The following is a 72,089-nucleotide window of genomic DNA, read 5'->3' on the forward strand; positions in this document are numbered from 1 at the left end:
AGGTGTCGCTTTGGTAATGATCGCCATAAACACTGCTTTTCGCATATCCATACAAGGGAGGTAAACAAAGAACGCATTTTAAAATTCATGTTATGTAGTTCACTTGCTAGTTCCAGATGAGGATAGTGTAGATTTGCATTACTGACTGTTCCCTCCCTCCAGAGTTCACTTCCGGGCTGATTCACAAAGATGTCACCAGGAGTAAATGTGCAGTACTCCTGGGGGGAGATTATTCCATCCACAAAGACGTTATTCCTACTTACTCTCACTTATGTAGACCAGGAGTAAATCAGTTACGCCTGGTCCTTTTTATCTGGATTGAATAGTCATTCTCCAAGAATAAGTAAATAAGAAGTCAGAGTTACTGTCACTGCAGTGTTAATACTTCTCAGGCCTGCCCTCTTTAGTTTGAAAGGCATGTGTTAGGGCGATGTGTCTAAAAACAGACATTATTGTTATATTTATTACAATATTATTATTATCATAATCATCAAATCCATAAACCTAATTACATTTTCAAATCATGTTTTTTAAACCAAATCTGAAGAACCGTCTCATACAGTAGGGAATTTTGCTCAGGGACGGAAGCAGAGCTCCAGCAAAGGTTCTATTTCCGGTCTGGTGTGTTCCCTTCAGTGGGAGTAGGAGCGTGCGCTTCGCCTTTCAGTTTCATGAATGGGAAGGAAGAGACTGTGCAGATACGAGGAGCTAAGCACATTATGACCAGAGCACTGCCCAGGACAGACGTCAATAAACACACCACGGATTATGTTTCCATTTCAGAAAACACGAGCCCTGGCTATTACGTCGGGCCTTTTCATTTGAGCAGTTTTCCAAAGGGATGAATCCCAGCGCACAGTCACAAGACGAGGAAGCTGACGTGAAAGGACGCATTAACGTAACACTCAGGCGGAAGCGGATAATGCATTGGTACACAATGATGTACATATATCAAAAGGCATCCATGCACTGGTCGCCATGGTGCTTTCCGATCGCAGTCGAGATCCGCGGCATTTCCAAGAATGCAGCACGTCTTTCTGGATGTCACCCCTGGAGAGACAACCCAGCATCAACAACACCTACACAGGAAGAGAAGTGCAGTGGAGAAGCGGTGCCAAACCCTAGAAAGACAGCCCAGCAGCAACAAAACCTACACAGTAAGAGAAGTGGTGCAGTGGAGAAGAGGTTCCAAACCCTCGGAAGATAACCCAGCAGCATCAAAACCTGCACAGTAAGAGAAGTGGCACAGTGGAGAAAAGTTGCCAACACCTAGAAAGATAACACAGCAGCAACAAAACCTGCACAGTAAGAGAAGAGGTGCAGTGGAGAAGAGGTTCCAAACCCTCGGAAGATAACCCAGCAGCATCAAAACCTGCACAGTAAGAGAAGTGGCACAGTGGAGAAAAGTTGCCAACACCTAGAAAGATAACACAGCAGCAACAAAACCTGCACAGTAAGAGAAGAGGTGCAGTGGAGAAGAGGTGCCAAACCCTAGAAAGATAACACAGCAGCAACAAAACCTACACAGTAAGAGAAGTGGTGCAGTGGAGAAGAGGTGCCAACCCCTAGAAAGATAAAACAGCAGCAACAAAACCTACACAGTAAGAGAAGTGGTGCAGTGGAGAAGAGGTGCCAACCCCTAGAAAGATAACATAGCAGCAACAAAACATGCGCAATAAGAGAAGTGGCACAGTGGAGAAGAGGTGCCAACACCTAGAAAGTTAACCCAGCAGCAATAAAAGATACACAGTAAGAGAAGTGGTGCAGTGGAGAAGAGGTGCCAACCCCTAGAAAGATAGCACAGCAGCAACAAAACCTACACAGTAAGAGAAGTGGTGCAGTGGAGAAGAGGTTCCAAACCCTCGGAAGATAACCCAGCAGCAACAAAACCTACACAGTAAGAGAAGAGGCGCAGTGGAGAAGAGGTGCCCTTGCACTTGCCACCAGCTGGCCGTACTTTTACTTACTGTTTATTTATTCTAGTATCCCATGTACCGCACTGTCCCCTCCCTCTCCCCCCAGCAGTTTTTCCCCTTCCCCTTTCCCATGCACTTGCGCAACCTGAATGACACCTGGCCTAGTAGGATAGTTGTCTCTGCCTTCCATCTGTTCCCCCTCCCTTGCATCGTCACACCTTGAAACACTTGTGTATAGGTGCGTTATAAATGCCATATCATATTATCATATCATATCAATCCTAGTAAGATAACACAGCAGCAATAAAACCTACACAGTAAGAGAAGTGTAGTGGAGAAGTGGTGCCAAACCCTAGAAAGACAACACAGTAGCAACAAAACCTGCACAGTAAGAGAAGTGGCGCAGTGGAGAAGAGGTTCCAAACCCTCGAAAGATAACCCAGCAGCAACAAAACCTACACTGTAAGAGAACAGGTGAAGTGGAGAAGGGATACCATTGTACTTGCCACCAGCTGGCTGTACTTTTACTTACTGTTTATTTATTCTATTATCCCATGTACTGCAGTGTCCCCTCCCCCACGCCCCCTGCACTTTTTCCCCTTCCCCCTTCCCATGCACTTGCGCAACCTGAATGACACCTGGCCTAGTAGGATCGTTGTCTCTGCCTTCCATCTGTTCCCCCTCCCTTGCCTCGTCGCGCCTTGAAAAACTTGTGTATAGGTGCGTTATAAATGCCATATCATATCACCATATCATATCAACCCTAGTAAGATAATACAGACACAATAAAACCTACACAGCAAGAGAAGTGCAGTAGAGAAGAGGTGGCAAACCATAGAAAGATAACACAGCAGCAATACATCCTGCCCAATAAGAGAAGTGCAGCCGAGAAGAGGTGCCAAACCCCAGAAAGATAACCTAGAAGCAACAAAACCTGCACAGTAAGAGAAGTGGCGCAGTGGGAAAGAGGCGCCAAACCCTAGAAAGATAACGCAGCAGCAATAAAACCTACATAGTAAGAGAAGTCGCGCAGTGGAGAAGAGGTGCAAAACCCTAGAAAAATAACATAGCAGCAACAAAAACTACACAGTAAGAGAGGTGGCGCAGTGGAGAAGAGGTGCCAAACTCTAGAAAGATAACCCAGCAGCACCAAAACCTACACAGTAAGAGAAGTGGCGCAGTGGAGAAGAGGTGCCATTGCACTTGCCACCATCTGGCCGTACTTTTACTTACTGTTTATTTATTCTATTATCCAATGTACTGCACTGTCCCCTCCCCCAGATCCCTTGCACTGAATGACACCTGGCCTAGTAGGATCATTGTCTCTGTCTTCCCTCTGTTCCATCTCCCTTCCCTCGTCGGACCTTGAAACACTTGTGTATAGGTGCGTTATAAATGCCATATAATATCATATCATATCAACCCTAGTAAGATAACACAGCAGCAATAAAACCTACACAGTAAGAGAAGTGCAGTGGAGAAGCGGTGCCAAACCCTAGAAAGACAACACAGCAGCAACAAAACCTACACAGTAAGAGAAGTGCAGTGGAGAAGCGGTGCCAAACCCTAGAAAGACAACACAGCAGCAACAAAACCTACACAGTAAGAGAAGTGCAGTGGAGAAGCGGTGCCAACCCTAGAAAGACAACCCAGCAGCAACAAAACCTACACAGTAAGAGAAGAGGTGCAGTGGAGAAGAGGTACCATTGCACTTGCCCCCAGCTGGCGTTCTTTTACTTACTGTTTATTTATTCTATCATCCCATGTACTGCACTGTCCCCTCCCCAACCCCCCCTGCACTTTTTCCCCTTCCCCCTTCCCATGCACTTGCGCAATCTGAATGACACCTGGCCTAGTAGAATCCTTGTCTCTGTCTTCCCTCTGTTCCCCCTCCCTTGCCTCATCGTGCCTTGAAACACTTGTGTATATGTGCTTTATAAATGCCATATCATAACATCATATCATATCAACCCCAGTAAGATAACACAGCCACAATAAAACCTACACAGTAAGAGAAGTGCAGTGGAGAAGCGGTGCCAAACCCTAGTAAGATAACACAGCCACAATAAAACCTACACAGTAAGAGAAGTGCAGTGGAGAAGAAGTGACAAACCCTAGAAAGATAACATAGCAGCAATAAATCCTGCACAATAAAAGAAGTGCAGCCGAGAAGAGGTACCAACCCCTAGAAAGAAAGCCCAGAAGCAACAAAACCTAAACAGTAAGAGAAGTGGTGCAGTGGAGAACAGGTGCCAACCCCTAGAAAGATAAACCAGCAGCAACAAAACATAAACAGTAAGAGAAGAGGTGCAGTGGGAAAGAGGTGCCAAACCCTAGAAAGATAACACAGCAGCAATAAAACCTACATAGTGAGAGAAGTCATGCAGTGGAGAAGAGGTGCAAAACCCTAGAAAATAGCACAGCAGCAACAAACTATGCAGTAAGAGAAGTGGCGCAGTGGAGAAGAGGTGCGCAACCCTATAAAGATAACACAGCAGCAATAAAATGTAAAATAAACCAAGTGGCGCGTGCCCTGAAACGCCAATCCAGCGGCAATAAAACATACACAGTAAGGGAAAAGGAGCAATGGAAAATAGGTGCAAAACATTGAAAATATTATACAGCAGCAATACATGATACACATGTAAAGGAAGGGGTGCTATGCATTCAAAATATAACACAGCAGTACTAAAATATGTACAGTAAGTGAAGGTTTAAATAACTCAAACAAAAGTCATACAGCAGCAAATAACACCTGCAATAAGGGTCAAGGTGAAAAACCTTGAAAGGATAAACCCTCAGAAATAATAAATACACAGTAACGAAAGAGCTGCGATAGAGAAGAGGTGTGGGCCCTAAAAAGAGAATCCAGCAAAATAAAACATGTACAAGAAGTGAAGAGGTGCAAAACCCTAAAGGCCAATACAGAAGCAATAAGAGGCACGGTGTAAACCATTGAAAACCTATTGCAGAGGCAATGACAGATGCACAGCTAAGGGAAGAGATGCACGCCCCTAAAAATATAACACAGCTTAACTGAAACATTCACAGTAAGGGAAAGAAGTGAAAAATACAAAGAAAGCTAATACAGCAGCAATTAAACATGTGCAATAAGAGGCACGGTGTAAAACATTGAAAACTTAGTACTGCAGCAATGACAGGTGCACAGGTAAGGGAAAAGATGCAAGCTTCTCAAAATATAACATAGCTCAAATGAAACATGCACGGTAAGGAAAGAAGCGAAAAATCCAAAGAAAGCTAATACAGCAGCAATTAAACATGTGCAATAAGAGGCACGGTGTAAAACATTGAAAACGTAGTACAGCGGCAATAACATATGCACAGGTAAGGGAAGAGATGCAAGCCCCTCAAAATATAAAACAGCTCAACTGAAACGTGCACAGTAAGGGAAGATGTGAAAAATCCAAAGAAAGCTAATACAGCAGCAACTAAACAGGTGCAATACGCGACACAGTGTAAACCATTGAAAACCTAGTACAGCAGCAATGACAGATGCACAGGTAAGGGAAAAGATGCAATCCCCACATAATATAACACAGCTCAACTGAAACATGCACAGTGAGGGAAGAAGTGAAAAATCCAAAGAAAGCTAATACAGCAGCAATTAAACATGTGCAATAAGGGACATGGTGAAAACACTTTGAAAGATAATACAACAGCAATAGAAAATACAGAGTAAGTGGTGTAAGCACCTCAAAATATAACACAGCAGTAATAAAACAAGTGCAAAAAGGTATGATGTGTAACACCTCTGACATTATAATACTGCAGCAATGGAATTTGTACAATAAGTGAAGACGTGCAATAGAGAAGAGGTGCAAAAACCTGAAAGGATAATGTATTACTAATAATATGTATAATAAGGGAAGAGGTGAAAACCCTGAAAGGATAAGGCATTACTAATAATATGTATAATCAGGGAATAGGTGCATGCCCTGAAAAGATAAGGCATTACTAATAGTATGTATGATAAGGGAGGAGGTGCATGCCCTGAAAAGGTAAGGCATTACTAATAGTATGTATAATAAGGGAAGAGGTGCATGCCCTGAAAAGATAAGGCATTACTAATAATATGTATAATAAGGGAAGAGGTGCATGCCCTGAAAAGGTAAGGCATTACTAATAGTATGTATAATAAGGGAAGAGGTGCATGCCCTGAAAAGATAAGGCATTACTAATAATATGTATAATAAGGGAAGAGGTGCATGCCCTGAAAAGATGAGGCATTACTAATAATATGTATAATAAGGGAAGAGGTGCATGCCCTGAAAAGGTAAGGCATTACTAATAATATGTATAATAAGGGAAGAGGTGCATGCCCTGAAAAGGTAAGGCATTACTAATAATATGTATCATAAGGGAAGAGGTGCATGCCCTGAAAAGGTAAGGCATTACTAATAATATGTATATTAAGGGAAGAGGTGCATGCCCGGGAAGGATGAGGCATTACTAATAATATGTATAATAAGGGAAGAGGTGCATGCCCTGAAAAGGTAAGGCATTACTAATAATATGTATAATAAGGGAAGAGGTGCATGCCCTGAAAAGGTGAGGCATTACTAATAATATGTATAATAAGGGAAGAGGTGCATGCCCTGAAAAGGTAAGGCATTACTAATAATATGTATAATAAGGGAAGAGGTGCATGCCCTGAAAAGGTAAGGCATTACTAATAATATGTATAATAAGGGAAGAGGTACATGCCCTGAAAAGATAAGGCATTGCTAATAATATGTATAACAAGGGAAGAGGTGCATGCCCTGAAAAGGTAAGGCATTACTAATAATATGTATAATAAGGGAAGAGGTGCATGCCCTGAAAAGGTAAGGCATTACTAATAATATGTATAATAAGGGAAGAGGTGCATGCACTGAAAGGATGAGGCATTACTAATAATATGTATAATAAGGGAAGAGGTGCATGTCCTGAAAAGGTAAGGCATTACTAATAATATGTATAATAAGGGAAGAGGTGCAAAACCCTGAAAGGATAAGGCATTACTAATAATATGTATAATAAGGGAAGAGGTGCATGCACTGAAAGGATGAGGCATTACTAATAATATGTATAATAAGGGAAGAGGTGCATGTCCTGAAAAGGTAAGGCATTACTAATAATATGTATAATAAGAGAAGAGGTGCAAAACCCTGAAAGGATAAGGCATAACTAATAATATGTATAATAAGGGAAGAGGTGCATGCCCTGAAAGGATGAGGCATTACTAATAATATGTATAATAAGGGAAGAGGTGCATGCCCTGAAAAGGTAAGGCATTACTAATAATATGTATAATCAGGGAATAGGTGCATGCCCTGAAAAGATAAGGCATTACTAATAGTATGTATGATAAGGGAAGAGGTGCATGCCCTGAAAAGGTAAGGCATTACTAATAGAATGTATAATAAGGGAAGAGGTACATGCCCTGAAAAGATAAGGCATTACTAATAATATGTATAATAAGGGAAGAGGTGCATGCCCTGAAAAGGTAAGGCATTACTAATAATATGTATAATAAGGGAAGAGGTGCATGCCCTGAAAAGGTAAGGCATTACTAATAATATGTATAATAAGGGAAGAGGTGCATGCCCTGAAAGGATGAGGCATTACTAATAATATGTATAAAAAGGGAAGAGGTGCATGCCCTGAAAAGGTAAGGCATTACTAATAATATGTATAATAAGGGAAGAGGTGCAAAACCCTGAAAGGACAAGGCATTACTAATAATATGTATAATAAGGGAAGAGGTGCATGCCCTGAAAAGATAAGGCATTACTAATAATATGTATAATAAGGGAAGAGGTGCATGCCCTGAAAGGGTGAGGCATTACTAATAATATGTATAATAAGGGAAGAGGTGCATGCCCTGAAAAGATAAGGCATTACTAATAATATGTATAATAAGGGAAGAGGTGCATGCCCTGAAAAGGTAAGGCATTACTAATAGTATGTATAATAAGGGAAGAGGTGCATGCCCTGAAAAGATAAGGCCTTACTAATAGAATGTATAATAAGGGAAGAGGTACATGCCCTGAAAAGATAAGGCATTACTAATAATATGTATAATAAGGGAAGAGGTGCATGCCCTGAAAAGGTAAGGCATTACTAATAATATGTATAATAAGGGAAGAGGTGCATGCCCTGAAAAGGTAAGGCATTACTAATAATATGTATAATAAGGGAAGAGGTGCATGCCCTGAAAGGATGAGGCATTACTAATAATATGTATAAAAAGGGAAGAGGTGCATGCCCTGAAAAGGTAAGGCATTACTAATAATATGTATAATAAGGGAAGAGGTGCAAAACCCTGAAAGGACAAGGCATTACTAATAATATGTATAATAAGGGAAGAGGTGCATGCCTGAAAGGGTGAGGCATTACTAATAATATGTATAATAAGGGAAGAGGTGCATGCCCTGAAAAGGTAAGGCATTACTAATAATATGTATAATAAGGGAAGAGGTGCATGCCCTGAAAAGGTAAGGCATTACTAATAATATGTATAATAAGGGAAGAGGTGCATGCCCTGAAAGGGTGAGGCATTACTAATAATATGTATAATAAGGGAAGAGGTGCATGCCCTGAAAAGGTAAGGCATTACTAATAATATGTATAATAAGGGAAGAGGTGCATGCCCTGAAAAGGTAAGGCATTACTAATAATATGTATAATAAGGGAAGAGGTGCATGCCCTGAAAAGATAAGGCATTACTAATAGTATGTATAATAAGGGAAGAGGTGCATGCCCTGAAAAGGTAAGGCATTACTAATAGTATGTATAATAAGGGAAGAGGTGCATGCCCTGAAAGGATGAGGCATTACTAATAATAAGGGGAAGAGGTGCATGCCCTGAAAGGATGAGGCATTACTAATAATAAGGGGAAGAGGTGCATGCCCTGAAAGGATGAGGCATTACTAATAATATGTATAATAAGGGAAGAGGTGCATGCCCTGAAAGGATGAGGCATTACTAATAATATGTATAATATGGGAAGAGGTGCATGCCCTGAAAGGATGAGGCATTACTAATAGTATGTTTAATAAGGGAAGAGGTGCATGCCCTGAAAGGATGAGGCATTACTAATAGTATGTATAATAAGGGAAGAGGTGCATGCCCTGAAAGGATGAGGCATTACTAATAATATGTATAATATGGGAAGAGGTGCATGCCCTGAAAGGATGAGGCATTACTAATAGTATGTTTAATAAGGGAAGAGGTGCATGCCCTGAAAGGATGAGGCATTACTAATAGTATGTATAATAAGGGAAGAGGTGCATGCCCTGAAAGGATGAGGCATTACTAATAATATGTATAATAAGGGAAGAGGTGCATGCCCTGAAGGATGAGGCATTACTAATAATAAGGGGAAGAGGTGCATGCCCTGAAAGGATGAGGCATTACTAATAATATGTATAATAAGGGAAGAGGTGCATGCCCTGAAAGGATGAGGCATTACTAATAGTATGTTTAATAAGGGAAGAGGTGCATGCCCTGAAAGGATGAGGCATTACTAATAGTATGTATAATAAGGGAAGAGGTGCATGCCCTGAAAGGATGAGGCATTACTAATAATATGTATAATAAGGGAAGAGGTGCATGCCCTGAAAAGATAAGGCATTACTAATAATATGTATAATAAGGGAAGAGGTGCATGCCCTGAAAAGGTAAGGCATTACTAATAGTATGTATAATAAGGGAAGAGGTGCATGCCCTGAAAGGATGAGGCATTACTAATAATAAGGGGAAGAGGTGCATGCCCTGAAAGGATGAGGCATTACTAATAATAAGGGGAAGAGGTGCATGCCCTGAAAGGATGAGGCATTACTAATAATATGTATAACAAGGGCAGAGGTGCATGCCCTGAAAGGATGAGGCATTACTAATAATATGTATAATAAGGGAAGAGGTGCATACCCTGAAAGGATGAGGCATTACTAATAGTATGTTAAATAAGGGAAGAGGTGCATGCCCTGAAAGGATGAGGCATTACTAATAGTATGTATAATAAGGGAAGAGGTGCATGCCCTGAAAAGATAAGGCCTTACTTATCCGTAGCATCTTCGTGTAGTTTCATGTAAGGGGCCAGTATCGCTGCCATTGTTGTAATCATCAGGAAGTCATCCTTTTCACACTTTTCTCCCCCTGACTTAGGTTTGTTGGTCATCTCCCTCTCTTTCTGAGGTGCTTCTATCATTGATTGTAGCGTGTTCAAGTTTGAGTCTTGGTCATTGTCTGGTTGAATTAACTGATTTTTGGTTTCCCCTTTCATGGTTTGAACGGCCGTCTCTACAGTCTGGGGCTCTTTATCTATTAAGATTGAGTTTTCCAGTATAACAGCGTCAGGGATTTCGTTTGCCGTGGTGTTTTTATGAGTTGATTTCCTTTTGGATACATTCCCAGAAATGCCAGTCCCCCAGTTTAGTAAGGAATGTTTCCCAAAAAAATGATTATTTCTGTCTTGAACATCCCCTGAGGATAGGGTCCTGGGTTTCCATATTTTTTTTTCTAGGTCTGTATATCTTATAAAGTCCATTCTGATTGGTTTAGGTGTTATTGTTTTACCTTTCGTTCCATTAAAGCTTCCTTTCGCTGTTTTTGCTAAATCTTCCACCATAGTGTTGGGTTCTAACCCGGGAATATCCTCAGATAGTTGAATTAAATCCTTTGCCTTAGGAATATTTTCTTCTACTGTTTTTGATCTTATCTCTAGTGCAGGTGATGGCTTCTCTGACACATCTTCCTTTGAAAGGTCAGTTTCTCTTGTAGCTTCTAAGTCATGATCATTTTTGTCAGATGTTTCATTTGCCATAAGGGCCAGAACTTCCTTAGTCTGCTTTGCATCAGCTAAACTTTCCTGAGGCTGAGGTGATTCGTCCGTTTCAATCGTATTGTCAAATTGATGAAATATGAAATTGTTCCTGGGTGGGTTGACCTCATTGCTCTCTGAGTTTAATTGTATGTCTTCCTGTGGCAGCTTCCTCCCTGTTTGATTGCCGATCTTAACCTCTATCATGAGCGGACCGAGTACTGCTCCTTGATTATAATCTTTCGTTCCTTGATTGTGCCATCTTTATCTGTCCAAATGTGTTGGACTACAAAACCCATGAGTCCTATCCAGCATAGGCAATGGTGAAGTTAATGGGAGTTGTGGTCCAGACCACCTGTAGAGCCCCAGGCTGCAGACCTCTCTCCTAGACCATCCTCATGTCTTCCTAGTAATTCTTCTTGGAGTCAGCCCATTGCTTACATTTCAAGAGTCTGATCTTGCTGCACATCACACGTTCCAATAGCAGTTGGTCTTAACTCATTACTGCTTCACCAGACGTTCCCCATTAGCTGAAGGTTTTCATTTTGAATTTAGGAAATAAACAAACACAGTATGCACATTGCCATAATATGAACTCCTGATTTTTTTAAAAAATGTGATTTTGTTTGACAACATAAAACGAGCAGCTGCTGCTGTAGTCCAATGGTAAGTGGGTCATGTGAGAGGGAACATGGCTTCATGCACGTCAACTTCTCACGTGAAGCAAACCAATCCCATGAATGTAGTCCACCAGCCTGGACTGGTGCAGTAACAGGGCAGATCACATACTGGCAGCCAGTATCAGCACGCATTCAGTACAGTCAGCAGTTCACCTTGCTCGCTGCATTGCTGGCATCCTGAGTGATCAGAACACTTGGACGGTGTTGGAATGTTCATGGCAGCGGACCAATCACCTACACTGATCTTGCACCTATGCAATTACATTGTATGGTGTCGGGATGTAGAATTTCTCCAGATTCATGCTCAGGATACCCTTTGTGGATAATAATATTAAAAAGATGAAACAATAAGTCTCCTCCTTTTTTTTAACTTACTCTGGTGTTATTGATCAAACGCACCATTGCTGCATTGTATAGGTGCACAACACACACCTTTGTGATTAGATCACCATATTCTCACTCCAGGTGCATCTAATTTCTCTACCTCCTCTGTGGAGAACACACACCTTGTGTCCACATTTTAAACCAGTACTATTTCTCAGAAAAAAACATTGCCCCCTGTTTCATGGTTACACTATCCCTAATTATCATTTCTGTTGGTGGTCCCGCTTTCATCCCTAATGCCTTTTCACCCTTTAGCTGTCTGTATGGTCCTGTGGGACCATTCACCCACTCTTCCTGTGTCCCCCTTTTTGTGTACAGCCCTGCTCTATCCTTCACCCACTCGTTCTGCACTCTCCCCCTTCTTAATGGGGGCCACTCCCCCCTGCACTGGCTGTCGCCCTCACCTGCCCGCCATGACTGCTTCAGTCCCCACATCTGCGACCCTGTTCCAGAAACTCTTCTTCTACCCAAGGCGACATGCGGGTGCAAAATATACCTCCACTGGAAAGGAATTCAGCCGGTAAGAGGAACATGTCTTTTCCCCTTTTAACATTCAACATGTGTGGCGATGAACTAGCCTCAGTTATGAATGGTCCCGTGATGTATGTTTGAGAATGAAGAGAATCGCGTTGCGTGTGCCACCGATGAAATCATTGGGCATGCATCTCAAACACTGTGTTCCAACCTTATCTTGGGGTATATATGAGAAGGGTCAGGAAGATGTCTTGGGAGGATAGCTAAGGGGGGTTCTATCTTCTTTCGTCAGTCATTTTTACGACTGCCTTCTAAAGAAGCACAAAATTACAAAAAAGGTTATCAAATTCATTTTTTTTGTTTCGGGAGTCTCCCACCAAACCCTCCCCCTTCACCCATCTATTTTTAACTATTCTGACCACCCCAACCCCTTATCTACCCTTTCCCACCCCCCCAAAAAATGTTGATAACCTTTTTCGTAATTTTGTACTCGATTAAAAGGGATTCGTAAAAATGACTGACGATGAAACGACGTTATAACCTCAGCGGCAACGCGCTCGCCTTGGAAGCAAGATGACACGGAGCAACACAGCTTCAACTCCCTTAGCAGACCCCCCCCCGCCGTCCGCGCTTAGAACTCTCTGGGTATTAAGCAAATAACCAATTACAATATATATAAGAAGGCAAATCATGTACTTGCAACCAGGTTCCCATTCTGATATGGACCTCTCAGATTAGCCAATCAATGTGTTAACCTGAGCTCTTACACCACTAATGGAAGAAACTGGTCCTGCGACTTGAGGATCTGAGTTGCTCTGAATCAGTTTACCTGCCAGCTCATATTGCATCTGGCACTGCCAATCTTCTTTGCTCAAGATGCCTCCAGTCAGACCCACAGGAGGAGGCTTACTAAAGCACCGCCGGTGTGTGTGTGTGCTCGAAGGGTCTTCGCTTGCAGTGTTCCATCTGTTGGGTACGTGCTAACCAGACAAATGTGCGGAACCGCTGCGAATACTGCCCATCGGTCCAATTCACAAAGTTCCGAAAAACGTACAAATCTGCAAAATCATTGAGTTTGGAAAATATTTCCCATGTGCATTACATATCTAAATTAGGGCAGGTGTTCCTTTTGACAACTGGCCCCACATTCGTACCAAAATTTTCCATGTATGACCTTCCCTTTGTGATCAGTTTGCCTTAAGTAAGACAAATAGGTTCATAAATCAGGAAAGTCTGCAGACAGTGCGAGGTCCAATCCTTCGGCAAACATTTAACCAATTCAGGAGAGCAGGAAACAAAATGGAAGAATGGGGCCAGATCGAAGCCTCCTTCCCACCTGCAAATGCAACAACATTCACTAGGTGAACAACTCACAGAAAAGGTGTCCGGACATTTCGTCGAAAGACATTTCGTCGAAAGACATTTGGTCGACGGAATTTGGTCGAAAACCAAATGGTCGAATTTTTTTGTTTATTTATATATATATATTTTTAGGTTTTAGTTTAGGGAAAAAATGGATTTTTTAGAAAAAAAGGGGTTGGGCCCCCCCCCAAAAAAAAGTGAAAATAAAAATAAAAAAAAATTCGACCATTTGGTTTTCGACCAAATGGTTTCGACGAAATGTCCTGTCGACCATTCTTTTTCGACGAAATGTCTGGTAACCCACAGAAAAAATACTTTCATATACATGACTAATTGAAATAAATATGCTAATGTGATAGAGTGCATTGGTGTTTTAGTTGCATAGATTTCCTTATCATGCTACCATGCAGTTCAAAAGGTTCAACTGAGTCTCGATGCATGAAAGTGGCGATTTGACCGTAGAGGTTAGCTGGGTCGACTGGAACAAACGAAGCAATGTGTTGCATGCGGCAATGGTTTGAAGAAGGAAGAAGATTGGGACAGGCAGGGGATGTTCAGATCAGTGCAGCTCAAAATTGCTCAACGCGGTTTGAAATGAAGAGTGTCAAAGGCAGATCCGTTGGGTCATTGCAGAGGCTAGAAGTTGTGTGGGGGCACTCACAGTGACTCTAAATGACTCGAAATGGCAGGAACACCAAAACACAATTTGATTTGGTCGTTGGGTTGTGATGAGACCCTCCACTGGGTCACTGAAGAGATGTAAGCCTGTCCTCTGTCCTTCCCAGCCAGGAAGGTTTCAAGGGGAAATTGCAAGGCTTGCCACTTTAACAAGCAGAGCCCTGGGTACCAGGGTCCAGGTGCCGGCAGGACTTCCCAACAGCAGATCACTTTAACTTAAGCAGTTAGGGAGAAGGTCTGCGCCTTCCTTGGAAATCATAATTTTCACCCCAGTGGCTGAGGACATTGTCAGTCTTCACCATAACAAAGATCTTGTGAAATCTTGTAAGAAGCTTCAAGAAGATGGTTCAATGAAGTTGGTTCTATGTTCTTACATCGCCATTCTTTTTCCACTCGTTTTTCTGCTGAATATTTCAGCCAAAAAACTCATCAATTTTTTTTATATTTGGGGGGGTACCCCCACAAGCCCCCTTTCCGAATTTCTTGTCCCTATTCCCCTTATATCCCATTAGCCCCCCTCCCCCATATTTTTCAATTCGTTTTTTCAGCAAAAAACTATTTGAAAAAAGGCTGGTGTTGTAACAAGTCGTACCCATGAAGTTGATTCAAAGAAGATTCTTGCAGCAAATTCCACAAACGGAGCTCACAGATGATTCCATTAAGGGGTGGGGATTATGATGTCAGCTACCAGAGTCCCTTGTCTTCAGGAAGTTAGCTGGAGTCACAGGAAGGAAATGTGGCTTGGCTATTTTCAAGAAGACAGGACCCTTCTTCCATGTACAGACCCATTCCTGAACTACAATATATTCCTCTCTCCTGTATGCCCGAGATCAGGTCATGGCCTGGAGGGATGCAAAATTGTTTGTGTGGTCTTTGATTGTTAGGGATGGAAGCCTGTCCATTTTGGGATTTTGAGTGTCTTCTTGAAAAGCGTCCCATTAGAAGGGCACTGGCTTTCTACGTAGATGTAGACGGCGTCAAGGTTTCCGGATTAAATCATTTTGTCATCAATCTATTCCAGCCTCCAATATAAAAGTTCATGGAACTCACATAAAGAAAGATTAAATCACTGTGTCTCAATAACGCAGATCCTGAAATATTATTATTCTAAGTTCCAAAGAAAGAGTTCAATTGTTAATACAAAAGGAAGCAAGATCCGAGCCAAGTATCAAAGGTGAAGAGGTGCTGTGAAGTTTTGAAATGCTGTGCCGAATAAAGCAGGCTTGTACACCATGACTATGTGGTATTGTTATGATGTAGGTCAAAAGAGTACATTTTCTGCTGTACCCAATAGGATGCTTTAAAGCATCAACTAGGATGAGAGTCAATAATTTCTGAAACAGACACGGGATGATGAGTTCCGAGAAATTGTAGGAAGTTTGGTTTGGCAATCTAACAGTCGTGGAACCTGAATTTCATGTAGTCGAGCCAAAATATTCAGAGAAACTAGAAAGGTGTCCTTATTTGCCCCAGTGCAAAAAAAGCTTCGACATCTGTAACACAAAAATTAGACAGCATGAGCCAATATCTCATGAACCCAACCCCCTGGTACACCTTGTGAAGTTCACGTGCTGACAGCCACACATATTCACGGACACATACACATGGACAATGTTCGGTCACGCGTTCAGTTTTGAGAGATGTGTGAGGGAGCCCTATTTGCTCACTAAATATTATCAACATTTCCCTGGTTTTGCAATGTCTTTTAAACACGTCTTTGAGCAGCGCACTGTTCATGAACACTTATCATTGGTGTTACGTTATGTTATGATATCGGATCTTGGATAGTACATCTTTTGCCATTTGCACGGCCTCCAAGCATCTTCGGTACTGCAAGAGAGGCGACGGAGAGGCGGGAGGGGAAGATGACTGCTGGTCCAGAAATAGTCTGATTGGAGAACTCACGCCCCATTAAGAATAACCATCTAATCAAGAAGTCACCTGTGGTGATTTGTGTGCTTCATGGTGAGCTGTCAGGGTGGTTGAGGGTGGTGTCCAGAGGCATCTTCCCTTCCTGTGTGCGCATAAATACATGGAGCTGGTTTGTGTGCTGATCAATGTTTGGTCTAAAGGTGAAGGAGAGAGTGTGGGGTGAGTGGATACTTACTATGCTTCACGGCTAAAGAAATTTGCTAGAAATGGAGGGTGTCTGTAACGTGTTACTCTAGTAGAATGCAGGTGCTGGTTAAGCTAGAAAGTTAAATGTTAGTGTTGGGTAAAAGACGTTAAGGCCTGTGTCACAAGTTTACTGGTCTGGAAAAAAGTTCCGGTAACGATTACCGGGCCCCTTTCTGGACCAGAAAACTACAAGTCTGCTGGTAGGGGTTGTTACCTACTAGCAGGCATGCAGGTAGTTCAGGCCCCTACTGGCAGATTTTTAACTGAAGCACCGACACTGTTACTAATGGTGCTGTGCTTCTGTTCTCCCATTCCCGTGGAGTCCTATGGGAATGGGAAATTGCCATTCCTCAGCCGCCTGTAATGATATCCGGCAGCAGAAACAGTAAGCGAGTCTTCCGGTAACCCGCCAGAAGCACCGGTGGGTTACCTGCAGACAAGTGTCTTAAATGAAGAGAGAGGGGGGGCGTTGGGACCGTGTTCGCTTGAACCTCTCTATTATTTTGCTATCCCTCTCACCTAATAAGAGTCTGTTTCTATAGTCCCTTCTCCTACTAACATCTTTTGACTCTTCATATCTCTCTTTCTCACGTTTCCCTTCTGTCCCTCTGTCTTTCTCTCTTTTCCCCTCCCTCTCTCTCATCTCTTTCTCTCTCTCTCTCTCTCCCAATCAGTCGATACATTCTGCACATTTTGAAGCAGGGCTAAGGCAATTTCATGGGAGGGCTGCCTGGAAACATTGTAATTTATTTAAAGTTTCTGAGAGGTATAGACCAGTTGCTTTGAGGGTTATCGCTTCCGAGAAAATGAAAACACATGCCCTGGTTACTTTTCCTAAATTTGAATTTACAGAACAGGCTGTTATTGTGATGAATCAACTTCCGGGGCACCAGTGGTCCAGGGATGAATATCAGTTTCTAAACCATCAATCAGCCCCACACATCTAGTACACCAGAAGGATCAGAACATATTGGAAACACAAGCAAATGATAAACCTCCTTGTCCAATTTTGGTAACGTGGACAGAATGGCAGGCTTAGCTCTGCAAGGTCATGGATTGTTGGTCAGTTGCAACATAGCGAAAATACAATTATTACCCAATGGTAAAAGGGATTGTCCAGTCAAGGTTGTATAAAGATATCTACTTTATTATTATCACACCAGACAGTTCTAGCACACTACAAAATGCAACCCATCCTGTAATGGAATGCAGAGGGCAGACAGTTCCAATAAGGAAAGGGGATGCACTCTGGATAGACAGGAGGGTAGTCTGTAATTAATTGCAATGGTTCAAGGATACTTGGTTTCAGCAAAAAGGGAGCAGTGGATCATAAAATGTCACAGGGGCCTTCGCAGAAGGACCAGGGGGACAAAACCATAATGTACTCTGTGCTTGTACAAGTTCATGGTGCTCGACAGTGTAGAGTTGGTTTCAGGGCACTTTGCAGCTTCTGCGACAGAGTTCAATATGGGAGACAACTACAGGTATCAGACAGCAAGCAGTTCGGTGAGCGAGGGTGGATGGATGGCTGCAGGCTGTCCTACACAGCAGCTCAGTGTCAGGAATCGTTGTGTCAGTGCTGGTTGGCGGGTCTGAAGCACTGGTCAAGGTGTCTCGGACGGCGTTAGCGACTGCGGCGTAACAACAGTCAGTGGTGCAGACAGTTGCAACTTAAGGGGCTCGACTGGCTTGGAAATGTCCTTTAAGGTGGACGTCTGTGGATGTTTGTCGATGCACTCCTCCTAGCTTCTTTACTGGGCTTGTGTCGTCCTTTAAGGCTGATGGCCCAAAGCTGAGGAGAGTGCTGCAGGCAGCGGCCTTGTCCTTACTTTGATTCAGAGACTATCGGGCACTTCCCACCTACGAAGCTTGCTCTAGAGCATAGCAGGGCATGCTGTGTGCTGGATGGGTACCTGTTCTGGAGCTGCTAGAGGGGCCGCTGGATTCAGTATCCCCCTCTGTTCCCTGGGAGATGTTTAGGGGAGAAATTTTGATTCCCTCTTGGAGGTCCTGGCCTTCCTGCACTGGCGGAAGAATGAAGACAGACTATTCCTTTAGCCAGGGTCCAATGCTGAGTCCTTCTGGCTAATCTCTTTTAAAACAAAATGGGCCCCATTGGTTGTTGTAGGCTAAGCCTACCTTCATAAAACAATCCTTGGTCCCCACCAACAATCTCCTTTATACATGAGGTCATAACCAGAGTGTTATGCAAAAGAAAAAGTAAAGGGGTGAAAACATGTAATACTAAGTGCACCCATCTTCCTTTCTGTTGCAGACCAGAGGGTCTCTCTAGTTAATTGAGCTCTCTGTGGTTCCTGATTTAAGCGGCAGGTCGCCATTGAAACTGCAGCAGGACCAGACTTTTGGTTGCCACCAAACCACATACTCGTACTTTCTGAATGGGGTCCCCCTGCAGGGTTGACTACTGTAAATACATAGTGCCAGACATGACAGGTCACTGCCCTTGATACTGAGAGGTAGAAGCTGGATTCCTGTTGACACAGTGCATATCAAAGGTTGTTGGGGTTTTCCTGTACTTTGTTAGTCCTGCAACGAGGCCTGCTTTGGGTCTGTTTGAATTGAGTCTGATTTGTATGCAATGCTGTCACCAGCAGCTAACAAAGGAAAGGGTGGATCCATGGAGCCTTTGTTAGTTAATTAGGCTGGCCATGGCAGTAGGACGGTTTTGCCTTCTCCTTCTGAGATGCCTTGATGTACTCTAGGCTGTCATATTCCAACTAAATATGAGAGGAGGGAAGGCACCTGTAGGCTATGACCACCCAGACTACACAAGTCTTTCTGCATGTCTTGCAGTGAGCGTAGGAAATTGTGTGCGGATTAACCACACCATTTTCCAGAGGTTGAACTACCTTCATTAAAATTTAATTCAAAATTGCAAAAAAGCCCAGGCGAGCGCATAATCACAGTTAGGCTTGTCATATAATAAGATATATTGCACAATCACACTCTAAGGATGCACAAACATTTTCTGCATGGGCAGACAATGCTACTGCCAACGCAAATACATCTGTGTGCTTATTTGTTTCCACGTGTAACAGAGGACCACTGGATGGCCTGTTTTAAGCATGTTGGGTTGACTCTGCAGCTTTTACATCAATGGAGGACAAACTTGATCTGCGAATGAAGGATTAAATGAAGCCACAGAAGGCATTGCTTTGACTCCACAGGCGCTTTACTTTAAAATCCAAAGCATTTGGGGAAGCAGTGAAGATATGACTGCCTCTTTTCCTGGGGATGGTGTTTCTCCAAATTAGGATAATGAACACAGCCTGTTGATGGCTCTCTCTATAAAACAATCTAGACAGTGTTTGTGCACAATTCATGATGTTCACTTGCAGGGTTATTTATGTCCCACTCAGTATACAGTAGACTAAGGATCTTCACTGCATACTGTTAAATGATTAGGATTGGTCACCGTCCTTGTCATGATATCATCCTTGTGAACCGGTGCCTAAGTGCCAAAAGGATGTTCTTCAGTGACCCCGAAAGCTTATGGGGCCTCTTTAGTGCTGTGTGCCATGCAGCACCTCTCCCAAACCAGACCATGTGGTGACACAGAAAAACATAGGGATTGTGAAATGTACTGAACCATACTTCCATGAAATCATTCCGGCAGAAGTTCTAGGCAATTTGCTAGGAAGCTGTGGTAGTGAAGAACATGCCAGGGGTGCAAAGATAGGGCGCGCGGCTCATACACTTACCTGAAGGTTCTGATGCATAAGCTGTCAGGATATTGATCTCAAAGTCAACTGTCATTTGACGTTTATCAGGGGACCGGGGTGGGGGCAGAATGGGTAGATGACAAGCCTAGCCCCCGAAGGAGTTACATGGTTTTCAGTAGAGTGAAAGGATGGTGGGTCAGATCCGATCAGACTGGTGTTGAAAAGGTCTAAGCAGGCTGGGGTGGTTGTAGCAGCAAACGCAGGCCGCTGACAATGTTGGGTCTGCGTTTCCTGGCATAGGGCGAGGGGTTTATGATGTCAAGAAAAAGGTTCTTAGCAGGACCATGGTTGCTGGGGAAGGTACTGGTGGAAAGTACATTGTATCTGTTGTCAATGAGTTTGGCATTGGTGGCATGGAGGGGAGTCTACAAAGCCATGCAGTAGGTACTGCCTGTGAGGCAGCTGGCCATTCTGGGCTGGAAGATTGAAGTGAAGGTGGGAAAGAGAGAGTGTTGCTGACATTGGCCACACACATCCCGACTTTTGTGTAGTCATCCGAAAGGCATTTACCAGGCTCTGCCGAAGTGGTATTAACGGGTCTTCAATGGTAGCAGCTGCAAAATGGTGTGAGTACCTGGGCCTATAATCACAGTGCCTGGCAAATGCATAATAGCTAGATGGAGCCAAAAATGTTGGCTTTGCAAATACTTGTTTTTAACAGGACCTCAGTAAAGACACGCACAGTGAAGGCATAACTGATTATGACATTTCTATTACACCAGTCGTGCATTTACAGCTCCAATTAAGCCTTTAACTCTCAGAAGACTGCTTTGAAAAAACACTGGCAGGCACTTCAAGCACAAAGTTTGATGGTAAGGCTTGATAAAGTTAGCTTAAAGAGATCCCAAGAGGATGTGTCTTGGACGAGGACAGGCAAGAAGTGGGTGGGAATTGGCATAGGAATTAGGATGGGCAGTGAATGAGTGGGTAAATAAACAAACAGCTTGTACAAGCTTTGTGTCCCTCCGCATATGCCATTTCTCCCTTGCTGTACTGTAATGCAATGGTTTCGGCTTATAGGTGGCCACTTCTCATTAGTGAAAGGAGACCTCTAAAAGCAATTTTAACTTGACATTTCTCTTCCCATATGCAAATGTCTGTCAGGAGGAGGTTTACCGTCATGATAGAGTATGTAGAGCCTGCGACGCGGAAGGATGAATCGGAGTCAGAGAGATTCCTGATAAGGAATCATAGCATTACAAGAAGGAGTGTAAGGAGGTAACAAGCACAGCCTGGCTAGGATAAATGATACTCAGTGTGATCCATGTCCATTAGACCAAGCTATCATGCCATGTCATGTTGCAATAGATCCCTGTAGCCCCCGGTTATCATATCAAGGCCTGTTCCTGTGCCTCCTGCGCGGTGGCACATATGAGTGAACTGAGATATTAGACAATATTTTTATTTGCGTACTACCTCATTAGGCTCATTCCTGTAATGCTATGATCACTAATCAGATATCTCCCTGGCTCCAATTCACCAGTCCTCGTCTCAGGCGCTACATACTTTATCATGACGGTAAGCTTCCTCCTGACAGACATGTGCATATAGGAAGAGAAAAGTCGACTTCAAATTGCTGTAAAATGGCACCTCTCACCAATGAGAAGTGACCATGAAAACTCTTCCTGGCCTCAATGCATCTTGTGTTTTTTTCACTTTCCCTGATGGTCGTGGTGATTTGGTTTTCTTGGTTTTTATATAGTTTGACTTATTTTTGGACGATCTGGTGAAGCATTTGGTTTTGGAAACACAAGTCTGCAGATAAAAGAATGCCATGTTATGTTGATTTATACCGCGTACCGCTGTTATTTGCCTGGTCTCCAGGCGCTCGTGTAGCTCTGTAAGAAAAGTGGGCAGGGTAGATTAGTGACTGAAGAGGGATAGTCCCGAGAGGATAGCGCAGCGGCTGCCTGCACGCCTCGGAAGCAAGACAGCACAAAGCAACACAGGTTCGATCCCGGGTCCGCGCTTAGAAACCTCTGGGTGTTTAAGTGTGTTATAAATATGCAACTAAGACAAAAACTAACAAAAAACAACAATTACGCAACTAAACAAACAAACAATTCCTGTAACAGCACCTCGATGCCCACGGGCTGTGTGACTGCTTTAAAAAATGTAAAATTAAAAAAAATAGTATAGAAGTTGTGCTCTTGTAGTTATCCTTGCATAACCAGGAGAAGCTGGCGTCTGTGCGTGTCATCGTTCTGGGTGTGTTTTGTTGTGTGCACTGGGCTTGTTGTGTCCGTAGGGGTAGCGTCCAGTGTCTAGATTGTTTGTTGCTTGGTCTTGTGGTTAGTGGCAGGTGTGTTTTTGTGTGTAGGCATGCACAGTACGTGAGAGGCATGGGAACAATGAGGGGCTGGGTACGTTGGTTTCTGTTTGGCTCTGGGTGTGTGGTTGTTTTATTGTTGGTTTTTCGTCCCATATTGTGCCATGTTTGCTTTGGTCCGAGAGTATGGTTTGAGGGGTTGCTAGATTGTATGCTTGTCATACAGTAGGGTTAAACATGTCCTGTTGGACACCAGATAGGCAAAAATAGGCAAACAAAACGCGGTAGCCAGAAGCAAAAGGGTACTCTGGTGGCAGAAGCCTACAATGCCACCTGAAAGAGATGTCTAAACAACCCTGGCAGGGGTGACTCATTCGGTTTTGCTAACACGTTAATGAATATTGACATTCATCATGGCGGTCAAGTCGAAGTCACGTGTCTGGAAAGAATGACTCATCAGCACTGTCCGCTATTGGCACCTTATCACACCTGCAGCGTCTCCCGAAGTAGCTGATCTGCAGGTATTACACCGGCAGCAATCAATAACAAGTGTTTAGCTGCAAAAGGTACCCGTGCCTATATCTTTATGGTGCCATTGCGCGATACAGCTCGATTGCATCTCAGTCAAATGAGAGGCGCGCCATGTTTGCCTGAAAGGTTTAGTCAAAAATCAGTTCTGCGCCTTAGGCAAATATTTACATTTGCGTCACCCCCGCCATAGCAACATGCATTTGCATCCTCGTTTCCTTCCCAGAGAACGCATGCGTCTGCATGCTGTCAGTTACAATGCGCTGGCTGTAGCTTTCCCCTGGAATGTTTCGCAGTCTGCTCATCAAAGTTGTTTGTGAAATCATATCTTGATAATGAGGTTTGTCTGTTTCCCGGGGTAATATCGTCCGTCGTCCGGTTGTGCACAAGTGGTGGCAACGCTCTCGTCCCTATTGCACAGCGGATGCACAGGCCATCACCACAAAACCTCAAACAGAGCGGTATGCATGACTTCATTATGACATCATTATGGGTTTTGTGGCAACTGAAAAAAACAGGTGGTATTAATGTTACCACCTGTTGGTCGAGTCTGCCCGATTATGTGTTTGTAAACCCCACCTGCAGGAACAAAGGCACCTCATAATTAAGCAGAGACGTTATCAGAGGTAACAGTAATTCCATGTGGAAGCATTAGCACCATTAATACCTTCCAACTCATAATGAGGCCGTTCGTGCCTCATTACGAATGAGTGCCTTCGTGCACCAATGCATCCCAGGCAGACAATGGTTAACAACTAGCCAGCAGTATGCCTGCACACCGTGTCAAAGCACGCTGGAGAGCGCTGCGTTAACAATGCACAGCACATCATGTCAGGCCTGCAAACCCGAGCCTGCCCCCACTGTAGTCTCCCCTCATCCCCAAAGACTCACTGCCAGGCCAGCGATATAAAGGGATCTTTCGGATCTGTTCTGTTGTAAACAAAAATGTGCCGGGAATCAAAAGCAAGCATGCAATTTATACACTGCAACTTTGGGTTTATTCTGGAAGTGGCAGAGAAGGAGGGTGTAAAAACAGGACCGCGCGCGCGCGCGTTCGTGCGGTTAGTCAGTTTCATACGCGTGTTGATGACTTGGCCGCCTGCAGTGCTGAGAGGCACGCGGACCCGGGTACATCCCGGGCTCACGTGTCTCTCGCACAGAGTGATGGCGAGGAAGGTGCACGGTGCCGTTTTCTGCGCTTGTCCCGCCGCCCCGTGAAGAATGATACGACTCGTTGTCTTTTACAGACACAGACAGATCGATGCAGGAAAACCAACAACAGCGTCTTCCTCAAGAGGTGGCCTGCGGTTGTTTACGTTTCCAGGGGGTCGCTTTGGTAATGATCGCCATAAACACTGCTTTTCGCATATCCATACAAGGGAGGTAAACAAAGAACGCATTTTAAAATTCATGTTATGTAGTTCACTTGCTAGTTCCAGATGAGGATAGTGTAGATTTGCATTACTGACTGTTCCCTCCCTCCAGAGTTCATTCCGGGCTGATTCACAAAGATGTTACCAGGAGTAAATGTGCAGTACTCCTGGGGGGAGATTATTCCATCCACAAAGACGTTATTCCTACTTACTCTCACTTATGCAGACCAGGAGTAAATCAGTTACGCCTGGTCTTTTTTATCTGGATTGAATAGTCATTCTCCAAGAATAAGTAAATAAGAAGTCAGAGTTACTGTCACTGCAGTGTTAATACTTCTCAGGCCTGCCCTCTTTAGTTTGAAAGGCATGTGTTAGGGCGATTTGTCTAAAAACAGACATTATTGTTATATTTATTACAATATTATTATTATCATAATCATCAAATCCATAAACCTAATTACATTTTCAAATCATGTTTTTTAAACCAAATCTGAAGAACCGTCTCATACAGTAGGGAATTTTGCTCAGGGACGGAAGCAGAGCTCCAGCAAAGGTTCTATTTCCGGTCTGGTGTGTTCCCTTCAGTGGGAGTAGAAGCGTGCGCTTCGCCTTTCAGTTTCATGAATGGGAAGGAAGAGACTGTGCAGATACGAGGAGCTAAGCACATTATGACCAGAGCACTGCCCAGGACAGACGTCAATAAACACACCACGGATTATGTTTCCATTTCAGAAAACACGAGCCCTGGCTATTACGTCGGGCCTTTTCATTTGAGCAGTTTTCCAAAGGGATGAATCCCAGCGCACAGTCACAAGACGAGGAAGCTGACGTGAAAGGACGCATTAACGTAACACTCAGGCGGAAGCGGATAATGCATTGGTACACAATGATGTACATATATCAAAAGGCATCCATGCACTGGTCGCCATGGTGCTTTCCGATCGCAGTCGAGATCCGCGGCATTTCCAAGAATGCAGCACGTCTTTCTGGATGTCACCCCTGGAGAGACAACCCAGCATCAACAACACCTACACAGGAAGAGAAGTGCAGTGGAGAAGCGGTGCCAAACCCTAGAAAGACAGCCCAGCAGCAACAAAACCTACACAGTAAGAGAAGTGGTGCAGTGGAGAAGAGGTTCCAAACCCTCGGAAGATAACCCAGCAGCATCAAAACCTGCACAGTAAGAGAAGTGGCACAGTGGAGAAGAGGTGCCAACACCTAGAAAGATAACACAGCAGCAACAAAAGATACACAGTAAGAGAAGAGGTGCAGTGGAGAAAAGGTGCCAAACCCTAGAAAGATAACACAGCAGCAACAAAACCTACACAGTAAGAGAAGAGGTGCAGTGGATAAAAGGTGCCAAACCCTAGAAAGATAACACAGCAGCAACAAAACCTACACAGTAAGAGAAGTGGTGCAGTGGAGAAGAGGTGCCAACCCCTAGAAAGATAAAACAGCAGCAACAAAACCTGCACAGGAAGAGAAGAGGTGCAGTGGAGAAGAGGTGCCAACCACTAGAAAGATAACATAGCAGCAACAAAACATGCACAGTAAGAGAAGTGGTGCAGTGGAGAAGAGGTGCCAAACCCTAGAAAGATAACACAGCAGCAATAAAACCTACACAGTAAGAGAAGTGCAGTGGAGAAGCGGTGCCAAACCCTAGAAAGATAACACAGTAGCAACAAAACCTACACAGTAAGAGAAGTGGTGCAGTGGAGAAGAGGTTCCAAACCCTCGGAAGATAACCCAGCAGCAACAAAACTTACACAGTAAGAGAAGAGGCGCAGTGGAGAAGAGGTGCCCTTGCACTTGCCACCAGCTGGCCGTACTTTTACTTACTGTTTATTTATTCTAGTATCCCATGTACCGCACTGTCCCCTCCCTTTCCCCCCAGCAGTTTTTCCCCTTCCCCTTTCCCATGCACTTGCGCAACCTGAATGACACCTGGCTAGTAGGATCGTTGTCTCTGCCTTCCATCTGTTCCCCCTCCCTTGCCTCGTCACACCTTGAAACACTTGTGTATAGGTGCGTTATAAATGCCATATCATATTATCATATCATATCAACCCTAGTAAGATAACACAGCAGCAATAAAACCTACACAGTAAGAGAAGTGTAGTGGAGAAGTGGTGCCAAACCCTAGAAAGAAAACACAGTAGCAACAAAACCTGCACAGTAAGAGAAGTGGCGCAGTGGAGAAGAGGTTCCAAACCCTCGAAAGATAACCCAGCAGCAACAAAACCTACACTGTAAGAGAAGAGGTGCAGTGGAGAAGGGATACCATTGTACTTGCCACCAGCTGGCTGTACTTTTACTTACTGTTTATTCTATTATCCCATGTACTGCACTGTCCCCTCCCCCACGCCCCCTGCACTTTTTCCCATTCCCCCTTCCCATGCACTTGCGCAACCTGAATGACACCTGGCCTAGTAGGATCGTTGTCTCTGCCTTCCATCTGTTCCCCCTCCCTTGCCTCATCGCGCCTTGAAAAACGTGTGTATAGGTGCGTTATAAATGCCATATCATATCACCATATCATATCAACCCTAGTAAGATAATACAGACACAATAAAACCTACACAGCAAGAGAAGTGCAGTGGAGAAGAGGTGGCAAACCATAGAAAGATAACACAGAAGCAATACATCCTGCCCAATAAGAGAAGTGCAGCCGAGAAGAGGTGCCAAACCCCAGAAAGATAACACAGAAGGAACAAAACCTGCACAGTAAGAGAAGTGGCGCAGTGGGAAAGAGGCGCCAAACCCTAGAAAGATAACGCAGCAGCAATAAAACCTACATAGTAAGAGAAGTCGCGCAGTGGAGAAGAGGTGCAAAACCCTAGAAAAATAGCACAGCAGCAACAAAAACTACACAGTAAGAGAGGTGGCGCAGTGGAGAAGAGGTGCCAAACTCTAGAAAGATAACCCAGCAGCACCAAAACCTACACAGTAAGAGAAGTGGCGCAGTGGAGAAGAGGTGCCATTGCACTTGCCACCATCTGGCCGTACTTTTACTTACTGTTTATTTATTCGATTATCCAATGTTCTGCACTGTCCCCTCCCCCAGACCCCTTGCACTGAATGACACCTGGCCTAGTAGGATCATTGTCTCTGTCTTCCCTCTGTTCCATCTCCCTTCCCTCGTCGCACCTTGAAACACTTGTGTATAGGTGCGTTTTAAATGCCATATAATATCATATCATATCAACCCTAGTAAGATAACACAGCAACAATAAAACCTACACAGTAAGAGAAGTGCAGTGGAGAAGCGGTGCCAAACCCTAGAAAGACAACACAGCTGCAACAAAACCTACACAGTAAGAGAAGTGCAGTGGAGAAGCGGTGCCAACCCTAGAAAGACAACCCAACAGCAACAAAACCTACACAGTAAGAGAAGAGGTGCAGTGGAGAAGAGGTACCATTGCACTTTCCCCCAGCTGGCGTTCTTTTACTTACTGTTTATTTATTCTATCATCCCATGTACTGCACTGTCCCCTCCCCAACCCCCCCTGCACTTTTTCCCCTTCCCCCTTCCCATGCACTTGCGCAATCTGAATGACACCTGGCCTAGTAGAATCCTTGTCTCTGTCTTCCCTCTGTTCCCCCTCCCTTGCCTCATCGTGCCTTGAAACACTTGTGTATATGTGCTTTATAAATGCCATATCATAACATCATATCATATCAACCCCAGTAAGATAACACAGCCACAATAAAACCTACACAGTAAGAGAAGTGCAGTGGAGAAGCGGTGCCAAACCCTAGTAAGATAACACAGCCACAATAAAACCTACACAGTAAGAGAAGTGCAGCCGAGAAGAGGTACCAACCCCTAGAAAGATAACCCAGAAGCAACAAAATCTAAACAGTAAGAGAAGTGGCGCAGTGGAGAACAGGTGCCAACCCCTAGAAAGATAAACCAGCAGCAACAAAACATAAACAGTAAGAGAAGAGGTGCAGTGGGAAAGAGGTGCCAAACCCTAGAAAGATAACACAGCAGCAATAAAACCTACATAGTGAGAGAAGTCGTGCAGTGGAGAAGAGGTGCAAAACCCTAGAAAATAGCACAGCAGCAACAGAAACTATGCAGTAAGAGAAGTGGCGCAGTGGAGAAGAGGTGCGCAACCCTATAAAGATAACTGCAGCAATAAAATGTAAAATAAACCAAGTGGCGTGCCCTGAAACGCCAATCCAGCGGCAATAAAACATACACAGTAAGGGAAAAGGAGCAATGGAAAATAGGTGCAAAACATTGAAAATATAATACAGCAGCAATACATGTAAAGGAAGGGGTGCTATGTATCAAAATATAACACAGCACTACTAAAATATGTACAGTAAGTGAAGGTTTAAATAACTCAAACAAAAGTCTAACAGCAGCAAATAACACCTGCAATGAGGGTCAAGGTGAAAAACCTTGAAAGGATAAACCCTCAGAAATAATAAATACACAGTAACCAAAGAGCTGCGATAGAGAAGAGGTGTGGGCCCTAAAAAGAGAATCCAGCAAAATAAAACATGTACAAGAAGTGAAGAGGTGCAAAACCCTAAAGGCCAATACAGAAGCAATAAGAGGCACGGTGTAAACCATTGAAAACCTATTGCAGAGGCAATGACAGATGCACAGTTAAGGGAAGAGATGCACGCCCCTAAAAATATAACACAGCTTAACTGAAACATTCACAGTAAGGGAAAGAAGTGAAAAATACAAAGAAAGCTAATACAGCAGCAATTAAACATGTGCAATAAGAGGCACGGTGTAAAACATTGAAAACATAGTACAGCGGCAATAACATATGCACAGGTAAGGGAAGAGATGCAACCCCCTCAAAATATAAAACAGCTCAACTGAAACGTGCACAGTAAGGGAAGATGTGAAAAATCCAAAGAAAGCTAATACAGCAGCAACTAAACAGGTGCAATACGCGACACAGTGTAAACCATTGAAAACCTAGTACAGCAGCAATGACAGATGCACAGGTAAGGGAAAAGATGCAATCCCCACATAATATAACACAGCTCAACTGAAACATGCACAGTGAGGGAAGAAGTGAAAAATCCAAAGAAAGCTAATACAGCAGCAATTAAACATGGGCAATAAGGGACATGGTGAAAACACTTTGAAAGATAACACAACAGCAATAGAAAATACAGAGTAAGTGGTGTAAGCACCTCAAAATATAACACAGCAGTAATAAAACAAGTGCAAAAAGGTATGATGTGTAACACCTCTGACATTATAATACTGCAGCAATGGAATTTGTACAATAAGTGAAGACGTGCAATAGAGAAGAGGTGCAAAACCCTGAAAGGATAATGCATTACTAATAATATGTATAATAAGGGAAGAGGTGAATACCCTGAAAAGGTAAGGCATTACTAACAGTATGTATAATAAGGGAAGAGGTACATGCCCTGAAAAGATAAGGCATTACTAATAATATGTATAATAAGGGAAGAGGTGCATGCCCTGAAAAGATGAGGCATTACTAATAATATGTATAATAAGGGAAGAGGTGCATGCCCTGAAAAGGTAAGGCATTACTAATAATATGTATAATAAGGGAAGAGGTGCATGCCCTGAAAAGGTAAGGCATTACTAATAATATGTATAATAAGGGAAGAGGTGCATGCCCTGAAAAGGTAAGGCATTACTAATAATATGTATATTAAGGGAAGAGGTGCATGCCCGGGAAGGATGAGGCATTACTAATAATATGTATAATAAGGGAAGAGGTGCATGCCCTGAAAAGGTAAGGCATTACTAATAATATGTATAATAAGGGAAGAGGTGCATGCCCTGAAAAGGTAAGGCATTACTAATAATATGTATAATAAGGGAAGAGGTGCATGCCCTGAAAAGGTAAGGCATTACTAATAATATGTATAATAAGGGAAGAGGTGCATGCCCTGAAAAGGTAAGGTATTACTAATAATATGTATAATAAGGGAAGAGGTGCATGCCCTGAAAAGATAAGGCATTACTAATAATATGTATAATAAGGGAAGAGGTGCATGCCCTGAAAAGGTAAGGCATTACTAATAATATGTATAATAAGGGAAGAGGTGCAAAACCCTGAAAGGATAAGGCATTACTAATAATATGTATAATAACGGAAGAGGTGCATGCCCTGAAAGGATGAGGCATTACTAATAATATGTATAATAAGGGAAGAGGTACATGCCCTGAAAAGATAAGGCATTACTAATAATATGTATAATAAGGGAAGAGGTGCATGTCCTGAAAAGGTAAGGCATTACTAATAATATGTATAATAAGGGAAGAGGTGCAAAACCCTGAAAGGATAAGGCATTACTAATAATATGTATAATAACGGAAGAGGTGCATGCCCTGAAAGGATGAGGCATTACTAATAATATGTATAATAAGGGAAGAGGTACATGCCCTGAAAAGATAAGGCATTACTAATAATATGTATAATAAGGGAAGAGGTACATGCCCTGAAAAGATAAGGCATTACTAATAATATGTATAATACGGGAAGAGGTGCATGCCCTGAAAAGGTAAGGCATTACTAATAGTATGTATAATAAGGGAAGAGGTACATGCCCTGAAAAGATAAGGTATTACTAATAATATGTATAATAAGGGAAGAGGTGCATGCCCTGAAAAGGTAAGGCATTACTAATAGTATGTATAATAAGGGAAGAGGTACATGCCCTGAAAAGATAAGGCATTACTAATAATATGTATAATAAGGGAAGAGGTGCATGCCCTGAAAAGGTAAGGCATTACTAATAATATGTATAATAAGGGAAGAGGTGCATGCCCTGAAAGGATGAGGCATTACTAATAATATGTATAATAAGGGAAGAGGTGCATGCCCTGAAAGGATGAGGCATTACTAATAATATGTATAATAAGGGAAGAGGTGCATGCCCTGAAAGGATGAGGCATTACTAATAATATGTATAATAAGGGAAGAGGTGCATGCCCTGAAAAGGTAAGGCATTACTAATAATATGTATAATAAGGGAAGAGGTGCAAAACCCTGAAAGTTCAAGGCATTACTAATAATATGTATAATAAGGGAAGAGGTGCATGCCCTGAAAAGATAAGGCATTACTAATAATATGTATAATAAGGGAAGAGGTGCATGCCCTGAAAGGATGAGGCATTACTAATAATATGTATAATAAGGGAAGAGGTGCATGCCCTGAAAGGATGAGGCATTACTAATAATATGTATAATAAGGGAAGAGGTGCATGCCCTGAAAAGATAAGGCATTACTAATAATATGTATAATAAGGGAAGAGGTGCATGCCCTGAAAAGGTAAGGCATTACTAATAATATGTATAATAAGGGAAGAGGTGCAAAACCCTGAAAGTTCAAGGCATTACTAATAATATGTATAATAAGGGAAGAGGTGCATGCCCTGAAAAGATAAGGCATTACTAATAATATGTATAATAAGGGAAGAGGTGCATGCCCTGAAAGGATGAGGCATTACTAATAATATGTATAATAACTGAAGAGGTGCATGCCCTGAAAGGATGAGGCATTACTAATAATATGTATAATAAGGGAAGAGGTGCATGCCCTGAAAAGGTAAGGCATTACTAATAATATGTATAATAAGGGAAGAGGTGCAAAACCCTGAAAGTTCAAGGCATTACTAATAATATGTATAATAAGGGAAGAGGTGCCTGCCCTGAAAAGATAAGGTATTACTAATAATATGTATAATAAGGGAAGAGGTGCATGCCCTGAAAAGATAAGGCATTACTAATAATATGTATAATAAGGGAAGAGGTGCATGCCCTGAAAGGATGAGGCATTACTAATAATATGTATAATAAGGGAAGAGGTGCATGCCCTGAAAAGGTAAGGCATTACTAATAATATGTATAATAAGGGAAGTGGTGCATGCCCTGAAAAGGTAAGGCATTACTAATAATATGTATCATAAGGGAAGAGGTACAAAACCCTGAAAGTTCAAGGCATTACTAATAATATGTATAATAAGGGAAGAGGTGCAAAACCCTGAAAGTTCAAGGCATTACTAATAATATGTATAATAAGGGAAGAGGTGCTTGCTCTGAAAAGATAAGGCATTACTAATAGTATGTATAATAAGGGAAGAGGTGCATGCCCTGAAAAGGTAAGGCATTACTAATAGTATGTATAATAAGGGAAGAGGTGCATGCCCTGAAAAGATAAGGCATTACTAATAATATGTATAATAAGGGAAGAGGTGCATGCCCTGAAAAGGTAAGGCATTACTAATAGTATGTATAATAAGGGAAGAGGTGCATGCCCTGAAAAGGTAAGGCATTACTAATAGTATGTATAATAAGGGAAGAGGTGCATGCCCTGAAAAGATAAGGCATTACTAATAATATGTATAATAAGGGAAGAGGTGCATGCCCTGAAAAGGTAAGGCATTACTAATAGTATGTATAATAAGGGAAGAGGTGCATGCCCTGAAAGGGTAAGGCATTACTAATAGTATGTATAATAAGGGAAGAGGTGCATGCCCTGAAAAGATAAGGCATTACTAATAATATGTATAATAAGGGAAGAGGTGCATGCCCTGAAAAGGTAAGGCATTACTAACAATATGTATAATAAGGGAAGAGGTGCAAAACCCTGAAAGGATAAGGCATTACTAATAGTATGTATAATAAGGGAAGAGGTGCATGCCCAGAAAAGATAAGGCATTACTAATAGTATGTATAATAAGGGAAGAGGTGCATGCCCTGAAAAGGTAAGGCATTACTAATAGTATGTATAATAAGGGAAGAGGTGCATGCCCAGAAAAGGTAAGGCATTACTAATAGTATGTATAATAAGGGAAGAGGTGCATGCCCTGAAAAGGTAAGGCATTACTAATAGTATGTATAATAAGGGAACAGGTGCATGCCCTGAAAAGATAAGGCGTTACTAATAGTATGTATAATAAGGGAAGAGGTGCATGCCCTGAAAAGGTAAGGCATTACTAATAATATATATAATAAGGGAAGAGGTGCATGCCCTGAAAGGATGAGGCATTACTAATAATATGTATAATAAGGGAAGAGGTGCATGCCCTGAAAGGATGAGGCGTTACTAATAATGTGTATAATAAGGGAAGAGGTACATGCCCTGAAAGGATGAGGCATTACTAATAGTATGTTTAATAAGGGAAGAGGTGCATGCCCTGAAAGGATGAGGCATTACTAATAGTATGTATAATAAGGGAAGAGGTGCATGCCCTGAAAAGATAAGGCCTTACTAATAATATGTATAATAAGGGAAGAGGTGCATGCCCTGAAAAGATAAGGCATTACTAATAATATGTATAATAAGGGAAGAGGTGCATGCCCTGAAAGGATGAGGCATTACTAATAATATGTATAATAAGGGAAGAGGTGCATGCCCTGAAAAGGTAAGGCATTACTAATAATATGTATAATAAGGGAAGTGGTGCATGCCCTGAAAAGGTAAGGCATTACTAATAATATGTATCATAAGGGAAGAGGTACAAAACCCTGAAAGTTCAAGGCATTACTAATAATATGTATAATAAGGGAAGAGGTGCAAAACCCTGAAAGTTCAAGGCATTACTAATAATATGTATAATAAGGGAAGAGGTGCTTGCTCTGAAAAGATAAGGCATTACTAATAGTATGTATAATAAGGGAAGAGGTGCATGCCCTGAAAAGGTAAGGCATTACTAATAGTATGTATAATAAGGGAAGAGGTGCATGCCCTGAAAAGATAAGGCATTACTAATAATATGTATAATAAGGGAAGAGGTGCATGCCCTGAAAAGGTAAGGCATTACTAATAGTATGTATAATAAGGGAAGAGGTGCATGCCCTGAAAAGGTAAGGCATTACTAATAGTATGTATAATAAGGGAAGAGGTGCATGCCCTGAAAAGATAAGGCATTACTAATAATATGTATAATAAGGGAAGAGGTGCATGCCCTGAAAAGGTAAGGCATTACTAATAGTATGTATAATAAGGGAAGAGGTGCATGCCCTGAAAGGGTAAGGCATTACTAATAGTATGTATAATAAGGGAAGAGGTGCATGCCCTGAAAAGATAAGGCATTACTAATAATATGTATAATAAGGGAAGAGGTGCATGCCCTGAAAAGGTAAGGCATTACTAACAATATGTATAATAAGGGAAGAGGTGCAAAACCCTGAAAGGATAAGGCATTACTAATAGTATGTATAATAAGGGAAGAGGTGCATGCCCAGAAAAGATAAGGCATTACTAATAGTATGTATAATAAGGGAAGAGGTGCATGCCCTGAAAAGGTAAGGCATTACTAATAGTATGTATAATAAGGGAAGAGGTGCATGCCCAGAAAAGGTAAGGCATTACTAATAGTATGTATAATAAGGGAAGAGGTGCATGCCCTGAAAAGGTAAGGCATTACTAATAGTATGTATAATAAGGGAACAGGTGCATGCCCTGAAAAGATAAGGCGTTACTAATAGTATGTATAATAAGGGAAGAGGTGCATGCCCTGAAAAGGTAAGGCATTACTAATAATATATATAATAAGGGAAGAGGTGCATGCCCTGAAAGGATGAGGCATTACTAATAATATGTATAATAAGGGAAGAGGTGCATGCCCTGAAAGGATGAGGCGTTACTAATAATGTGTATAATAAGGGAAGAGGTACATGCCCTGAAAGGATGAGGCATTACTAATAGTATGTTTAATAAGGGAAGAGGTGCATGCCCTGAAAGGATGAGGCATTACTAATAGTATGTATAATAAGGGAAGAGGTGCATGCCCTGAAAAGATAAGGCCTTACTAATAATATGTATAATAAGGGAAGGTCCTGGAAGAGGAACATCAAAAGGAAAGCTTCTTAACCTCCATTCAAAGGATGCCTGGGTGGGCTTCAAGCAGGACAAACCTGAATCAACACAGTCCTGCCATGAATGAGTCACTGATCCAGGTTGACAACTATATGATACAATATTGGTATGTTTAAAATTGTGTGATCTCAAGAGTCACCCTGCCAAACCGGGGAGGGCTTATCTTAATAGTTCCCTCTGCCACCAGGCCCTTTTGAGACACACAATAATCATTTTAGGGAAGGGGGAATTTTTAACCACGAAATACACCCCCCTCGACTAAATGGAGTTGGGCTTCAGGGGGTTGTATACAAAAATGCACATGTGACCTTTCATCCTGCTCTGCTGCCAATGCATGCTGAGGCTGGGGTAGTCAGGCGACAGTCCCTACTGAGTAATATGGGTGCACTATGCAGGGAGAGATTTATGAAATGGGATTTAATCAGCAAATCCAGATTCCAGAGACAAAATTGCCAGCATCATTTTATACGATAAAATCAAAATCATTCTAGCTATATCTCCCTCACAGATGGCCGTTCTGTCATACCAACGTTATGGATGGTAGATTTTGAAAATGCTTTACATTGCTTTACATGCTTTAACATTCTACTTGGAATGTGAGAGAAAAATAGACCATTTCAGAAGCTACACATGTCACAGTGCCAACCAGAGGCTAGCTCTGCAAGTTCCCCTCCTGTTTAGAGCCACCGAGCAATGCATTGTGATATTGCAACTGAGCTGAAAGCGTGCCTTTTTGCTGCAGGCAATTCTCTGTCTTATAGGGCATCACTATTCTGTATGTAGCTTTATAAATACAAAACAGGCTGCATCGAGGAGGCAGACACACACATACACCTTTCACCCTCATTAGGTATCATCTGTGTAGTACAGTCAGACATCCTTGTGATTGGAGCATTACAAACACGCCCCCTCTTTTCAACCAAATGCTTAACTGAATTAAGAAGTCAGTCTTCCTCCGAGAGGGCACAAAATGGCTTCCACCCTACTGACAATACTGTTTGTTTTGCTGCACCTCAACCCCCGCCAGTGAAGCCGCTTCACCTGAGAGGCCTGCTGGGCTCATCTTTCTCGTCTCATCACGATTTTCCATACCTCTGCTCCCGCTGCCCCTCCAAGACGTGGGCGGCAGACGACATCTGGATTTCCATGTGTTACTGAGTAAATTGGAGGGGTCAGGATATCGCAGGTTTGGACATGGGACCTGACTCCCGCGGGGTTACGGAAAAGTCCCAGTGATACTATGTGGGTGGGACCTTCCAGTAGGCAGTTACATTGGCATACAAACATAGCAGTGATTAGGTGCACAGATGAAGAGGTGGCTCTCCCACTTCATGTGGTTCATCTGTGCCTCTAAGAACACTGTCGCCCTTCTGCTAGACCAGCGGTGATGATACAGTAAGCCTGATGTGAAGAGATGCAAGTGTTCCTTGATCTCTAATGAATGAATAACCTCAATATTACACACAATCGAGTAGAGAGTGTGTATCTTACCAGGATGGGACTGTGCAAACACTCAGATAAACAGATGCACAGGGAGCACTCCTCTGACTGCGACTTCATCTCCTCCCCCATACATCCAGAATGAAGAGCTATGCAACTTCCATGAGCAGGAGCAGGATGCACAGGAACAGGGATTCCCCCATCATTCTCATCAAAATCATCTGATGCCTTTCTCACTTATCCTCTCCACTCAGCTGATGAGGCCAAGGACCCAGGAAGGAAGTATCTTGATCGGTAGCCTGTGAGCAAAGTATTGGAGCATGTGGGGACCAGACTGCAATTCCATTGGGATGGGGCCCTAGCCTCACCTCCGAGCTGATGGTGCATCAGTTCAAGAGATCATTCGGAAAGGTCTCCTTCTAATCAACACTATTAAGGGCAAAGTTTGTCATAAATGGACAGAGCTGGAAAGTATTTAAATCCTGAAGTTCATGGTGAAACTTTACCCTCTCCCACTATCAACACTTGAGACCTGATGTCTACACTTACCTTTGCACTTGCCACTTGCTGGCCGTTTCTTTTACTTATTGTTATTATTCCATGCCCATGTACTGCACTGTTCCCTTCTCCTTCCCGCCGCACTTTCCCCCTTCGCCGTCCCATGCACTTGCGCAATCTGAATGACACTTGGCCTAGTAGGATTGTTGTCTGTCCTCCCTTTGTTCCCCCTCCCATGCCTCGTCGTGCCTTGAAACACTTGTGTATAGGCGCGTTATAAGTTATGTTATGTTATGTTATGTTATTTTGCACTTATATAGCGCCTTATATACCATTGGTATGGTCTGAAGGAGCTGGTAGGTTGAACGCCCTTGGGAACTGAAGTTCAGATCAGTAGAGAGAGTAGAGAGAGTCAAAAGGTGCGTGTGAGCACCGGATATGTGTGCAGCTCGTGCGGTCTTCGCGTGATAGCTGCTTCTTAGTGATAGGTGTGGTGGTTGAGAGATCAGGAGAATGTGTTCGTTCTGGCAGGATTTATCCAGAACGGATGTGGCTGCGTTAGGCCTGAGGAGAACGCCTGGCTGGGGGTTGTGAAACCAGCAGTGTTTACTTAGAGTGATGTGGAGTAAGCGGCGGATGTTGGTATGAGAACAGTTATACCGAATGGTGTCATAGTATCTCTGCGTTCTAGTTGAGTGGTGATGTAAAGGAGAGAGTAAGCGTGGTGGTGTGATATGATGGGTTATATGCTCTTTCAAACGTTCTCTGCATTCCAGACTATACTATATACGTCTTGCAATTCTATACGCTCCAGTCCATTCCGTGCGCTCCTATCTGCTCCATGCACCCACGTCTGGTCTATACACTCTGGTCTGCTGCATGCACTCATGCATTCTGACCCGCCCCGCGCGCTCTAGTCCACCCCACGCGTTCCAGTTCGCCCTGCGCATTCCAGTCTGCCCCACGGATGCACTCTTGTCCGCCCCACGCATGCACACTTGTCCGTTTCACGCATGCACTCTTGTATGCCCCACGCATGCACTCTTGTATGCCCCACGTATGCACTCTTGTCTGCCCCACACATGCACTCTTGTCTGCCCCACGCATGCACTCTTGTCTGCCCCACGCATGCTCTCTTGTCTGCCCCATGCAAGCGCTTTTGTCTGGCCCATGCTATACGCATTCAGCAGCTCTTCGAACTTATCCTTTCTGCGCACTCATCAGTACTGGATGCAGTCTGCGCCAGTTTGTTCTACAGACTCGTACACTCTACGCAACACGTCCGTTCACTCTGGGCACTCGTTCGCTCCAGGCACTCGTTCGCGCCAGGTACTCATCTGCTTTGTGCCCCCTCTACGCACTCATCCCCCTCTACGCACTCTTTCCCCTCTATGCACTCATCCCCCTCCACGCACTCATGCCCTCCATGCACTCATGCGCTCCACACACTCATCCGTTCCATACACTCATCCGTTCCATACACTCATCCGCTCCATACTCTCATCCGCTCCATACACTCTTCCTCTCCATACACTCTTCCGCTCCATACACTCTTCTGCTCCATACGTTCATCCGCTCTCTGTTTTTTGCTACAGATCGGGCATTAAATCGGATGCAGTTCACGTCGGCAGACGAGGTTGGTCTCGGGGCTGGGGCAGAGAGGGGTAGTGGCGGAGCTAGAGGAAGCTGGGGAGGGAGGGGTTGGGTGATGATCGGTGAGAAGAGTGGGCGGGCAGAAGGATTGGCGGGCTTCGGGCGGGATTGGGTGGCTGCGTGAGTTGGGATGATCGGATTTGGTTCGGGAGTTTTGAAGGTGGGGTGTGGGCGGTTAGGAGTTTCCATTCCAGTTGATGAGAAGTCGAAGGAGGCGGGTTTCAGGGCAGGGGAAGCTACGGGGGACGGAGGCGACTGGGGGAAAGTGGAGGCGGGTCGGGACAGGGGAGGCGAGAAGTGCTGAGAGATTGAGGGGGACCAGGTGCGATTCCTCTTTAGTTTCCTTGTTGCGATTGGAGTATGCGAGAGGGAAGGGGGGTCAGAGGGGGAGAGGGATGCGGCTTTGGTTCTTGCTAGGGCTAGGCGTGCAGTTTTTAGGGACGGGAATGTGGTGGGGGTTTGTGGGCAGGGCGGGAGGTGGTTGCTTGCTGGGCAAGATGTGCCCGCTAAAAGGGGAGAGGGCGTGGTTAACGTGGGCTGGCCGGTGGTGGGGTTCGGGGCGGAGTGGTCTTAGGGTGGTTGGCTTGCCATCGTGCCCCTCTAGCTTGGTGTTTGTAGAGTGGAATGGTAGGGAGTGCAAAGGATGGTGGGGTGGTTTGGGGCAGAAGGTACACCGTGAAGTGAGGGCAGTCCACGGTGGTCGTTTCCAACAGACTCTGTTGGAGTGGGTGCACTCATGCTTAGTGCGAGCTGTTAGGAGTGGTCTCAATTGAAACTTAAGTTTATTGGGCTTTATAGTTTATAGATATTAGGCCGTTTTGGGGTGTAGCTAGACCCTAGGCTATGCAAGTTAGGCAGTCTATTTAGTTGTAGCTACAGCATAGTTACGCAGTTGGTAGAGTTTCTTTAGTGGGCTGGCATTCCGCCAATAAGCTGGAATATGTGTAGGCTATTTAAGGAGAAGTTGAATGTAGCAACGCTCCAGGTATGGTTTTAGTTGGACTTTTAGGTGGAGTTTAGGAGGGCTTTCTGATTGTAGTTCTAAATTCAGTGGGAGCTCGCTATTAGGTACACTTCAAAGTTCAATTTGCACCGAGATGATATTAGACTGTTGGGTACACTTCTGGCTTCAACTGTACACGGAGATGATGTTAGGGTATTAGGTACTATTAAGTACACTTCTAGATTTGACTGTACACCGGAGGTGGTATTAGGTCTACCTCTACATTAAGTTTTGGATAAAAGGGATTTTAGACTATTAGGCACTATTAGGCAGTACTAGATTCTATCTTATACAGATGATATTAGACTATTAGGATATTGGGCACACTTCTAAGTGCAATTTTCTCAGAGAGGCTGTTGTACACAACTCCTGAATATAAACGTAGGCTATTGGGTACACTTTAAAAAGTGGCTTTCCCAGAGAGGCTATTGGGCCTAACTTCTAAATACGCACATAGACTATTGGGTACACTTCTAAATGCAGTTTTTTTTCAGAGAGGCTATTGGGCACAACTTTTAAATGCAACTTTCTCAGAGCGGCTATTGGGGGACAACTTCTAACTACACACATAGGCACTTCTAAATGGAACTTTTCTTGGAGAGGCTATTGGGTACACTTCTAAATGCAGTTTTTTTTTCAGAGAGGCTATTGGGCACAACTTCTAAATACACACATAGGTTATTGGGAACACTTCTAAATTGGACTTTTCTCAGCGAGGCTATTGGATATAACTTCTAAATACACACATTGGGCACAACTTCTAAATGCAACTTTCTCAGAGAGGCTATTGGGCACAAACAACTTTTAAATGCAACTTTCTCAGAGAGGCTATTGGGCACAACTTTTAAATGCAACTTTCTCAGAGAGGCTAGTGGGGGACAACTTCTAACTACACACATAGGCACTTCTAAATGGAACTTTTTTCTCGGAGAGGCTATTGGGTACACTTCTAAATGCAGTATTTCTTCTGAGAGGCTATTGGGCACAACTTCTAAATACACACATAGTCTATTGGGTACACTTCTAAATTGGAACTTTCTGAGAGAGGCTATTGGGCACAACTTCAATGCAACTTTCTCAGAGAGGCTATTGGGCACAACTTCTAAATACACACATAGGCTATTGGGAACACTTCTAAATTGGACTTTCTTAGAGAGGCAATTGGGCACAACTTCAAGTACAACTTTTCTCAGAGAGGCTGTTGGGCACAACTTCTAAATGCACATATAGGCTATTGGGAACACTTCTAAATTGGACTTTCTCAGAGAGGCTATTGGGCACAACTTCAAGTACAACTTTTCTCAGAGAGGCTGTTGGGCACAACTTCGAAATGCACATATAGGTTATTGGGCACACTTCTAAATTGGACTTTCTCAGAGAGGCTATTGGGCACAACTTCAATTACAACTTTCCTCAGAGAGGCTATTGGGCACAACTTCTAAATGCAACTTTTCTCAGAGAGGCTGTTGGGCACAACTTCTAAATACACACATAGGCTATTGGGAACACTTCTAAATTGGACTTTCCTCAGAGAGTCTATTGGGCACAACTTCAAATGTAACTTTTCTCAGAGACGCTATTGGGCACAACTTCTAAATACACACATAGGCTATTGGGAACAATTCTAAATTGGACTTTTCTCAGACAGGCTATTGGGCACAACTTCAAATGCAACTTTTCTCAGAGAGGCTATTGGGCACAACTTCAAATGGAACTTTTCTCAGAGAGGCTATTGGGTACACTTCTAAATGCAGTTTATTTTTAGAGAGGCTATTGGGCACAACTTCTAAATACACACATAGGTTATTAGGAACACTTCTAGATTGGACTTTTCTCAGAGAGGCTATTGGCCACAACTTCAAATGCAACTTTTCTCAGAGAGGCTATTGGGCACAACTTCAAATGGAACTTTTCTCAGAGAGGCTATTGGGTACACTTCTAATTGCAGTTTATTTTTAGAGAGGCTATTGGGCACAACTTCTAAATACACACATAGGTTATTGGGAACACTTCTAGATTGGACTTTTCTCAGAGAGGCTATTGGGTATAACTTCTAAATACACACATTGGGCACAACCTTTAAATGCAACTTTCACAAAGAGGCTATTGGGCACAACTTTTAAATGCAACTTTCTTAGAGAAGCTATTGGGCGCAACTTCTAAATACACACATCGGCTATTGGGTACACTTCTAAATTGGACTTTCTCAGAGAGGCTATTGGGCACAACTTCAAATACAACTTTTCTCAGAGAGGCTATTTCGCACAACTTCTAAATGCAACTTTTCTCAGAGAGGCTGTTGGGCACAACTTCTAAATACACACATAGGCTATTGGGAACACTTCTAAATTGGACTTTCTCAGAGAGGCTATTGGGCACAACTTCAAGTACAACTTTTCTCAGAGAGGCTGTTGGGCCCAACTTCTAAATGCACATATAGGCTATTGGGTACACTTCTAAATTGGACTTTCTCAGAGAGGCGATTGGGCACAACTTCAAATACAACTTTCCTCAGAGAGGCTATTGGGCACAACTTCTAAATGCAACTTTTCTCAGAGAGGCTGTTGGGCACAACTTCTAAATACACACATAGGCTATTGGGAACACTTCTAAATTGGACTTTCCTCAGAGAGGCTATTGGGCACAACTTCAAATGCAACTTTTTTCAGAGAGGCTATTGGGCACAACTTCTAAATACACACATAGGCTATTGGGAACGCTTCTAAATTGGACTTTCCTCAGAGAGGCTATTGGGCACAGCTTCAAATGCAACTTTTCTCAAAGAGGCTGTTGGGCACAACTTCAAATGCATCTTTTCTCAGAGAGGCTATTGGGCACAACTTCTAAATGCAACTTTTCTCAGAGAGGCTGTTGGGCACAACTTCTAAATACACACATAGGCCCTCATTACGACCCTGGCGGAGATCCATGGTGCAATTTGCACCATGGTCCATGGCGCAGAGCTGCCAACTCCGCCATGGGGGTTGGCGGATTTACCGCCCCATTCCGACCTTGGCGGGGCGGTTAGTCCCCAATCCCCATTTACCCTTCCCCATTTTTGCCCCATAGGGCATAATGGGAGTGGGGAAGGCGTTAATTACGCCACCGTAAATTACGGTGGCGTAATTAACAAGAGGTCCCGTAGCGCCATGGATTTTTCCGCCCGGAAAATCCGGGCGTAAAAATCACCATGGCGCTACGGAAAGTCGTAATCTGGCGGAGAGGTACGCCATGCATTACGCTGGCGTAAACCCCTCTCCGCCAGGGTCGTAATGAGGGCCATAGGCTATTGGGAACACTTCTAAATTGGACTTTCCTCAGAGAGGCTATTGGGCACAACTTCAAATGCAACTTTTCTCAGAGAGGCTATTGGGTATAACTTCTAAATACACACATTGGGCACAACTTCTAAATGCAACTTTCTCAGAGAGGCCTTTGGGCACAACTTCTAAATACACACATAGGCTATTGGGTACACTTGTGAATGCAACTTTAACATGCAAAGGACAGAGTTACTGAATGCAAATATAATGAATTTACGGTGGTAATGCTTTGTTAGTGACATATCATATCATATCTCTCATGGGAGAAGAGCAGCCTATGTTGACTTTTCTGGAGCTTGACTCCCCTCGGACAGCTTGTCCATTTATGCTGCCAGACAAATCCGCCATTCACAAACCCACAGAGAAGAAGGTGTACGTCCTGCAATGGAGCCCATCTGTAGCACCAGGACTAGGACTATACCTCATATGCAGCTCAGTCCCTTCTTGACAATTCTCAGTCCAACATTCCTCCTTGATGATTTTCCAAAACGGTATTCCCTATAGAGGAAGACCAGGAATGTTCCTCCATGCTAATTGCCATGTACCACCAAGTTGAGTCCCTGACAGAGTTGCCACACTACAGGGTCCACACTGCCTCCGTTCACAATGGGAACATATGTCATGGCTCGTTGGCATATACACGTATGAGGCTTATAGATGGACTCCTCTCAGAACACTGCGACTCTCCGCCTACTATTTTAAATTCTAGACTTTTGGGGGAAGAATTATAGGGAAAGGTGCATTGGATCTACAAGGAGGAAACACACTATTGATTTCTCAGAATAAATAACTGGTAGGGTCCACCTTATATGACAAAGTGACATTGTTGGAGCACATCAACACATGGGGAACGTGGTGTTCAACGTGAAGTGCTCATTTTGTCTGTGTACAGCATGGGATGTGTCATGGGTTTTGACCCATGTTGAATCAATAGACTGGGTAGATGTGGGGATGAGCTGTCGCCGCCGATTATTCTATCCCAGAACAAACTAAATCAATAGACTGGGTGGATGTGGGGATGAGCTATCGCTGCCCACATTCACACCAGAATAGGAGAACTGCGCAGTTGGCACGAGACCACTCCAAAGATACAACCTTCTTGTGGGGAATTCATTTTCTTAATCCCAAAAATGGTTGCATTACCAGTACTCACCACCATCAGAAAGCCGGCGTTTTAAAACCACCAGACTTTTGTGTAAAACTGAATAAATGAAACAAAACCAGACCAAGGAAAGACTTGCTAAGAGGTGGATACAATGTAAAACTATATTCTGAAATGACATGAAGGAAGTAATTATTTAATGTATATGTAAAAATGGTCAGTTTGATTTGAATGTAGAAAACTGGGAACAAAAAGTGACATTTAGCTGAAACCTGGCTTAATGAAACTGAATTCTGCCTGACAACTACCCCCGACAGGAGTTGATACTGGATCAACAGCTGTGTTCCCAGGCCTGGCTGCCAGGCCTGGCTGCATCCTGAGGTCACATGGCCCTGTTGATTAGATTAGGGGTGGAGCAGCTGGGGACTACAGGGAGTTGAACAAAGGCCTGTCCTGGACTCAGGCAAATGTTATATTGGGGGGCCGTAAAGTGGCTTCCTCTTAGGGGAAACTGGGAGGGGCAGTGCCTCTGCTAGCAGCTGAGCTTGGGGGAAGTGGATAAACCAGTTATTCCACCCTGTGATGTGGGAAGCCACACCCCTTTTTGGCCAGGGCATAATTTTAAAAAGATAGATAACTCATAGTGCGGACTTGTCAGAATTATATAAGTAATATCATTATTTTTGTGATTTTTCTGTGAACATTTTGAGATGTGTTAGGACCCTGTGGTGTATTCTGGGGGGTTGCTAGCGGAAAATATGGTCTCACTCCAAATGTCTGCATGTTAAAGATCTGACACTTCATCAATTAATGTCCATACTCCTTGCGCACATGTGTGTAAATTTGGGTAAATGTCCGATATTGCAAAACAAGTTAAAAAGCGCAAAATGTTGTCATTTTTGAATGCAAGCCCCCAGGAAGATCAGAGGCGGACAAGCATGGACCATAAGGAATATATAATGTGCACATGTAATTTCAACAAATTGTATATCTGGGAAGGATGTATTTGAATCAAATATAGATTTGTGGGCAAACTGACCAGGGGAGGATCCTCTGACCCATAAAACCTACAGCATCACTCTGACTCACATTTCCTTCCCCCAATCATGGGAGAGGGGGGAATTGGGCCAATGACAAGTAGAGAGGGGCAGGCTTAGATAAGCCCAGGCACACACCCATTTTCAAAACACATAAAAAGAGACTGCTGGGACAGGTAGAGACATTCAAATCCAGTTGCTGTGGAGCGTTTTGCCGGACCACACAACATCCAGAAGATACCAGTTCCAGACTGACTCCAGCTACATACTCCAGTACCTAGAACTTATACTTTAGAACCTAAATCAGAGGCCTAAAACCACAAACTGAGTTCTCTGCAGCAGGCCTCAAATCATTGCAAGCTACTCACATCTGGGCGAGCTGCTTGAATCCCTTGCCAAGAACTTTTGCCAGGACCAGTGCAGAGATCCAGGAGTCGTGCAGAGACCTCTGTATCCGCACAGACCAGATCAGAGATCCAGAGTGACCCAGACCGCTGTGAGCAGAACCAGAGAGCTGACCCAGATCACGGTGAAGTGCCGAGACCAGAACCGGAGTCCAGTCCAAAACCTGACCAGATCCGTGGCGAGGCCTATTTCAAATTTATATTGTGAGTACTTAGCAGAACTGTGCAGAACCAATCTCTTAGTTAAAATAATCTAATCCAAACTATTTTAACCTAAGTAGAAGAGCCTCCTAGAAATCGTGTCATCTGTCATTGTAAAGCTGCACAACTGTCACCTGTCAATTCTGAAGCTGCAAGCTGTCACCTGTCATTTTGAGTTTACTTTAAATCCGAAAAACTACCTTTATTTAATCGTCTGTATCTCTGGAACCGTTTGGGATAGGAACGAAATTTAACTTTCCTCTGAAAGCTTAGACTCTCAGCTTTCCAACGGACCTAGAAACGACTTGCCACTCCTTATACGTTTGCCATAATCACGATTCACACACTCGCGACTTTTACTGCGATTTGCGATTTGGTTAAAAATCCAGCCACGTGTAACCATCAGCAGTCATTTCTTTCCTTGCTAAACATTTGTTTTCCTCTTAATCACCATCTCTGAATCATTGCTAAAGTGAGCCTGAACTCATCCCAAGTATCTCTCACGCACCCTGAACCTCCTAAAGGGAATTAAAAGCATTTTCAGCATATTTCTCACTTCATTGCCACCACATTCAAAGCACTTGGGCCTATGTTTTAAAACTCATACCGGTTTTCTCTAAGCTTCCTGGGGGGGAACTGAATTTCGTATTGTATTTGATTGCATTCCTGAGAACTGTATGCTCCTCTTTCCATCTACTTCCATGTCTTACATTGCATAGGGGAGGGGGATGAATTGCCAGAGAAAAAGTGATTATATTATCTTTTGCTCAAATCATCTCAAGTATTTCTGTACTGCATTTTATTCCTCATTGCTTTTCCCTTGAAATCATAAAAGTATTTTTGCTACTTGATCCATCCTATACTAACTCCTCATTGATTATAAAGAAGTGTGCTAGTGTCAGATTACCCATTGTTGATTAACATTATATTTATAAGGGCGATATCGATTATTAATTTATTATAAAAGCGTGGTATCTATATTTTGTCTTATTTCTCAAATAAACCTTTTAAACTTGCAAAACAGAACTACTTCTTGGCTCAGTGGGGTCAGGGGGATTCTAAGAGAGGGGTGTTATATAGGGGTAGTCATCCAGAACTCATGAACTGGACATAAAGATATATCAATAAGCGTTTCCATTCAGTATCCCAGACTAGGCATTGACTTAGCTGTAGTGTTGAATTGAATCTTCTTACAGATGCCTTTCCAACTGCCTTCACAAGCTGGGATGTCTGTATTCTAGACCATGTTGTCCTCTAAGGGTACACCATTAAATGCAGTTATAACTCTTTTGCAGATCTGCCCCAAGACACATTGTTTCTGACTTTCAGAGGTTGTCAACTGCAACCACCGAATAGCAACGCTCCATTCTGTAGGACTCAGTACCACCATTCCTTTCCCAAGCAGCCATATCATAGATGGTCGGCTCAGCAGGAAAGGCATGCAATGAGGCTAAGTGTGTGCTTGTGTCTCATTGATTCGCTGCTTGTTGTGAGAACCCCACGTGCCTCTGATGAACCACTGTACACTAGGAGTTACCACGGCATGTGGTAAATGTGACGCGAATGAGGCAGATAGAGGCAGGCTGAGGATCACCTCCTTTTTTTTAACAGTTTCCTACTGCATCAGCTCCATACATTCTGAGATAGACGAGATGAAACCCACAGAAAAGAATAGTGTCTTTCTGGTGGTTTTCCCACAACCGCCGCGTTCTGGAATAGATTCACGCAAAAACAAAGAGGTGATGGCTGGAAGGTTTAGACTGAATCTTGACCACTGGCATTGCTCGGGGCAACCCTCCAGACCATCGTTCTTCGCCTGCCAAGCCATTACAGAAGGGGAAAGACCATATGCAAATCAGGCTTGGCCCCACCCCAGAAGAGGAAGTCCAGCCCGAACTGCTAGGTCACATCCCTTCTGCACGAGACCACAAGCATCCCCAAACATGTTTCACCCTTGTTGGGGATCATCAGTGAGGAGTAGCTTGGGTCTCTAGGCCCAGCAGGCACGGGACCCACGTCTGGGCATACCCGTCCCACTCGGGGTGACAAAGCAAAAACAAAGAGGTGATGGCTGGTCTCGTGCAAAAGGGATGTGACCTAGCAGTTCCGGCTGGACTACCCCTTTGGGGGTGGGACCAAGCCTGATTTGCATATGTTTTTTCCCCTTTTGTAATGGCTTGGCAGGCGAGGAACGATGGTCTGGAGGGTTGCCCAGAGCAATGCCAGAGGTCAAGATTTATTCTAAACCTTCCAGCCATCAACTCTTTTGTTTTGCTGCTGGAATAGATTCACGGCATGCAACAAGGAGGGCTGGTGGAAAATTGGCACCACAGGTTTTCCTTCTTTGGTCAGGAAGCATGTATGTCTCTACTCCGGATCAACATTATGATACCTCAGAGAATCATGGGTCCAACTGACTTCACCAGCTGTTCTAGACGTGCTAAATATAAGGCAAAAGCCTTAGAAATCAATGTTAACGAAGGGAGACATGATTTCCATGACAGTTGCCATTACTAATTTACACCAGATGGGCACAGAAACTCATATACCCCCACATTAGACCTGATCCCTATCAACAGCACTTGTTTCAGGGCTATCAGTGGGAATCAGAATATTGATCGCGCCAGGTGACCTCCTGTTTTCCCTGCATACATTGGCAAACCCTCAAGTGACATTCCAGGCTCATGCTTCATTGCAGAGCTCTGCTGCATGGGGGAAATTGTTAGAAAATGGGGTGTACATAGGGAAATCCACAGACAAGGTTTTTCTGATGGTTTCTATCATGTCTACTACTATATGCATATGGGCACCGGTGGGAGTTCAGGTGGCGGGTTCTGCTAGGTACTGACTGTAAAGACTAGAGGGGGGTATCCGTACTCCTGCTCTCTATATGACAGAGTCAAAGCACAGAGCACCCCAGCCAAGGTTCTCTATTTGGTAAAACGTGGACGAGCAACCAAGGGTTAAGCTCTCAGGAAGTGATGCGGGCTAGTTCTTAAGTAGAGTGTAGTCCCCAAGCACCCACAAAGGAATGTCCACACACTATGGTAGTGATAACACAGTTCTTTAGATAAATAAGGTTTATCACAGTTAGCACTCTGGTTTTACTGTGCTGACAAACGCAAGCCTGGCGCCCAATGAACCTCAATGCTGACTATATGAGGATCAGATGCAGAGAGCGTAAGGTGTAGCGCAGGGATATGCCTCACAGCTCACCACTCACCTCCAATGATCACAGCAAAGCCCTCAAAGATGCTGTATCACCATGTTCCATGTACCATGTGTATGGGAGTCGGCAGGAGAGAGCACGGTACCTCACCTCCTTAAACCGCTCCGGGACTCCCCTCGCTGGATACGTGGTCACCGTCCCCGTCCTTTTGCCTCTCCGCCTCTTTCGCCTCTTTCGCCTATACAGCGGCTCCCGTAGGCGTGGGGGGACCGAGGACCACGCAGTGACTCCTCATGCAGTCACTTGTCTGCTGCCACGGGCTTCGGGAGCCCCCGTGGCGAAACCAGCCGCACCTCCGTCGCTCCACCGCCGCTCTTCGCTCCGTTAGAGGAAAGGACCCAGCGGCGTGGAGGGAACGTGTGTATTCGAGCAAGGAAATCGTGTCAAGCCGCACCTCGTATCGAGCTCAGCGTGTACAGTGCTGCGCTGCACTGCGTTGTGAGAGGCCGCTTCCGACACCTTCAGTTATATTTTATATAGTTATATAGTTAAGTTATATACACAATCACAATAACACACTTTTGGCAATATTATAATGGCAAATATATACAGGTCTACATGGTACCACTGTTAGCTATCGATTCCTTTGAAATGCATCAACTGCTAACAGTTCCAATGACATACGAATCAGATTGCAAGAGGAATCAACGATAGACCACAGAAAGAAAGCAAGTTAAATCAAGAAATGGCTGAACAGTCTATCCCACTACCATGAGACCGTTCTGTGTGAGGATCCCCCCGCCTGGGCAACCTGTAAATAAAGCGTATTGACAAGCCCCGTCCAGTTATGCTCAATATAGTCTTGATTCCTTCTAAAAAGATCTACGACCCCAATGTACCTGGTTTCATAGAGTTCTTCGATGAGTTGTCGACGGGCCCTTCTTGAGTGAACTCCCTTTAAGGCAGGAGCCACTGGTCATCGAGATTCCAAGTGAAGAAAAAGTGAACGCTGTTGTAGGGGAAGCAGCTTCGATCCTCGCGGTGCTCATTGATGAAAGCTTGTGAATGGCCTGTGAAGATGAGGTGTGCATATACCTCAACGACGATAGTTCATTGCCGCAAAGAGACAATGAAGAACTTTGGCCCAGCAAGGGCATTAAGTCGTTGGCGTGGTCTGATGTCGGCGATCAGGGCGTGACCACGGCTGGCTGTCGGATTTTCAGTGGATTCTTTGAGGTCTTCAGGTGGTGGGAAAACCATCAGCGGATTCTCCTCGGTCGTCCACAACCTTGACTTTCTCCAGCCGGACAAAGCGGTCGACAATGATGAGCAAGGGGGTCCTTGAATCAAATGTCTTAGGCAATGGAGCTTTGCGGCACTGGTCGTTGAGCAGCACAATGTCAAGTTGTTCCCGCTTTTGGGCAACACACTTTGACTGGCTTCCAGCTGCTATTACAAACCTGCAAACCCTGGTCAATGACAATGGACTTGGATGTCCGGGTGCTTCACTTCGGATTCCGCGGCGGTCCCCTTCTCCAGTCGGCAGCCTTTAGAGGGTCTGACTTCCAGGGAGCTTAGGCAAGGATCAGCTGGTGCATGATGGTCCCTCATAGCTCGGGAAGAGGTCTCCTGACCAGGTGCTCTCTTGGATCCATTTCTTGAAGGCACAGCAGCTTTCAGATTAAGTGGAAGGGAAACAGCAGTTAACCTTCTTCTTCGGGCTTGGCTTCGAGAGTAAGCATCCGTTTCGACTTTAACTTCTGAATGATTTCTGTCAGTGAGAGGTCCCCAGATATACTGTTTGGTCTTTCATTCACTCTGCTGGTTCACAGGCAACCTATCATTCAGAAGGGCATTCATGCAGGCAGGCAGCCAATTAGGCTCAAAGTGCGTTCAGGCCATTCTTCTCCATCCAGACACTCGCAACTCGGAATGTAGACTCGGACAAGCACCCAGCCATTCAGCACTCCACACTGCATTCATACTAGTTTGAGGCAGAGCTGTCTCAGTCATTGGGCCTCATTACGAGTTTGGCGGTAGCCGTGCCCTTAATAAGGGCACGGCTACCGCCAAACTCACTACCGGCACCAGCACCCGCGAATGGGCCATTACCGGCCCATTACGATTTAAATGGCTCGGTAATTGCCCATTCGTGGGTGCTGGAATGACCGTTTATAATGGTGCTGGTGCAATCACGAGTTCTGCTCACGGGTGCCACTCTGCACCCGCAAGCAGAACTGGTAATGTGGCGGTATGGTAACAACAGCGCCGGTAGCACTTCCGGCGCCGTTGTTGCATTTCCGCCACAATCGTAATGAGGCCAATTGTGTCAAACACCAGAAACCGGACACCCATAGCATTAAATGTGTATTTGTCACGCACACCATTCACCCAGGTCCCACCCCACGGGCGTACCCACAACATACAGTCATTGGGAAGGCTCCAGCCAGTCTGACCTGGACTTCCCCACAATACCATATATGGAACTTCCACCCAACAACCAGTCAGGGGAAGGGACAGAGTCAGGGCTTCCCGGGACTTTGGGAAAACAAGGTAACAGGCGATAGAAAGCAAGAGGCAACAGGGGGCATCTTGTCTCCTACCTGGAATCAACTGATTCCAATGGCAGGGCCGGGGTATCCCAAAATGGAGGATAATCATAGCACCTGTCACATTCAGCATGGATCTACCACCAGCCCATACCCTGCTCTGTGGGCCACACACAGGTGTCCAATAATATACACTAGGGGTACAAGGTTGTACCCCCACACATGGGTGCCATGAGGATATCCCAAGAGGCTGTTCACCAAATCAAAAAGAGGAAGAGCTGCACTGCCAGAAGTCCCACGTGGACTGTGAAAACATCTGTGCCATAATACCACCTGATAGTAAATGTTGGCCTAAGCACATTTGCATTGCACTGTAATATCACAATGAATTAACCTGAAATAAGCTGATTACATTGCCATTTTGATTTGTCCACTTATTGATCACTTCCTGCTTTCTGTTCCATGCTCAGATTATGTGTTTTTGGCTTTAACACGGAAGAGGCCGCTGTATGATCTTTGTGCTGCGTTATGGTGCTTTATGGAGCTGACATGGATAGGCATGTTGAAGCTGCTAAAGTGGATTGTTTATCCTACACCGAAGGACCTTGAAGCTAGGCAAGAGCTCTGCTAATCAGTGATTTAGGTTCCATCCTGTCCCAACAGTGCCTTCTCTGTTCAAGCAGTAAAATGGAATAATGAGCAGCTGGAGGTGCTCCTCCGCAGAAATCCTTATTTTCTCTCCTCTGAGAACTGACTGACCTTAAGCCCATTTGCATTACATGAAGGGGGGTTGGACGATGTGTCTGGGGCTGTGACCAACCAAATACATGTATGTACTTGTGAAATGTTCACTCTCTCTCGTTTCACAGTGTCTGCTTGCACACATTGTGGGGTGTTGAGAACCAAGTAGCTACTTGCTTAATAAATGCAAATGTAACTTTGACCTTGTGACTGGCGGATTTGTATTATGTGGTAGTATGCCTTGATTTTGATCTTTCAGGACTCCGGTGCAGAAAATAACACAGAACATATATGATAAAAGGACTACAGGACAAGGACATGGAGGCCCCGTCCCTCCAATGTATTTCCAGAATCACACTGACCTACCCTCCTTTCCCTATGTCTCTAATTCCCTTGGTGTTATCCATGTCAAAGACGCCCATGGCTTTTTCCTCAAAGCTTCCACAGCTCCACTTGTGGAGATGAGGAGCTGCCCCCTGTGACTGGGCATGCCCTGAATGTTCAGCAACAAGGCTGCAACGCTGCCCTTTACAAGCATTGCCAGTGCTTTGTTATACAGTGCAAGCTGTTGGGTTGGTCAACCACCACATTGACACTGGTGTGGAAGGCCTCCAATGGCTTGGCTCAAATGGCAGGATCTGGGAACCCCCTGATTGGCACTTGCGGGCATTGATATGACTCCTTGGCTGATAGATGGACAGATTATCTGTTTAATGGTACTAATAATACACACACAGACAATAATTAGTGCACTTATATCAAAAGCATTACGGTGTGAATCATAATGGGGCATCTATGGAAAATCCCTTTTGCAGCTCTTAAAAACATTGACTATAATTGACACAGAGTGGTCCACAAGTGTCTACTCAGGTCTGCCAGTGTGGAAGTTATTGATTGCTTAAAGTGTTGAAGATGATTCTGTCCTCCATTTGAGTCCTTTCTTGATATTCCATATTTCGGATGCCTCAAATAGGAAAAGAGGCAGTGATCTTGCCCCAATGCCCTGTGGAGCTCAAGGCACAATTACCACCATACAACTCATCCACATTAAGAAGAATTCAAGGGAAATTCCACACTTCAGGATCTAATGGGGAGAAATATTTGATTTCAGCATGCGTAAATCCACTCTTGCATCTACCTCTGAATGTAGAAGCTGAATGGGCATCATGCAATAATTTCTATCTGTGGAATATATTTACATTTCTAGTCTTTGATACATTAATGGCCCCAACAAGACAATCCCACAACACAACCTGGGACAAGAAACAGGCTATTTTCCATCTGAATATTGTGTTGTATTTAAAAAAGGAATCAAAAATCTTGTCTACAGAAAGAAAGAAAACACTTGCCTGCTGTTGTTTTACCTAAATTTACATTCAAAATGCACACGCACATCCATAATTATAAATCCATACATGAAAGACTATTCAAGACAAACGAATAAAATCCTCTCCAATATAAACATACAAATTGGCATGGTTGTTTGATTGAAAAAGACAAAAACATTCTTAGAATAAACTTTGAACCAGATCAACCCACTTAATTTTCTATGAAACTGACAAATGTTGGCATTAGAGAATAGTGTTGGCTCAGAGAATAGTATTGGCTCAACCTAGGGGTTTCTTATTTTAGGACTGATTCACTTCTAAAATGTTGGCCCCTTTATTTGGCACACTATTGATATTTAGGTTGTGCATATAAACAAGAATGCTTTGTGGGGTTGACTTGGTTACAATAATTCTAAAGATGCGGGTTCAGGATTTGTATGTCTGTCTAGAATGCTGGGGCAGTGATGCCTAACTCCCTTACTGTTCTTTAGGAATCAGGTCCAACCTCTCAACGCCCCAGTTCAATATGTTCATTAATGAATAGATTTCAATTACTTTATTGACAAAGGCAGACATGAAACACAAAGGCATCCACTTTTCAGTTTGTGATGCCTAAGTATTCCAGAGATCTCAAATTGCTGGAGAACAGAATTATTATGACGACTGTACCCAGGGTCTCAATTTTAATTATCAATCAAAACACCTACAGCTGTGAATGTAGGGCCTCTTTCACTGGCATAGCTTATAAACAGAGCACTCCAAAAATATATTTAATTACTATCTGGAATGTAATGAATTCCTGGGTCATTTGACTAAATGTTGAGGGTTTATTATGCTCACTTTTGGTTTGTCTTTCAAAGGTCCAGGGCAGGTAGGTACATCAACCAACTAATGGCATCACTCTCATATAAGCCATTGCTTCCAGTCTATTACCCTGCTCCCAAAACCCTCTTAATTGATCTGGATTTGCCTTGGGAAAGACCTTTCTATTCATCCCCATCTGGAAAAGGCATTCTTAGAGAGATTTTCCATCAGCTACATCCAGGTGAAGTCCAAATTAGCTTTTCCCCTATCAGACCGGCTCTGTTCCTTTTCTACGTTCCTAATCTTTTCCTCGCTTTGTATGTGTTGGAGTTAAATACCCAACAAACTTCACACATGAAGCATCATTTAAAGCAGCAGTTTTGGGTTAGACAGAGACTTTGAAAGGTTCTCTTCACTTACACCCACTCGGATCCTCCTCTTTGATTCAATTGGTCCATTAAATTCTCTGTGTCATAGGGGCATGGTTTATCTATGAGCTAACTCTCATTTTCCCCTAGTAAATGTGAAATCAAAATTCAACTGAAATTTCTGTTTCCCTTATAACTCCTGGTATGGACTATACAATTATTAAGAATTATAAATTCAGATTCACAAGTATAATCTGCATCTGGAGAAACCCTTTGTATTTTCGTGGCTGTATGCATACCAGAATAGTTAAGATATGCTGAATGATTAATACTTCATACATTTGAATATATCGTTTTTAAATACAGTTCCCCTTGTTCTGCTGAATTTAGATCTGTTTTTCTTTTTCATTTGGACAAGAGTGCATGTGAATACCAAATCAGTGTTTTCCCTATCATAGGTCCTGCAATTAATGTCTGCTTGCATCTAGGTACCACATTTATACCTCACTGCATCTAGCTAGACCCTGCATTTTATGTCTGACCCCATCTAGCATCTGCATTTATGGTCACATTGCATCTAGTCCCTGTATTAATGTATGATTGAATTAAGGACATTCAGTTAATATCTGATTGACTTTAAGGACTGAATTAAATGTCTGACTGCATCAAATCCCTTGAATGTAATATATGATTGCATCTGGGCCCAGCATTTATGTCTGATTGCATCTAGGCCCAACATTTAGGTCTGATTGCATCAATGTGCTGCAATTAATGTCTGTTCTTACCTACCACCTGCATTACATGTCTGACTGCAAACTTCAGCTGTTGCCAACCTTGTCATCATGGCAGTGTCTATCTGCATTCTTACTTAGTGAGTTTCAAAATGTTTTGCCCATCCTTGTATTCTGATCACCAAAGGCCCTGTGCTCTTCATTTGTACCCTGGATAACTGCATCTTAATTGTTTTTTCTTCATAGATCTCCACCCGGCTTCTCCCTTCTCACCTACAAGCATACTGCCCTGAACACCTTTAATGTTGCTACCCTCCCTCTCTCTATCATTCTCACATTCCCTTACAACAGACCCTTTGCTTATTCAACTTACCTTGTTCTGTATGCTCCACGCCTTCATCTAGTGCATTGCCAACCATTGCCCCACCCACAGAAGGCCTGCTCGTCACTCTACTCTATCAAATCCTATCTGCCCTCCCACCTCCCTCTATTTACTCCCCCTCTTCCCCTCCTTTTTCTTCTAATACTCTCACACTGGTTCTCTGTGATGCCTAGTCAATCTGCAAAAAGACCCCCTTTATCTGATCACTTTTACATACACAACCTCCCTCTGGCAGCTTTTGGTACCACTGAGACTTGGATCACTCCCCTTGACTCAGTGACCTGGTGGCAATGCACACCAATTCTTCCACCTTCTTCACTCACCCGGCTCTTCCAAAAGAGCTGGGGGTATTGTCCCAATTATTTACAAGGTTAACCTCTCTGTTAACTGTCTTTCTACCACTCGCTTTCAAATTCACCACCACTCAACATCTCCCACCTGCCCAGGACACCATTGTCCTCATTTATGGTCCCCCAAGCCATCATAACTCCTTTTTCACTGACTTGATCTTCTCCTTGATTCCCTGTCCATTGAGACCTTTATAATACTCAAGGGCACCTTTAACCTTCCCAACATCACTCCACCCTCCAACTTGAACTCAACTCTCTCGTCTCTCACCACTGCCTTGATTCCCTTCAAAATCTATCCACACAATCCGAAAGTCAACTCTCTTGAAATTGACTTCTCCTCCTCTCGCCCATCTCCAACCTTACTGTTGATCGCTCTCTATCAGACCACTGTGCCTTCAATTCAGTATCTCTGGCCCCCTAACTTGCTGCCTCTCAGATTCCAGTGATCTCCAATCAGAAATTCAAACTGGACACCCTAGCTCCTTATCTAGCCCTGCTCTCTCCTCTCCCTCCACTTATTTGAACAGAACTTCTCCGGCTTTAATCTGGCTTTCCATCCATTTTCCCTCTGGCACCTTCATCCCTTCTCAGACATGCCCCCAACCCTTGATTAGCCTGCAGTTCTGAGACCTCCTCAAAGAAAAAAAACATGTCAGCTTCTTAAATGGCTCAAAAGCTGCCCCCTTCCACATAGCTACATAAACCCCCCTCTCCTCTTTACCACAGTGTTGACCAAAGCCCGGCCTTAGGCATGAGTGACCTGGGTGGTCGTGTAGAGTGCCAAACTCATGCTATTTACAAAGGGTGCAATGGCTGCCACTACGCCATCATGCAGAAGCCTTTGAAAAGCTCCCTTGTGCTGGTGGGGTGGAAGGTGCAGTGCCCTTTGTAACATCAAGGCTCTCCCATGCTTGCACAGCAGAGGTGCCCTATGTAAGTGGAAAGCTCCTCCCCCACTGTTTGGGACCTTTTTATTTATGTAGGATGCCACTCCTGCATCAGCATGCGGCAGCATTGAGCATCTTCCCCACGGTGATACAAGCGCAAGAGGAGGAGCATTTCTCCTACACAGGGGGCTGCCATTATTGAACGAGTACTGCAGTACAAAACGACGTCTTTAAATTTAATAAACAATTCTACCTGCAGATTAAAGGAACTGCAATGGGTGCAGTATGCATCCCTTGTCTAGCGCTCCTTTACATTGCCTCCTTTGAGGATGAATTTGTCTATTCACAAACCAACCCTTTCCGCCAAAATATATCCATGTGGAAACGTTACATCAATGATGTTCTGTTTATTTGGCAATGGTAAGGGTGATAGCCTACATTATTTTCTCAACTGGCTGAATAACTGCAATCCTCAAATAAATTTCAATATGGAATACGATGTACTAAAGGTCAATATCCTTGACTTGTGTCTGATGAATGTTGACAACGCAATAAAATGCACTTTGTTCAGAAAACCAACTGGACCATGATTTTCTTTATCATGATCTTTTACTTTGGACCGTCGGTTATAGCACTCTTCCACTTTTAATACCCTTTTTGCACCCAGGGACACGTATCTTTCATGCACATCATGTTTAAATGTGACTGTCTGAGTTCCATTAAATTGCATCGTGAAACCTAGGCCTTTCTCTCTCTATTCAGGATTCTCAAACTTAGATGTGTCTTCCTTCATGTCTTAAAATGTGCATTTTGTGATCTCTTTAATCCCGAGTGTCGCCTTGTCCCGTTGCTCAAGTTGCTTGCCTATCGCTGTCCTTTCTAGTGTCTCCCCCTTTCCCTTCCACCTCTCCCACTTATTCTATGATGCTCTCTGTCTCTCCTATCTTTTCCAACCACTTATCTATTGACTATCCTGCTCTCCTCACCAAATCCGGTATGAAGAAGTTTAAAAAGGACATCCTGGTCTCCAACCCAGGCCTCCCTATCGCTGACACCTACACCAGTGCCTCCTCCAAGGAAACTCTCACCGACATCCTCTTTGTCGTTCCTTCACCAGACCTATGGACCCTTCATATGGTCTCTGTCCTCTCTCCTTTCTCTTCCCCTCCCATTAATGGTGGCACCCGGTGGGACGCCCTCCTGGCCTCCTTCCATTCCTCTAAGGTCATCATTAATGTTTACTCTAATGGGACCGTCTTGGTCCAAAGCCCTCAGGCTAACCTTCACCTCTTTGATAGACGCTTCCCGTACCTCATCAACTTCTTTTCTTCTCCTGCTGTCCCCTCTCCCCTTTCCATGACTACCTTGCCTCCCCCTTCTGCCTCCTCCTCGTCTACCTTGCCTTCTCCTTCCCTCTCTGCCCCCTATCAGGCTCCTTCTACACCTCTGAAGGGTGTACCTCTGATTTGTAACCCTCCCCAGAAGTCCTTCAAGGATAGCAACAGTCTCCATATTGCCACTCTAAACTCTCACTCTGCTGTCAAACACTCCTCTGATATCTGCTGCCTTCTTGCAGAACTTGGCCTTGATGTCCTTGGTCTCACTGAGACATGGTTCACGGCCTGCTCTATCACTAGCTTTGACATGGTCCTACCTGATGGCTACAAGATAGTCTATGCACCCAGGTGCAACCGCGCTGGTGGGTGTGTAGCCCTGATCTTCCCCAAGTGGATTCCTGCCTCTGTCACACCTACGCAGGCCTACTCCACTTTTCAATGCCTCATCTGCAGGCCCTCTCTCTCCCTTAGTCATTCCCTTACTGTGGCTACCATCTATCGACCACCTGGTCAGATCTCCTCCTTCCTCTGTGAGTAGGCGGACCGCTCCTTCTCACTCCTGCCCTCAACCATTCAACTCCTCCTTCTTGGGGACTTCAACATCCACCTGGCTGCCTCCTGTCCTTCCTCTGTACTCTCTTGTGACCTCTGCGACTCTCTCTCACTTACTATCCTCCCCTCTGGCCCAACGCACTCTGCAGGGCCCACTCTGGATGTTGTGATCGCCTCAGACCTTCCCCTCTCTGTTCCTCTCTCCACTCCTCTCTCCTGGAGTGATCACTGTCTCCTCTCCTCCCACTTCACCCTCCCTTCCCCTCAGGCAAAGCCACTTCCATCACTGCCACCCACCTTCTCGGTCATCCGACCCATGAAGCGCGTGTCAGTTGAGGCTTTTGCCGCTACCTTCTCACCCACCCCTGCCCGTTGGCTGACTCTCACCCTGACACAGCCCTCTCCACACTCCACTCTGCTATATCTGATATTCTTTATGTTCTTGCCCATGTCATGAGGATCTGCTTGAAGCCCAAAGCCAAGTGCAACTCCTGGAACGACTCTGACCTAGTCACCCTCAAACGCAAGTGCAGGGTGGCTGAGAGGAAATGGCGTGCTTCCGGTACATCCACTGACAAACTGGCCTGCCCCCTGCTCCAAAGGTAATACCGGCTCTCTGTCCTCACCAAGAAGAGAGCTCACATCCAAGCCTGCATCTCTGCGGCATCTAACATATCGGCCAAACTCTTTAAAATCTGCAAGGAACTGGCCAATCCTGCTGCAGTCTCTACATCTACTGTCCTTTCCCAGGCCCTCTGCAAGGCACTGGCTTCTCATTTCAGCTCTAAAACTCAAGACATCCTGTTCTCTCTCTCCTCCTCTCCCCCTCCTCCCTTTATTCCCAGCTACTCCTCTGGCCCTTCTTCAGCCACCTCTCCTCCCTCCTTCTCTGCCTTTCCACTGTTCTCCCCAGATGAGGTTTCTAGACAAGTTTGATCTATGAAAGTCTTGTCAAAACAGGTTCATGCCTGTTCCTCCAAAACCATCAAGGACCACATTGACTCCTTGCTCCTGCTCTGGCCAACTTCAGCAACCACTCCTTCACGACTGGAGTCTTCCCATCCCCCCTGAAGCACTCCCTTGTGCACTCTCTTCTTAAGAAACCCTCTGCCGAACCATCCTTCCCGGCTAACTATCACCTAATCTCACTGAAGAGAATGGCTTTGGAAAACGTTGCTCTGAAGGGCGACACCTCACAATCCCTTGCATAAATATCAGCATTGGATTGGCTATATAATGATGTGTCTTCAAGCATAGGGTAAGATCAAGGATGTCGCAGGTCACTGTATCCAGACAGTAATAAAGCCTAACCGTCACCATAAACAGTGTACACTATCACCTAATCTCCATCACCCCTTTCCTACGAAAACTGCAAAAGTTGGCCATCTCCCAGCTCAATCTTCACACTGAATCTGGTGGTTGTCTCCATGATTGTCAGTCTGGCGTCAGAGCTGCCAGCAGCAGGGAAACTGCTCTCCTGAACCTCTGTGAAGACCTGCTCTCCAACCTTGATTCCAACACCCCATGTGTCCTCATCTTACTTGATCTTTCTTCTGCCTTTGACACGGTCAATAATGCCATCTTTCTAACCGTCTCTGTGACAACTTGGGTATCACCGGTCAGGCCCTGGCCTGGCTGACTTCTTTCCTCTCTGACTGACCCTCCCAGGTTCAACTTGGGTCCTTCCTCTCCTCTATCTCTGTCTCTACCTGTGGTGTTCCCCAGGGATCTAACCTCTCTCCCTGGCTGTTCAACCAATACCTGGCACTTATTTCCCACCGCATTGCTGCGCTGTGCTCCAACTTTCAATGCTATGCAGATGACACTCCGCTCATTTTCAGCCTACCTTCAGCCTCCTCTTCTCCCTCTCTCATCTCCGACAGTCTTTTCGCTATCCAGGAGTGGTGTGCTGCCAATGATCTCTGCCTTAATGCCAGTAAGAATGAGATTCTCCTCATCGGCACACCCGCTCCCTCCTTTCCTGTCACTCTCTGGCCGGCCTCACATGGCCCTCTTCCTGCTCCCAGCTGCGAGGCTAAAAACCTTGGGTCATCTTCGACTCCACACTCTCCTTCTGTCCCTACATCTCTGACATCTCTAAGAAGTCACACTACCAGCTTCACCTCCTCAGCGGTATTCTTCCCTTCCTCTCCTTCCCCCAGAAGCTCACTGTCTCCATAGCTCTGGTTCTCTCTAGGCTGGACTATTGCAACAGCCTCTTTATAAATCTGCCTGCTTCTACTCTCTGCCCTCTGCAACTTATCCAGAACAGGACTGCGAGACATGGCCTTGGCCTCAAGCCCAGGGATCGTATCTCTCCATGACTGAAATCTCTGTACTGGCTCCCTAGTGGCTGTGAGGATTAAGTTCAAAAACCTCTGCATCATTCACAAGGCTTTCTTGGGCCTGAGGCCTCAATACCTTCAACTCTCTCTTCCTAAATATTTACCTTCTTGAGCTCTTCATTCATCCGCCTCCAACTCCCTCAGGGTCAGGCTCTTCTCCAAGCTACTAGTTGGTGGTAGATCTCTTTCTTCGGTCTGGGGCCTTCCTCTGGAACAGCCTCCCTGCCTCCCTTAAACTTGAGGAGAACCATCTCCGGTTCCGGAAGCACCTCAAAACCTTTCTCTTTGCTTCTGCTTTTTCTCCTCCTCTCCTCTGCTGACTTCCTAGCTGTAACCGGAACTGCACTGGCTACCTCTTGGCTGTAACCGGAACTGCACTGGCTACCTTGACACCCTCTAATCTCGGGCCCAGGTCCTTCCCCCCGCCAGCGTCACTCACCTGCACTGCCCACCTGGCAACCCCTGCACCACCCTTTGATCTCGGGCCCAGGTACTTCCTGCGCCAGCATCACTCACCTGCACTGCCCACCTCGCAACCCCGCACTTGGGGACTGTTCTGTATCCCTACAGTCCCCCTACCAGCCTTGACACTTGATGCCTGCACTTACCCATGCACTTGCCACATGCTGGTCGTTTACTTACTTATTGTTATCATCTTCCCATGTACTGCACTTGCCACTTGCTGACCGTGTATTTACTTATTATCATCTTTCCCATGTACTGCACTGTCCCAGCCCCCTTCCCATGCACTTGCGCGATCTGGGGCTTTCTGTAAATACAAACGTATATCACTCCTCCACAATACCCCCGAAGAGAATGTTAACAAATGAAGATGCAGAAAATGTTAAACGCCGACGTAATAAGGCTCAACGTATTCAGACAAATATGACTGAGCAACAAAGGGAAAGTCAACATGAAAACAGTCAACATGAAAAGAATACTGCAAGTGAACGAAAAATAGGGCCAATATGATAGCTTGGGAAACAGCTCTCCAACGGGACATGCAACCATCACGTTCTGCAGCCCGTAGAATAAATATTGCAGCTGTAGAAAGAGCCCTTGAAAGGGAAAACAATTGTAAACGCAACAGAAATGTTCCCGGCAACATCACCAATCAAGAAAACGCCGCTCAATGGAAGTTTTACAAAACAATGATGGGAAAATTCCATCCAACACAACTTTGACCTGTGTACACAGCCTTTTCCACTAGTGTTTGTTATAATTGGATAATGCCACATTATACAAACAGCTGTTGTTATTTCAAAATAAAATTCATCGTGAGTGAACAAGTCACTATTTTTTTAGCTGTTGATACCTGTGAAGTCTAATTATGCTACAAATTAACCCCTTGACGTTTTTGACTATTTTTTTCCCCAGTTGCCGAGTGCGTAGGGATATAGTTAACGGTAAGCAGTGCTTTCTATCCAATATTGATTGGTGCGTTGGTGTAAATCCATCATGGTCATCAGGGCCTATCCCGGGTTTCCGTTTCCATTGTGTTTTACTATTAGGGAGAATTCTCAGAAATGTGCTAATTCCTCTCTACCTTAGAGACGCCCAGCACATTTGCTGGACTCTAGGAATTTTTAATGTTCAACCTGAAGAGAGTGAGACCTTTTTCCCACTCTCTCATGTATTTTTCCTGTGTGCATTTTTTGTGACTTAACACTATGTTTCTATTTTGGTTTTGGTGTCTGACAAACTCCATAGGCATCATCTTTGCATTATGAAACACAACACCTTCAGTGCAGTGGCACAGGGAAGTCTCTTAGATTTCCCAGAGGTTAAAATACCTTCTCTTGGATAAACTACTGTTTCCAAGAGCAGTAAAGTGAAATTGACTTTACTCACATGTGTAACTTTCTAGACCTAGTACACACTATCTTACCATAAGGTGCTGGAGGTGTTACTTAGTATCCCCTTTGTCTAGTTTCTCATTTAACATTTTTATGTAACCCTTCTACAATTAAGGGCTGGTGGCAGTGGTTTAATTTTTACTACCATTGTATGTTTTTACCGCGGGCTGCATTCGCAGCTACAGTAAAGCACCCATGGGTGCCCAGTTTGTCAAAACGGCCACAGTCTTCTTTTTTCACCATTTCATGTTGGAAAGGTCCTTCATGAGATTTACTGTGCGTGCCAAACCAGGTTTGGTCCCTTTGTTCACTTTGTCTTTGCTGGGATTCATGAGTAAATCCCACCTCCGGCTACCTGTGCTTAATCCCCTCGGTTACAGCAATGCACCATAGGTGAGTGGCTGGCTGGCTATCCAGCAAGGACAGCCACCCTGCTGTGTGATTGACAGCTAGGCTGGAATGAATGGTTTGCCCGGTGAAGCCCTGCTGCTGTGCTGAAGCTCCAAATTCGCCTCGACTAGAGAAGACCTGCAAGGACGACTTCTTCCCTTGAGTTGGTGGGACCAATCAACTTCAAAGTGAACTCGTTTGGACATCCTCTCTGAGCTGGCTATACTTCCACTGCTGCTGCAGCTGGAACTGAGGTGCCAGGGAGAAGAACACCAAACAGAGTGCATCACTTTTAAGATGGACCTGAGCTGCTGGAAGATCCTCTGGACTCCCAGTAAACAGGACTGACTGAGCCTGAGCCACCTCAACAGAGTGCTGGACCCCAGATGCGGGGAACATCCAGAGTGATATCCGTGAGAGCGCAGTGGTGCTACTTGCTGAGAAACGAGGAACTGGAACCGCGAAGTGACTCTGAATAGAAGTTGGTCCTTTTCTCCCGCTGACCATCCCGTTGTGTTGTAGGAGTCCCCAGAAGTCCTCCCTCTTGTCCCCACGACTGAGGCCCAGGAACAACAGGATCTACAGAGCCACACAGTAACAGAAGCCAGGTAAAGCCATTTCTTCTAACCAAAGGTACTGTACAGTCTAAGAGAATTTACCTCTTCTCTTGTAGCCTTACTTGATCTCAGTTGAGACTTGTCTTGGTTACCTCTGTAGAGTTGCTTGTGACTCTACTTGATTCTACTTTTTCTACAAAGACTTCTAAAACATTATGCAAGAGTTTTACTTACCTGCAAGAAGTGTTTCATCTCACCTAGACTTTTGCCCAATTGGCATTGGCTGGCCTAGTTTCCTGAATGACTCTTCCCTCCTCTGCGTGTGCCTTACCTTCCCTCCAGGAAGGGGTTAATTTACTTTGCATTGGGGGTTCAAAAGTACTTACCTGCTTCAGAATATATGTGTGATCTCTTGTTTTATTCTGAAATCTCTTTACTTTAAGAATCATCTCAGTAATGATCTAAATGTACCAGTGATATATTAATGTCCACAGTGTCCTAGCTATTTAAGTCACCTGAGGGTGTAGGAAGTGTGTGTGCCATCCCCAATATGTATTTGCTGATTTAGAGAAACTTAGAGTGTGTATTTTGGAGTGTTTTAGTGTTACTATTATATTGCCCCTTCTGAAGAAGGCTTATTCAAACTGACTGTTAAATAAATTAGTAATTGTTTAATCAAGAAACCTTGAGTGTAAGCGTTTATTTGGATACTTGTCACTGTGAATCTCTGTGTAACTCCCCTAATGCTCACATTGGCCCCTCTTGCGATAAGCCTGGCTGCTCAGCCACGCTACCAACCTGTGTAGTACAGACTTATGCAAAAGGTTGGGTTCCTATTGCCAGGAGGTCAAGGTTGTTGTAGTGCACCCAAATGGTACTGCACCAAATCTTGCCTAACATTTACTCTTTAATTCTGCATTAAAATAAATGTGAGTGGAGACGCAGATACATTTTTTCCACACAGAGCGGATGGGGAAGACGGATATGGTGCTAACACACCGCTAGTAAATTCGCACATGCCCCATGGTTCGAAATTCACTGGCAGAGACCTCAAAATAAGCCCCACTGTGGTAGATGTGTCTTTAAAAAGAAAGAAAAAAACAATTGAACAGGAGTTGCAAAAAAACTGCTAACGGGTTTGTGATTTGTGCCATCACTTAGAACCCACTCAGCCGTTTGCACCCCACGCTGTAAATTGCAGAACCGTATTCGCTCTTTGACTGCCTTATTAAGTCCAGGGCAAAGAATAGAGTTTATTTAATTTATAAACCCGGTTGCAACATACATTTCATTCTGACACGGGGGAATTATGCGTCCATTTGATAGAGAAGTCCTTGCTGCCAGAAGCGAGATTTATTTGGGCGCGCAGAATCTCCATGTATCCCCGGCTGCCTCGGCAGAGCAGACGTGACGTTCCGCGCCGCATTCACAGACGGTGCTGTTATTTCGGCGCGCGGCTATTGTTCCCTTTTCCTTTGTCCTCGCAAGCTGCCAGATTTATACTATATAATGATATGAAGTGACGCCCATAATTGCATTTAAATGTGACCTGGGATACACTCTTAGCCTAACGTGCGGGTAATTCGCCTCGTATGCATTACAGCCGCTCACAGCTATGCGGCTGGCATGGGAGCTGCAGACGGCTCCTAGAAGCAGTGCACTCTCCCAGAGTGCGCCCGACGCTGACTTCCAGGGACGCGGGTAATTAATAGCGGTGTATACCCCCGAGACCGGCTCTTACAGACCAATAAAAACGGAGAGGGTAAACCTGTCCCCGCAGTGCCATCGGGACTGCTGTGCTCTAGCCATGGCGAGGAATTAGTGTCCACATTGTTGTGTTAAGTGGCAGCCGGGAGAGAAAAACATCACCCGCCATTAATCAGCGAACACAGACAGGCATTGCCTAGTCTTTCAGGTGGAGGCGAACTAGAAAGACCCGGATGTGTCTCTCTGCCACGCGTCATTTCACTGCAGTCCAAACAGGGCAATGCTAATGTTGATAAATGATGGCGCTTTTTCAATATGACCGGCTGATGGGTCGCGTTTAAATGCCGGCATGTTGTTTACCTCATTCATGAAGAGTGTATTTCTGTTATCACCTGAGAATGCACACCCGAGACTGGTCTGACCACATGCTATATATTAGGACTTGCTTTATATGCAAAGCAGGCGTGCTCTGGGAACAGCAGCACCGCCAGTCGGAACCTTCCCTTCCTTGGCTGTGCCTGGCTTTAAGAACCGCATCTGAATCTAAACCTGCTTGTTTGCTGATGTAAAGTTGGGGCACCCAGGCTTGGACTGCCCCACAGAGCAATATAGTGCCTGAAGCATTGGCATTACACAAAATGCGAGGGCCCCCCAAAAGCCCTGCTTAGGGGCCTCCCCCCAATGTCCTGAAACAAGGGCAGCGCTACTGTGTTCAAAACCACCTATGCCACCATGCATGCGCATTACGCATAGGGATCATCCTGAGCGCAGCACTAGGTGAAAGATGTACCTTTTTTAATCAAACTATTTTACACCGAGCTTAGAAACAAGGGGGTTGGCCTGGCCCCTGGTGCCCAAACATACCAACCACCACTATATGCATGCTAGTAGGGGAGGCTGCTTTAGGTGCCGGAAGTTGGATAGTGTTCGAGGGGGCACTGGCATTGTAAAAACGATTCAAGGTCAGATGTAGCAAGTGAATATTTTTAGTGGAGCGGCATTAACATCTCCCACCAATGAATGCAAGCGGCTGAGTATAGCGATGGAGGTGAGGAGTGCGGGGGTGGGGGAGGGGATTCCTCCCAAGAAAATGTTTACAGTCATATTTTGAAATGGTGCATTTTACAGTAAAGTGTTTGAAACAATTGGGTAAAAAGCCATACTATCGACAATTTGCTCTCTAGGATAAGACACGAAAAAATCCAGTCACTGCAATTGCACCAACAGTGCACAAGAGCATTTTACAAAATGTTCATGATGCTTGTGTCCACAACATATGCCAGCATAGCCACTGTAAATCACTTTCATGAACCTGTGGCCACAATTCATGCGAGTAACTGCCACTATTTATCAGTTTTGTGAAGTGGCAGCCACAACCTATGCCAGTAATGGTCACTCTAAATAACTTTTGGGAAGTGGCAGCCACAATCCATGCTGATAATTGTCATTGCAAATCCCTTTCATAAAGCTGCGTTCTCATGGCCCAAGGCCTAAAAGATAATGTGTGTGGTGTCATTAACATACACGATGGGAAGTGACATCACAAGAAGTGAGCATATCTTAAAGTGAAATATCTGAGGATGATTCAAGTGGTCTTTCCTAATCGAAGGATGTGCACTGGACAAAGGAGCCTTTGCCATTCATAAAATTAATCAACACCACCTGATAAATTACCCATAAGTGATTTTCTAATAGCATTGCTGGCAAATCCAAAAAGGCATTCACCTTTTCAAGCCAAGCAGTATTTAATAGTTTCATCAAAGCATAATTTCAATATGAGCCATTTCACAGTATTTTCAATATAACCTCATAGGCGTGTGAGTGTGTAAGTTTCTGGCTAGGGAACCTGAATAAGCTCCAAAAAGTTCATTTAAATTGAAATGTGCTTGCTTTTCCTTTCTTTACTCCAGGCTTCAATAACATCACCTTAAATCTCTTTGACCACATTTGATGCCAGTCCAGTGAATGTATCACTTTCATGAAGCTGCAGCCACAATCTGTGCCAACATAGTGCCTGTTAATCACTTTCATGAAGCTGCAGACTCAATCTTCCAGGCCTACATTTATAAATAGGTGGGCATCAACAAGAGCTTGTGAATGGCATGGTGTCTTCTGATACATCTCCCCAGCTTGTATACATCTTTTTTAAATGTGTTATTGTGTCAGAAATGCACAGTGAAATGTATTACAGTCTAAGTGCACATTTCTGCGGTATGAGAGTGCATATATGACAGACTACAAACTGAAGTCAGTGCCAGGGAGTCAAATGCTTCTCTTTAAAAGCACATTTTAGAGATAAGTCCTGTCTATAGACCTCATTGTAGCACTTGACCTTACTAAGCCCATAGTCCTTTACTAGACTAGATGTTTCTGGTAATAGAGACTGATTTAGAGACAATATTTGTAGGCCCACCAAAGTTAATCGACACCAGTATGTGTACATGATGGTCAATGTGGGAAGATAGCTCTGTACTGAGAGTTTACAAACCAGTATTTCAAAATGTCCATAGAATGTGAGAGTCCCCTCTGCTTAGAGCAAACAAGGCCAAATAACCTTTTCTTTGGGGTGGACCTCACAATTTAGGGACAAGGGGACTTGATTGGGTGAGAGTGCAAAGATGTATGGGCCAGATGTGCTTCTATGATAGAATAGAGGTAGAGGTAGTTAAAGGTAGAATAGACCGTTCAGTAGCTGAGCTGAGTTTAAGGGAGCAGAGACTTGTGAGTTTCAGAATTCTGAAGGAGTGGGGACAGCCCCTGGGTGTTCACATTGAGAAATGTTGGGTTGAAAGAAGACCCCAACATAAAGTTCTGAGGAATAAAGGGGCTGTGAGCTGGTTCTTCTGGCAGAGAGGGAGTGCATAGCTTCAGGGGGCCGCTAGCATTGGTGTAATGGCTATGCATGGCACGAGGGGTCAGGAGGACTGGCATGGAATGAAGAAAGGGATGTGATGAGAGTATAGATGTGGTTTGAACGAGGTTATGGAAGAAAGAGAGGAGGTGGTGTGAGCCTCAAGAATTATGAGAAGAAAGGTCAAGGTGGTGTGGTTCAGCTGAAGAAGAGTTGGAAGAAGATGTGATGAACATTAGGTGTAGACAAACCCTGAAGAGGTGCCTATGTGGGCTGAAATGGATGACAAGAGGACTTGCAAGTCTAACTGATTGCAAGGTCTCTTGCAGCAGAAGTCTGCACCGGATGAGACCCTGGAGAACGTGTACCTGAAGGGGCAAATAGAGGACAACTGAAGCTATGGAAAGAAGAGCAGAGATGATGGGGTACTATGGATGGTGAGGACAAAGATGGATGGTTGTCAGAATGAAGGAGGATTAGAAACAGGTAAATATGGGTAATTTAATGTCATGTGGTGAAATGCGTGGAGATATTGTCAGTACGGGTGGGTTTCAAAATGTCTAAGGATGGTACAAGGAGTGGACATGAAGCTGCAGGCTCCCCCCGTAGTGCAAACGAGGGGACTGAAGTGAAAAGAACTGTGGACAATGAGGAGGTTATGCTAAATGGGATTGGAGGAATACGAGGCAAAGGCCCCTGTACAAAGGAGACTGTGGTGAAAATGGGGACTGAAGAAAAGGTGACTAGTGATCTGTAGATGGGGATTACAAAGCCACCATGAAGAAAAGGTTTTTTTTGGCGAGCTGAAAGCTTTTGCATACAGAGGTTCGGTGCAAGGAGAGGTTGTGTGAGGAAGGCAAGGAAGTGCCTAAGCTGCCAGTGACAATTGAGAAGCGGGCATCAGCATTTATAATTCAAACAGGTGCACTTGCTTTGCAGGTGTTTTCCAGAAATCTCATTTGCCCTGCTTGAATATGTGAATGTCATACTAATGTCATACTAACGGCATATATGAATTTTCAGGGAGTGACTGTGGTTGCAATGGATTGGTCTTACTAGGCCTGCTCCAGCTCCAGCTCCACCGAGTGTCCAGTTGGATGATCTGCCCTTTAAGAGGAATCCCATAGAAGGGCAGGGGGGTTTGGGGCCAGAGATTATGGCAGAGGTGACCCTCTTTAACCTACAACAAGGAGATATAAATCCAGCCATGCGGCAAGCTCAGATATGAATACAATAAATCCATGGAAGGACAGGCAGATATGCTTTGGAGGGGGGTCATGGGAGATGGCCAGGGTTTCCCAGAGAGGAATTGGCAGACATTCTTCTATTACAAGTAAGGCAGAGCTACTATTGAAGTGGCTGTAGCTACATACAGATCAGGAAGCAGACAGATTGCTTGTAGATGGTGTAAAAGAGGACGGGATATCCACCGACGGGCCCATAGGTCAGTGCTCACCCTCTAGTACTTATAAGACAAGATAGCTGCACCATGTGAGGGATAGGGGTGCAGTATTCACTTACTCCAACACAACTCAGTAATGAGGACTCAGTAATTTGGCAAAGGGAAGTCTGTTTAATGACAAGTACATCAAACAGGGAAGCAGTTGGAAATCAGCATCGTTGCGATCACCTGTCTCACTCCAACTTCCTCGAACTTCAGTTAAACAACAATTTTTATACACAAAACTCGTCATCATTGACATCTAATTCTAAAAAAGCTTGTCATGCAATATAATTGTTTAGGAAAGGTAACTTAAATATAGGTGTTATATCTGTATATGATAATGGATCAGGCAGATTGGATAACTCTTATCGGGTGGGCGTCTACACCCCTCCCTCTACATCACACGTGATAGAAGTCACTACAAGTACGACGTCTCATTGGTTCTATAATATATAGGACCCTAGATAACTTGGTCCATTGTGATTGGGCAGGTTACACCCCAGACATAAATTTCCACTTTTAATTAGCAGCATGCAGAATGGACACCCAGGTGCCTGGTGTCCCAAGTTTCACCCTGCCTCCCTTCCATCAATCAGAATCTTCGGGCTATGTGTCAATTAGTTGGCTGGGCATGGCCTCGAAACTGTAGCCTCTTATCTGTAGAAGTTATGGCACCCTTGGATCTGGGTGACATCAGACGTTGGTAATTCTTTGCGCCTGTCTTGGTCACATGTCTGTTCACCGTGAATCTGCTTCAGTTTCCAGCTTTTAGTGTATTTAATTCTGTTTTCGTCCTCGTCACCTGCATGGGCCTTCCTTATCTTGACCTTCACGGGGCAGGCTGGTATGCTCTGAAGTTTCGATTCCTGTTAGCTGACGCTCTCCTGCCCTTCTCTGGTTGACCTCGATTTCCCAGGCATGAGCTGCTCTTTGTTGAGTTTCGATTCCGCTCCTTCTCCTGGCTTTGGCTGGGATATGAAACCAGGCCTGTTAGGCCTCTGGCCGCCTGGGCATACTTCTGCTTTTACAAAATGGAGTCGCACTTGTATAGCGTGCCTAATTGAGGTAGATATATTTGGCGCTTGCTGCTCTATTCTTCTACTAAGCATTGCAAGCGGTATCGTTTTCTTAGCTTTTTGTGGTCCAAGCCTATTTACACGCGTTTAACTGGTTGGTTACTTCCATCTTGTCTCATAGCAACGATTCCTCAGGAAGTCACCATCCCAGAAAGGACCCGACAATTGTCCCTGCAAGTGAAGGTTAAAAAAGGACAAACATTGAAAAACCCTGATGCTTATATACATCTAAATGCTTCTCTACAACAGCAGGGGTTGGGGGTAATCCCAACACCATTAATCAACATAGAACATGACACCATTCCAATAGAGGTGGATAACAGCGATTTACAGAATATTACTCTAGCCGCAGGCACCATCATTGGAATGGCGGTTGATGACCGACATTTCTCCATTGATTTAGGAAATGAACTGTTAGGACAAATCCCCAATGACTGTTTTGACAGTGACAGTGATGACAATACAACACCAGACAGGATCTTCACCCGGCATGGGGGGAACTTCCTTGTGTACACTTCCTGCCCTTATGGTAAGGACTTGAGACTTCAGGAGGGATGAGGTGATTTTTCAGGTCCATGAAGGCTGCCTTTCCCACCTGAGGCCTCCAGTCCAAATCAGCACTCTGACCAGGGACTTCTCCGCCCAGCTGGAGGAGGCCGCTGAGATAGCCAAACCAGAAGTCTTTCCAGGCTTCAGGCAGATGGTGGAAGAGAGAGTCAACCTAGCTGTTGCCTGTGTGACTCTGGAACAGAAGCAAAAGTTGAAACAAGTTTTCTTGATTTTACAAGATCTCTTTGCGGTAGACTCATATGA

The sequence above is a fragment of the Ambystoma mexicanum genome, chromosome 5p (genome assembly GCF_040938575.1).
Source record: "Ambystoma mexicanum isolate Mex_15411 chromosome 5p, UKY_AmexF1_1, whole genome shotgun sequence".
Classification (NCBI taxonomy): Eukaryota; Metazoa; Chordata; class Amphibia; order Caudata; family Ambystomatidae; genus Ambystoma; species Ambystoma mexicanum.